The following is a 63,695-nucleotide window of genomic DNA, read 5'->3' as shown; positions in this document are numbered from 1 at the left end:
AAGTTAATGTGTCAAAAGATAAGAATGAGTTTAGACCAAGAGTTTAGAGGCACCAGTATCTAGAATGAAAGTCACAGATGTGAAATCATAAGGCAAGAAGTTAAATGGTGCAAAGTCATATGAAATCATGAGGATTTTGGATTTCGCAGAGTTAAGAGTACCCCTCGAATCTATGTTTTGCTTGATGGACTTGCGAAGGCTAGTTAAGATGCTAAGTTGTAAAGTTTACATGATTTTAGAAAGACATACGCATATGGGTGATTGAAGTTGACATTTTGAAATTCGAAGTGAAATTTTGTAGGTACCGGTTTGTTACGACTCGTATAGTTTGGCTAAACTCACTAGGACTAAGATTTGATGACACATACGTGTTATCAACTCGTTCTGTGAATTTAGAGTAACGACTGGGACCTAGATTCAGTATATGTTTTTTTTATATATAGTTGAAAGTCATCAACGTCAATGACCCTTGTGCTAATTTATGAAATTTCTTAGAAAGAAAAATTAACGAGCAAGCATAGGAAGAATTAAGCAAAACATAGTATGCGAGATACGAAGCTACAATGTTAGGTGCATAAGGAAGTTGTCCGAGTGCAAGATGAGTCTACCTTGGGATGTTGTAAGCGCGTTTCATGGAATAGTAGTTATGTAATAGCAAAGATGTGCTCCTTGAGTTAAGTTGCTCAGGAATAAGAGTACGTATGACATTGATATGTCCAGAGGTAAGTTTCCTTGAGGTTCAATCTTACCAGCAAAGAGTAGAGCAAGGTTGCAGAGTAGCATGCAACATAGAAGTATCGAGCAGAGCTCAAGCAGATATTAATGTAATAATAGAAGAAGAATAAAGTTCACTCGTCTCAACGGATCAGCGTATTGGTTGAAGCCAACTGGTGGGAATCAGAGTAGCGCAACGGAAGTTAATTACTTAAGTTGCGAACAGTAGCCATGGAACATGGAATTTTGTAGTAAGAATCTTGTGAAAAATGTTCGAGATAGAAATACCATTTCAGTGAGAAGTATTATGTGGAAAGCGAGGAGTTCTCGTTATGTTAAGTAAGTATAGATGCTTATGCAGCCAGTAATGATTAAAGTAAAAGTTTAAAGAAAGCATCTTCACTCAGGTAAGATGAGAAAGATTAGAGTTAACACAGGTGAATTAATCAAGTTGCCTTTTGGTGATGTCTAATTCGTAGAAGAGCTGTTGGTTAGTCAGAAGGAGTATATGTTATATTGATGGAGTACGATTGATGATTTATGCCTGACGAAGTGCATACCCTCTTATACCATACTTGTTAATTGATAACGATACTTTCTAGAATGGTGTCAAGCCACGTTTTTTTTTTAACTTTTAAAGATAAGGTCGGTATTAAGGAACTTGGGAACGATGTTAAAAAAAAAAAGAAACATGAAATTTCACATTGTTAAGACTGATGAGATACGTCGTAAGCGAGTAAGCTCACTTAAGACGTACAGACTTCAGGACCAGCTTGTTAGAGACAAGTGTGAAGGAGAGTCATAAAACCTTTTTCAGATATAGAGACTTGTCCTGTGGTTCTGCAGTACTAGTATAGACTCAGTTTTAAAATGATATTTTTCTAGTCGTGTATCTATTCATCCCAAGAACCTATGTACCAAAGTTTAGAAATTTTAGAAACAGAAGCTAGAATGAGTATCGTTATTAACTAACAAGCAATGGCGCTAAAAGTATGCCAATACTAGAAGGTAAAGTTTTATGGATGAATGACAATACCCATGTGATACTCAAGTCATACGGGATGCACGGATTTGTGCTTTGAGTGTACAATGCAAGTGCAAATGGACTTAGTAGAAAGTTTCAAGAGCATGTGAACCACCAGACAGGTTAATAGATTGTCAGATGAATCAGTGTAGTTGATTTCACTTCTTCATGCCAAGCTAGACAAGTTACCCATGAATTGCAGTACAGGGAGGTTATGAAAGATAGAAAGATTTCTTAAGACTCCTAAAAGAGATGATAGGTTTGCCGAATTATCAAGATGAGTAACAAAGTAAGAGGCAAAAGTCGCAAAGTGCGGCAAGAGAGATTATCTATGTGTGATAAAATGTATGCATGACAAGATGTGTTAGATACACGTAAACACTGCAGGGCAAACCTGGATATCAGTAGAACTCCAGTTTAAAGGCAAATCCTGAGTGATTCAGATAGAGAAAATTTATTAGATGCAGAGTTCATGCTATGCAGAGAAGGAATAGATCCGAGACAAGCAATCCTCCTAAACAAAGGTTAGTTTTAATCACTATGTTCTCAGACAGTTCTGTGATTTTGATAAAGATGGTAAGATAGAAGAGACCATATTCAATCATATGCAAAATAAGAAAGAGGAAGAATTACATGTATTGATAAGGAAAGTATGCTTCGAAACTCTACGGAGTGAGTTTGATCAGATTTATTATAACTGAAACCAAAGAAGACAGGTTTTAGTCGCAGCGATTGGTAGATGATTTCTAAATTTCGAGGACGAAATTTCTTTAAGGGGGGTAGAGTGTAACATCCCGCCTGTCAGTATCAGAATATTACCAGACGATAATGCCAGAGGATTTAAGTTCATGGAAAATAAGAGTGATGGAAATATTTTATGGGATGTTAGCTTAATACGATTTCAGTATCAGTGTCGTATTAAACACGCTTGGAGCAAGGGCAATTTAGTAATTGCACGTTTGAGAGATATTTATTTGATTTTGGCTCAAAATATCTCACTTTCCACTCTTCTTTCTCTCTCTAGGTTTTGGCAAGAAATTATTCTCCTCCTTCTCTCCTCTTTCACGCCTTCCTCTCTTCTCCTTGTCATCCAAGAATTTGATTTCATCTTTATACATACTTGAGCAAAGATTCTTCAAGATCATAGTGAAGAATGGAAGCTTGGTTTGGATTGTTACCACTACTCTTTCTTTTCACCAAGAGAACCTCAAGAGGTTAGGGTCTTGGTTATGTTGGAAGTAGAAGCATGATTTTGTGCATGATGTGGTTCTTCATGATCAAGAAACAAAGAGAAGCATGGAAGAAGTGGGATTGATGAGCTAAAGCCATGGATTTGTGTTGAACCAAGAGTAAGGGTTTTGGCATTCTTGAGCTTAGGACTTGGAGGCTTTGGGAATCAAGTGCAAACATTAGAGGTGAGTTCCATAGATAGATTACCCACCTTTGGGGTTGTTTAATCTTGTGAAGGATAATGATTTATGCTAGTTTAGTTTTAATGAAATTTTAGTACCCCAAGCCAATTCTAGTTGATTATATGTTAAAAATTGCCATGAGTTATGTTTAAATGATGCTATACATGTTGTTGTATGAGTTTGATGCATTACAGGGTCGAATTGGACGAGTTTTGGGTCGAAAATGACGAAAACCCGTAGCCGAAAACACCGAAAACGCAACAATCGCAGCGCTGCGCCTGTACAAGGGCGCTAGGCGCCCACACACAGGGAGCCAGCGCTAGGCGTCCCGCTCCTGGCGTCAGGCGCCCCAGACAGGACAACCTCCGCGTTGTTCTGCGTTCGGGTGCTTGGGGGCAGTCGTGTGGGGGTCCGTAGCGATCGTTTCGAAGTGTTCTTTCACTGTTTTCACTTATTTTTCTACTGGAACAAGTTTGGCTTTATCAAATCATAGAATTTATAAACGGCTTGAAACTTGGGTTTATGGCATTTTCGGTCTCTAGTAATTATTGAAACTTTGCACGCATCGTCAATTGATCCTTGCATCATTAATCATGGCAATCTTAGCATGTATTACAAGGATGGCTCAAGAGAGTTTTAGCCGAATTATTCGGGTAGCAAGGAACTAGGCATGGGATGAAAGTAGAGCCTTGACATAGCTTGTCAAGAACTAGAATAGTTAGAAGAGAAAAGAATGCTAGACATGAGTAGTATGTTTGAATAGACACGAAGTGATATAGAATATTATCTTCGCATAAGAGCTAAGTGTCATACGAGTATGGCAAGACGTGAATTGATTAGATATCTCTTCACATAGAAGGTTAAGCAAGCACATAGTTTACCTCTAGCCGGATCGTATAGACATCCGGGGTAAAAGAGATAGCTAGTATAGATTTAATACTCATGCATATATTTAGATCAAGACTTTTAAGTTAAGGTGCCATGTCTCTTGTGTCCACACTAGGTTGGTTCAAGAGGTTTCCATTAGGTGAAACGGGGTTAGCCGTAAGGAACCCGCATGTCACTTAGTAAGCAAGAGGTAGTGTCGTGTCTCTTGTGTCCACATTAGGTTGGTTCAAGAGGTTTCCATTAGGTGAAACGGGGTTAGCCGTAAGGATCCCGCACGTCACTGCAGGAGTGCCGTTGGTTATACCTTAGATAGGTTTCCATCGGATAGATAGGGAATGCGCTCGGGGTTACTCCACTCGGGGCTTTCCGTAAAATGAACTCAGATAATGTTTGATTGTTAAACGCTAACTTTATGAATGAACTTGACTATGCATATTTATTAGATATATTTATGATAAGTCACAGAGCCTTGACGTAGGTCATCAAGAACTAGTAAAACCTTGACGTAGATCGTCAAGAATAGTAGAGCATAGACGTAGAGCGTCAAAACTAGTATGATAGGAAGATATGATACGTGTTAGAAACATTGTATTATGCATTAGAGCAAATAGAGAAAGATATGCCGATGACGGTCCTAGGTCTCCCCTAACCGTCCGGTTTAGAATGGTGTCATGATTATAGTATGTTAGGCCTTGATACGTAGAGCGTATTCTTGGCATCGCGGTTTTAGTTTCCCCTCGACCGCCATGACACGTATAGGAAGTGAAGCCTATAACAAGTGAGATAAGACTATGACGGCCCTAGTATGCACGACCGTCTACGTATGCAAGTCCCCACACACGTATAATCAACCGTCAGGTTGTATTTTTAGACACGTGGTGACCGTAGGTTTCCCTTGAGGTTGCCTATAGCCTAGGATTTAGGGGAACTCACTGAGACATTATGTCTCATTCCAATCCTTATTTGTTTTAGATAAGCAGGACGTTTATGCATGTTCGGAGCCGAATGGATATTACTTCAAGGGTTCGTTCGTAAAGCTGCAGGACGTCATGGACATCAAGGATGTATTTTTATGTATGGATGAGTTGTGTTGTATTATTATTTATACGAACGTAACTTGATGTAAATATTATTCATTCGAAGTTTTTAGTTGTTGTATATTTTAATGTATCCAGTACTAATATTAACGCACGTGCCAGACTTTCTAGATACGTCTGGTATGGGTGTTACACTGCTTCTGATGAAGCTGCTTCTGATGAAGCACACGATGGCTCACATTAAGCAGATCCTCCCAGAAACACATTCAAGCACAAGTCTTCACATCCAGAGGAGTTAATCATTGGAAACAAAGATAGTCCAAGAAGAACAAGATCATACTTCAGACAAGAAGGTTCAATGATTGGACTGATCTCAATGATTGAACCTACAACAGTTGATGAAGCACTTTCAGATGATGGATGGATCTTAGCTATGCAAGAAGAGTTGAATCAATTTCAAAGAAATGATGTGTGGGATCTGGTACCCAAACCTCGGCACAAGAACATTATTGGAACAAAATGGGTATTCAGAAACAAGTTGAATGAGCAAGGAGAAGTAACAAGAAACAAAGCAAGGCTTGTTGCACAAGGTTATAGTCAAGAAGAAGGCATTGATTATACTGAAACATTTGCTCCAGTTGCAAGATTGGAAGCAATCAGGTTACTTCTTTCCTATGCAGTTAATCATGGCATAATATTATATCAAATGGATGTCAAGAATGCATTTCTTAATGGTGTCATAGAAGAAGAAGTGTATGTCAAGCAACCTCCTAGTTTTGAGGATATTAAATATCCTGATCATGTTTTTAAACTGAAGAAATCATTATATGGCTTGAAACAAGCTCCCAGAGCTTGGTATGATAGACTAAGTAATTTCTTAATCAAAAATGATTTTAAAAGAGGACAGGTTGACACAACTCTCTTCAGAAGGACCCTTGGAATAGATATTCTTGTTGTGCAGATATATGTTGATGATATATTATTTGGTTCTACTAATGCATCTCTTTGCAAGGAATTCTCTAAGTTAATGCAGGATGAATTTGAAATGAGCATGATGGGAGAGCTGAAGTTCTTCCTGGGCATTCAAATCAATCAATGTAAAGATGGAGTCATTGTTCATCAATCAAAGTATAAAAAGGAGCTTCTGAAGAAGTTCAAGCTTAAAGATTGTAAAGTGATGAACACTCCAATGCATCCTACGTGCACCTTAAGCAAAGAAGATGAAGGAGCTAAAGTAGATCAGAAACTGTACATAGGTATGATTGGTTCTTTGTTATACCTCACTACATCTAGGCCAGATATTTTATTCAGTGTATGCTTGTGTGCATGGTTCCAATCAGATCCTAGAGAATCTCATATGACTGCTGTCAAGATAATCTTCAGGTATTTGAAGGGAACAACTAATATTGGACTCCTTTATAGGAAATCCTTAGATTATAAGCTAATTGGATTCTGTGATGTTGATTATGCTGGTGATAGGATTGAAAGAAAGTCAACCAGTGCCAATTGTTAATTTCTGGGTGATAATCTTATATCCTGGGCTAGCAAAAGACAAACAACTATTGTTATGTCTATGTTATACCCTAATTTTGGACCTAAAAATACTTGCTCACAAAGTTTTTCCATCTCTGATATGTGTCTTTGACTCTTGAGAGATTGCCAATTTGCTATTGTTTTACCTTGATATTTTACCATGCTTTATCTGCATATTTTACTATCTTTGTTTTGAAAATATTTTCAACTGTGTATTTGTCTGTGTTTTCTTGCATTTAAAACCATCCAAAAAGGGTTTTCTTGCACCTCAAGTCATTTGAATTTGTCTCTGATCAATTGCATATTTCTCTGCATTTTATTTCAATGTTATTTGCAAAAATTCATGAAAAAGGGTATTTTAGTCATTTCCTGCATTCAAACTCATTTTAATCCCTGAAAATTGTCTCTGAGTGTTTTCAATTAGTTTGTATAAATTCTTGCTTTAGTTCCATGTTAAAAAAACCTTTCAAAAATTGCATTTGAGTCATTTTGAGTCAATTTAGTCCCTAGGGGCATTTTGGTCATTTCACATAAAATTTTGACAGAGAGAGGTTACTTTAAAGTACCTCATTTTGTAGTTGGTTCATTTTAGTCCTTTTGTTGATTTTATTTTTGTTTCACTTTACGTTATTTTCAAATTACCAATTTTAACAAATTTTATTATTATTTTAGTCCCTATTTTCTGTTATTTTCATTTTAGTCCTCCAAGTTGTTAAAATTTGCATTTTAGTCCTCTTAGTCCATTTTTGCACTTTGTCCTTTATTTTCAAAAAATTGCAGAACAATCCTTTAAGTTTCAAGTCTTTGTTTTTGGCTTTTTTTTTCAAAATTGCAGTTTCGTCCTTTAAGTTTGTTAAATTGCATAAAGGTCCTAAGTCCAGAATTTAGTCCAAGGCAAGTCCAGAACACGTGGCAGGCACTCATTGGGTCTCAAGTACAAGTACACATGGCAGCCTATATAAAGGCCATATCATCAATGCACAATACCAATCACCATTCTCTAACCGCCAACTCAACAAACACCATTCCACATTCTCTCTCTAGAATCAAAGATCAAAATCCTAACCGTTTCCAAGAACATTCATCCCCAAATCCAAACCCTAACTTTCCAGAACACAAAATTGAAGCAAAATCAAACGAATTCATCACAAGTTCTCAGAGATTCAAGCATGAATCATCATCATTGAACCAGTTTTTCTGCAATTCAAGCACAAATTCGCCACTGTGAGTGACGAATTCATACGATCACAGAAAGAATCGAAGTTGAGAAGAAGAAGGATTGAAGAAGAGGAATCACCGATTTATTTTCGGTTCAACACCTACCAGAAGGATTCGAAACTACTACGAAGTACTCCGAAGATTTCTTTGTTCGAATCTCCATTTCAACTCAGGTAACCACGAAAACCTTCTCGTTTTCATTGCAAAAGGCTCAACAAAGGTTTGTAAATACGAATAAATGGTGAATCAGAGTACATCGGTGATTTAGAAACCTTTTCCTTTGAAAAGACTTTGAAAAAGATTAAAAAACATTAAAATCGAATCTTAAAACGTAGATCTACAATGTTTCACTGTTTATTTTCCAAATCAGAGTTCATATTCGTAATCAGTGTGAAAAATATAGTGGTTTAGGGTTTAGATCCATGTAGATCGGAGTTCAAGACTCGCCGGAATCTGGAATTCACGGCGGAGTTGATGAAGATTCCGATGAATCTTCATCTTCTCCGGCCGTTTCATTCCAGAAACCGACAGGGAAGGTGAACGGAGAAGAAGAGAGAAGGGATAGTCTCTCTCTCTCTCTCTCTCTAAGCTTGAACCTAGAGAGAGAAAGAGAAGTGAGAAATGAAACAAACCGGTAGCTTAGGGCTTTTATAGATGACTGAACCGGACCGGTTCAAAACCGGTCCACTCCCCTGCACTCTCCACCATAGGATCTAGGTTTGATCCACATGGATCAATCCTACGGTCCCTGAAGCTCCTGAGGTGGTTTTGGATCTGGTTGTTTGGGCCTGGGCTTATTTTTGTACTGGATTGCATTCTTTCTCTATTTTTTTGCTATTTGCACGCTGTGTCTTGCTTTTTACACCCCTGCCATGCCTAAAAATCCTTTTAAAAATCTACAAAAATTCATGTATGTTTCTTGTTCATTTTGTGATGTTTCTGTGGTGATATTGCATGTAACGCCCGTCTTAATTATTTACTTAAATTAATGAGGATTTATATATTTATTTATATATATATTTATATGATTTAAGAATTTAAATAGTTTGCATGATTTATAGATAAATTATGTGATTTCCTAGAATGACGTGAAGTATATTGATGTTGTGAAGTTGTTATGTTGGTGTGACTTATTTTATTATTAAATAAAATAAGATATGAGAAATAAAATAAAATATTAAAAATTGGGCTGTGTTGTGAGATGAGCAATTAGTGGTGAGAAGAGTAATTAGGAGAGATAAATAGACAACAAAAGTTAGAAAACAGAATACGTACGTTTTTGGAGAAAAAGGGAGAAAAGTCAGAAAGAGAGAAGAACAAAAGGAGGCTATCGATTTCTGCTATTACCAGGTAAGGGTGAGACTAATTTTCAATATTATTAAGAGTATGATTCTATAGGATGAATTTAGCATGATTAGATTAAGTTTTGGTGAGAATTGGGAATTAGGTTTAAGACCGAATTTGATGATTGAATCATGAAAACATGTTAGGTTGATGCTAAATTAGTGTACAGAACTTAGATATACCATAAGATGATAATTAGATGTTGAATTGAGGTTAGAATTAGGAGATTAAGTGAAAAGTTGGAATTTTTAGGTTTCTGGCCGTACTGACATTCATCGCTCGCACCTGCGAGCAAGAACACTCGCAACTGCGAGCTACCCCAAGACACTCGCAACTGCGAGTAACATCGCTCGCAACTGCGAGCCAGACCTTTGAGCTCGCCACGGCGAGTAGAATCATTCGCCACTGTGAGTTAGGCTGTCAGTTGCCCAAAATTGTCCCGATGCGATCCTTTCGCACGCATAGTCTTGAGCTGACCTTAGAAGTAAGAATGAGGGAGGTTTAGGATGTTTCCAGATGTTACGGAAGTCTGTTTATATGACTGAAATGATTAGTAATGTTACATGAATAATGTTATGATGTGTTATGATATTTATGTTGATGTAATCCATTCCTTAAATGATGTTGAGATATTCCAACACTGTTATATGTTGCAAATCTGTTGCTGTTCATTGCTGCTGACCTATAAAGTCTTGAAATTGCATGAGTCGGTCTATGTTGCAAGAGTTTAACAAGTTGTCCATGATTATGAGTCGTATGAGTTGTTTATATTGTTGTCTAAGTTGTTGGAAGTTGATGTTCATTGCATACTCATTAAAGTTGGGGGCTTTAGGCCCGGCAGCCTTTGTGCTCATTAAAGTTGGGGGCTTTAGGCCCGGCAGCCTTTGTGCTCATTAAAGTTGGGGGCTTTAGGCCCGGCAGCCTTTGTGCTCACACGTTGAGGAGCCTATTATGCTCATTTTGTTGTTGATTGGTACCACATGCATTTGCATATCAAGAAGTTTCATGATGTTTAAGTGGTCAAGTTGTTGTTGGGTTGATAGAGTTGCATGGTCTAAGATGAGTTGTGTTGTCAAGTTGTTGTTGAGTTGATAGAGTTGCATGGTCAAGGATGAGTTGTGTCGTCAAGTTGAGTGTTAAGTTGATTATGATTTGTGATGAAAATTAGTAATGATATTCGATGATTGTATTTGTTATGAAATGAAAAATATGCTAATTGTTAATTGTTGATATGTTATTAATGTTTAAGTTGTTAAATGCATTTTATTGGATTATATGCTTAATGTATTGATTATGAAATCTCACCCCTTCTGCGTATATGTTGCCTCGACCGTGGGTAATGTGCAGGTAATAAAGATTAGAGGCGTTCATGAGTGGACTCTCAGTTGGTGTCTAGGTGCTCTGATACGTAACGGGATGGGGGCTTGCTTTTACTTCTGTTCCTTACGTGTCTCTTTTATGAACTAATTTATGGGATTTTTCAATAAGGCCTGCGTGCCAAGACTTTTAAATGTTGAACTATTTTCCGCTGCAACAGTTTAAGATTTCTCATGATGTTGAATTTGAAGGATAATTATTACTATCTGTTTTGAGATGTTAAAGTAGCGTGTGACATTCCGTTATGAATTAAATACTCTGATTTTAAATGGAATTTTTATGTTGGGAAAACGGGGTGTTACAATTGGTATCAGAGCAGGTCGGTCCGTCCGGCCAAGCAGCGAGTCGAGTTGTGTCTTTAGCAGTTGGGATACCATTATTATGTTGTTCTAATTGTTGTGTGTTGTCCAGAGAAGAGACCTGGAGGCTGCGAATTTTATCTGCTATAAGAGGACTAGAATGGCTGGAAGAAATGATGCTGCGATTGCTGCTGCTTTGGAAGCTGTAGCCCAAGCTGTGGGACAACATCCAAATGATGGTGCTGGTGCGAATGCGGATGTGAGAATGTTGGAGACCTTTCTGAGAAATCATCCTCCTACTTTCAAAGGAAGGTACGACCCTGATGGAGCACAGACGTGGCTCAAGGAGGTTGAAAGAATTTTTAGAGTTATGCAATGTACTGAGGATCAAAAGGTGCGTTTTGGAACGCATATGCTGGCTGAGGAAGCTGATGACTGGTGGGTGAGCCTCCAACCTACCCTAGAGCAGGATGATGCAGTTATTACTTGGGCTGTGTTTAAGAGAGAGTTCCTAAACAGATATTTTCCTGAGGATGTTCGTGGAAGAAAAGAGATCGAGTTCCTTGAGCTGAAGCAAGGAAACATGTCAGAGACAGAGTATGCAGCAAAGTTTGTGGAGCTGGCTCAGTTCTATCCACACTACACTGGGGACAATGCTGAGTTCTCTAAGTGTATCAAGTTCGAGAATGGTTTGCGTGCTGATATTAAGCGAGCCATTGGTTACCAACAGATCCGTGACTTTTCTGCTTTGGTGAGCAGATGCAGAATCTATGAAGATGACAGCAAAGCTCATTATAAGATTATGAGTGAGAAGAGGGGTAAGGGCCAACAAAGTCGCCCAAAGCCTTACAGTGCTCCTGCTGACAAAGGAAAAGGAAGAGCTAATGATGAGAGGAGGTCAAATAAAAAGGATGCTGGTGCTGAGATTGTTTGTTACACTTGTGGCGAGAAAGGCTATAAGAGTAATGCTTGTACTAAGGATATTAAACGGTGCTTTCGTTGTGGCAGTAAAGGACATACACTTGCAGAGTGTAAGCATGGGGACATTGTGTGTTTTAACTGCAAAGAAGAGGGTCATATTGGGTCTCAGTGTACGAATCTGAAGAAGACTCAGACTAAAGGGAAAGTGTTTGCTTTGACTGGTACTCAGACTGAAAATGAGGATCGTTTGATCAGAGGTACTTGTTATATTAACAATACTCCTTTAGTTGCTATTATTGATACTGGTGCTACACATTGTTTTGTTGCTTTTGATTGTGCTTCTAAGTTGGGTCTTGTTGTGTCTGATATGAGTGGTGAAATGGTTGTCGAAACTTCAGCTAAGGGTTCGGTGACTACTTCTCTTGTTTGTTTACGATGTCCGTTGTCTATGTTTGATCGTGACTTTGAGATTGATTTAGTTCGTCTGCCTCTGAGTGGAATGGATGTAATTCTTAGTATGAACTGGTTAGAGTACAACCATGTTCTCATTAATTGTTTTAGTAAGTCGGTGCGTTTCTCTTCTGCTGAAGAGGAAAGTGGAGCAGAATTTTTGTCTACTAAGCAGCTGAAGCAATTAGAACGCGATGGGATCTTGATGTTTTCCTTGATGGCATCCTTATCGTTGGAGAATCAAGCAGTAATTGATAAGTTGCAAGTGGTGTGTGATTTTCCTGAAGTTTTCCCTGATGAAATTCCTGATGTACCACCGGAGAGAGAAGTTGAATTTTCTATTGATCTTGTTCCGGGAACGAAGCCTGTGTCTATGACACCTTATCGTATGTCAGCTTCTGAGTTGGCTGAGTTGAAGAAACAGTTGGAAGATTTGCTAGATAAGAAGTTCATAAGACCGAGTGTTTCACCTTGGGGAGCGCCGGTATTGTTGGTTAAGAAGAAAGATGGAAGTATGAGGTTGTGCATTGATTATCGACAACTGAATAAACTAACTATAAAGAATAGATATCCACTTCCTAGAATTGATGATTTGATGGACCAACTGGTGGGTTCACGTGTGTTCAGCAAGATTGATTTAAGGTCGGGTTATCATCAGATTAAAGTAAAAGATGAGGATATGCAAAAGACAGCCTTTAGGACGCGATATGGTCATTATGAATATAAGGTGATGCCTTTCGGTGTGAGTAATACGCCTGGCGTGTTTATGGAGTATATGAATCGCATCTTCCATGCATTTTTGGATCGCTTTGTGGTTGTGTTCATCGATGATATTTTGATTTACTCTAAGACAGAAGAAGAACATGCGGAACATTTGAAAATCGTTTTGCAAGTGCTGAAAGAGAAGAAGTTGTATGCTAAATTGTCTAAGTGTGAATTCTGGTTGAACGAGGTAAGTTTTCTGGGCCATGTTATTTCTGGTAGTGGTATTGCAGTCGATCCATCTAAAGTTGAAGCAGTATCACAATGGGAGACTCCTAAGTCAGTTACAGAGATTAGAAGCTTTTTGGGTTTGGCAGGATACTACCGAAGATTTATAGAAGGATTTTCTAAGTTAGCACTTCCGTTAACACAGTTGACGTGTAAAGGTAAAACCTTTGTGTGGGATGTTCATTGTGAGAACAGTTTTAATGAAATGAAGAAGCGTTTGACGACGGCTGCAGTTTTGATTCTGCCAAAACCTGATGAACCTTTTGCGGTGTATTGTGATGCGTCCAAATTGGGCTTAGGCGGTGTGCTTATGCAAGATGGTAAAGTTGTTGCTTATGCATCAAGACAGTTGAGAACTCATGAACGAAACTATCCTACTCATGACCTTGAATTAGCTGCAGTCGTATTTGTCCTTAAGATCTGGAGACATTACTTGTATGGTTCGAGATTTGAGGTGTTTAGTGATCACAAGAGCTTGAGGTACTTGTTTGATCAGAAAGAATTGAATATGCGACAGCGGCGGTGGCTCGAATTGTTGAAGGATTATGACTTTAGTTTGAATTACCATCCAGGTAAAGCTAATGTTGTTGCGGATGCCTTAAGTAGGAAGAGTTTACATATGTCTGCTATGATGGTGAAGGAATTTGAATTGCTTGAACAATTTAGAGATATGAGCTTAGTTTGTGAAATGTCGTCTCGGAGCGTTAAGTTAGGAATGCTGAAAATTGATAATGATTTCTTAAAAAATATTAAGGATGCGCAGAAAGCTGATGTTAAGTTTGTGGACTTGTTGGTTGCTAGTAATCAAACTGAAGATAGTGACTTTAAGGTCGATGATCAGGGTGTGTTGAGGTTTCGAGATAGGATTTGTATTCCAGACAATGACGAGATAAAGAAGATGATTCTTGAAGAGAGTCATAGGAGTAGCTTAAGTATTCATCCCGGAGCTACAAAGATGTATCATGACTTAAAGAAGTTGTTTTGGTGGTCTGGATTGAAACGTGATGTAGCACAATTTGTGTACTCTTGCCTGATTTGTCAGAAGTCGAAGGTAGAGCATCAGAAACCTGCTGGATTGATGACACCGTTAGATGTACCAGAATGGAAATGGGATAGTATATCCATGGATTTTGTGACGATTTTGCCGAATACTCCTAAGGGAAATGACGCTATTTGGGTGATTGTTGATAGATTGACGAAGTCGGCACATTTCCTACCGATTAATATTAGTTTTCCTGTGGCTCAGTTGGCAGAGATTTATATTCGAGACATAGTGAAATTGCATGGTGTTCCTTCAAGCATCGTGTCAGATAGAGATCCAAGATTTACTTCAAGATTTTGGAAGAGTTTGCAAGAGGCTTTAGGCTCTAAGTTGAGATTGAGTTCGGCTTATCATCCTCAAACAGATGGTCAGTCGGAAAGAACCATTCAGTCACTCGAAGACTTGTTGAGAGTTTGTGTACTTGAGCAAGGTGGAACTTGGGATAGTCATCTTCTGTTGATAGAGTTCACTTATAATAACAGCTATCATTCAAGTATTGGGATGGCACCTTTCGAGGCTTTGTATGGTCGGAGGTGTAGGACTCCGTTGTGTTGGTTTGAGACCGGTGAAAGTGTGGTTTTAGGACCAGAAATTGTTCAACAGACTACTGAGAAGGTGAAAATGATTCAAGAGAAGATGAAAGCGTCGCAGAGTCGACAGAAGAGTTACCATGATAAGCGTAAGAAAGACCTTGAGTTTCAAGAGGGAGACCATGTGTTCTTGAGAGTTACCCCAACGACCGGTGTTGGTCGTGCATTGAAGTCAAAGAAGTTGAATCCAAAGTTTATTGGTCCTTATCAGATATCTGAGAGAATTGGCACGGTGGCTTATAGAGTTGGCTTACCACCGCATTTATCAAATTTGCACGATGTGTTTCATGTGTCGCAGCTGAGGAAGTATGTTCCAGACCCGTCCCATGTGATTCAGAGTGATGACGTGCAAGTTAGAGACAACCTTACGGTGGAGACTTTACCTTTGAGGATTGATGATCGCAAAATGAAGACGTTGAGAGGCAAAGAAATACCTCTAGTGAGAGTTGTTTGGAGCGGCACTACTGGTGAAAGCTTGACGTGGGAGCTGGAGAGTAAGATGATGGAGTCTTACCCAGAGTTGTTTGCTTGAGGTAAATTTTCGAGGACGAAAATTCTATAAGTTGGGGAGAGTTGTAACGCCCGTCTTAATTATTTACTTAATTTAATGAGGATTTATATATTTATTTATATATATATTTATATGATTTAAGAATTTAAATAGTTTGCATGATTTATAGATAAATTATGTGATTTCCTAGAATGACGTGAAATATATTGATGTTGTGAAGTTGTTATGTTGGTGTGACTTATTTTATTATTAAATAAAATAAGATATAAGAAATAAAATAAAATATTAAAAATTGGGCTGTGTTGTGAGATGAGCAATTAGTAGTGAGAAGAGTAATTAGGAGAGATAAATAGACAACAAAAGTTAGAAAACAGAATACGTACGTTTTTGGAGAAAAAGGGAGAAAAGTCAGAAAGAGAGAAGAACAAAAGGAGGCTATCGATTTCTGCTATTACCAGGTATGGGTGAGACTAATTTTCAATATTATTAAGAGTATGATTCTATAGGATGAATTTAGCATGATTAGATTAAGTTTTGGTGAGAATTGGGAATTAGGTTTAAGACCGAATTTGATGATTGAATCATGAAAAGATGTTAGGTTGATGCTAAATTAGTGTACAGAACTTAGATATACCATAAGATGATCATTAGATGTTGAATTGAGGTTAGAATTAGGAGATTAAGTGAAAAGTTGGAATTTTTAGGTTTCTAGCCGTACTGACATTCATCGCTCGCACCTGCGAGCAAGAACACTCGCAACTGCGAGCTACCCCAAGACACTCGCAACTGCGAGTAACATCGCTCGCAACTGCGAGCCAGACCTTTGAGCTCGCCAGTGCGAGTAGAATCATTCGCCACTGCGAGTTAGGCTGTCAGTTGCCCAAAATTGTCCCGATGCGATCCTTTCGCACGCATAGTCTTGAGCTGACCTTAGAAGTAAGAATGAGGGAGGTTTAGGATGTTTCCAGATGTTACAGAAGTCTGTTTATATGACTGAAATGATTAGTAATGTTGCATGAATAATGTTATGATGTGTTATGATATTTATGTTGATGTAATCCATTCCTTAAATGATGTTGAGATATTCCAACACTGTTATATGTTGCAAATCTGTTGTTGTTCATTGCTGCTGACCTATAAAGTCTTGAAATTGCATGAGTCGGTCTATGTTGCAAGAGTTTAACAAGTTGTCCATGATTATGAGTCGTATGAGTTGTTTATGTTGTTGTCTAAGTTGTTGGAAGTTGATGTTCATTGCATACTCATTAAAGTTGGGGGCTTTAGGCCTGGCAGCCTTTGTGCTCATTAAAGTTGGGGGCCCCGGCAGCCTTTGTGCTCATTAAAGTTGGGGGCTTTAGGCCCGGCAGACTTTGTGCTCATTAAAGTTGGGGGCTTTAGGCCCGGCAGCCTTTGTGCTCACACGTTGAGGAGCCTATTATGCTCATTTTGTTGTTGATTGGTACCACATGCATTTGCATATCAAGAAGTTTCATGATGTTTAAGTTGTCAAGTTGTTGTTGAGTTGATAGAGTTGCATGGTCTAAGATGAGTTGTGTTGTCAAGTTGTTGTTGAGTTGATAGAGTTGCATGGTCAAGGATGAGTTGTGTCGTCAAGTTGAGTGTTAAGTTGATTATGATTTGTGATGAAAATTAGTAATGATATTCGATGATTGTATTTGTTATGAAATGAAAAATATGCTAATTGTTAATTGTTGATATGTTATTAATGTTTAAGTTGTTAAATGCATTTTATTGGATTATATGCTTAATGTATTGATTATGAAATCTCACCCCTTCTGCGTATATGTTGCCTCGACCGTGGGTAATGTGCAGGTAATAAAGATTAGAGGCGTTCATGAGTGGACTCTCAGTTGGTGTCTAGGTGCTCTGATACGTAACGGGATGGGGGCTTGCTTTTACTTCTGTTCCTTACGTGTCTCTTTTATGAACTAATTTATGGGATTTTTCAATAAGGCCTGCGTGCCAAGACTTTTAAATGTTGAACTATTTTCCGCTGCAACAGTTTAAGATTTCTCATGATGTTGAATTTGAAGGATAATTATTACTATCTGTTTTGAGATGTTAAAGTAGCGTGTGACATTCCGTTATGAATTAAATACTCTGATTTTAAATGAAATTTTTATGTTGGGAAAACGGGGTGTTACATTGCATACTAAAAATTAGTAAAAAAATAATGTGATGATTTTCTTGCTTATTTGTGACATTTAGTTAAAACTTGTGAAAAATTGCATGATCTTGATCCTAATTCTTGATACATGTTGTTGATTTGTGATATGTGAATTTGTGATGAGCTTACACCTTTACTTGATGTGTTTTACTGAATGTTAATGTGTTGTGGTTAGTTACTTGTTTTACAAGTCATATAAATAATTGTTTGTGAAAATAAAGTGCCAAATGTATCTAAAAATGTATCATAACTCTTGACTTGAATATGTTCTCATGATTCTCACATTATTGCTGTAATAAAACCTTTGAAAAATTGTCATGATATGAGGATTATAGGTCATATATTTGTTTTGATATTATGATAAATTTTAGATATATTTTGCTACCTTTATGTTAAGAATTTTGTTACCTTTTTGTCAAGTTTTTGCTACTTTGTTTAGTGTTCCTTTTGCTTATAATTTCTACCCTATTTTGCCTTATGCTACTAACCCTTTCATTTCATGTTTCATTCACTCATAAGCATTCCTCATCTCCCCTCATTTCTATAGCTTTATTTTCTTGCCATTTATTTTTCTTCTTGCAAAGGACTTAGCATGTATAACCTAGGTTTTTTGTACTTTATTTTATGCAATTTAAATTCTTGCAAGACCATAGCATGTAAACTAGGGCCTATGTAACGGACAATGGACTCTAATGATGTACACCGACACAAGCACCGACACATGCACACACATCACATGGATACTTTAGATGTATGTCTAGGGAATGTATGCTTTAGATGTATGTTTAGGAATCACGATACTTAGAAAAATTCTCTTTTCCAAAAAATGTGAACAACTTCACTCAAATAATTTTCCAAAGAAACCTTGGGATCAAAATCCCATTGAATTTTCCCTTTTATTTTCTTAATAAATGATAAAACAATTGCTAAATACTTAGACCTTTTTGCAAAATAACTAATCACACCTCACATTTTCCAAAATCCTATGCCCTTGAGGCCTCTCTCTCTTATTCTTTAAAATTCCATTTTCAAAATTAAAATCAACCAACAAAAACAAAAACATTTTTTTGGAAGAGAACTACATGGAGTTTGATCCCTTAAAAGGGTATGTAGGCAAGAAGTCAAAACTTCTCCAAGTCCAATAAAATGAAAATTCAAACACATTCTTCTCCCTCCAATTCTTAACCTAGCAAACCCCTAGGTGTAAATAACATTTTCAATAAATAGCATTTAAAAGCAAAGCGCGTATGTAGAAAGTAAAGACGGTTCCTATAGGATACTATAGTTGCTATAGGTGCCTAACACCTTCCTATAGCAAAACCAACTCCCGAACCTCGATTCTCAAGGGTTTTTCTTATTTTTCCCTTCCCAAGAAAAAATGAGATATCAAAGGTTAAAAAGGTTCAGACTTAATCAATGTTTGACACCCGAAAAACCAAGATAAAACAGTCTATAGTAGAAGCAGAATACATTTCAGCTGCAAGTTGTTGTACACAACTACTTTGGATGAAACATCAGTTGGAAGACTATCAGATTATTGCTAACAGTATTCCCATTTATTGTGATAATACTGCTGCTATTTGTTTGTCTAAAAATCCAATTTTGCATTCCAGAGCTAAGCATATTGAAATCAAACACCATTTTATCAGAGACTATGTTCAAAAAGGAATTTTAGATATACAATTCATTGATACTGAGAATCAAATGGGCTGATATATTTACTAAGCCTTTAACTGTTGAAAGATTTGATTTTATAAAGAAAAATTTGAACATGCACTTTGTGTCTGATTAAAAGCTTGCTTGCTCCTGAATAGGATTTTAGGTTCTGAAGTCAGTTCAGAAGCTATGGTCCATCAGAAGCTCTTTATTGAGGTTCTGAGGAAAATACGCTTCTGATGATGACGTCAGCATCTGAAGTCCAGAAGCTGGATTTTATGCTTTTGAATAGTAGAGTTAGTGGAAACGTTATAAGTTACTTTTTATGGTAACTTCTGTAACACCCTATTTCTATTAAGCGGTAAAACGCGCGAATACATCAGAAATATTCTAGAAATAGATGCTACGTCTCCGAATAAACCACAATTCATACATGCATAAAGATCATGTTATACCACATAGCAGCGGAATAATATATAAGTCATAAACAATCTCTGGATCTCCAAACTAAATACAAATGTATCATCCAAATCTCAAATAACAGAATATCTCAACAACTCCGAAATACAAAGTCAAATAAACAACATGCAAAGACTATCCTAGATCAGAGCCCTAATCTGGACACTTGCATGAAAAAGAGGAACTCCACTCCTCGGCATCAACAAGCAACAACTAACATCCTGCACGCCGTCTACCCATCCATACAGAGAGGTAGGCGGTCCACCACAGACCACTGAGGGTTAGCATTACATCATCATAATCCATAAAAGATTTAAACAAGAACATTGGAAATGAAAGATATATTCAAGAATACAAAATAACAAATCATACATGTATTCACAAGTATTCACAACACTTATACCATTCAATATTATCATTCCAAGTTCGTATCAACAAGTGTATCATACACGTATCACATATACATAACCCTCCCTCCTAGAACACTAGCATCACATGATCATTATTATCCCCCATCACTTACATTTCCAGCTATCACATTATTATCATAGCATAGCATACATATTCAACCTCTAATCAAGTCATCAACAAAAGCTCATCATTTATCAACATCAATCAATGAAAACATTACTCACTTCATTACTCATCTAGCATGCTTATCTCAACAAGTACAATTTGTCATATTGAAGTTATAAGCAAGCCATCATCATTAACAAAGAACATCACCACATCATATATGTATATGTATATATATATATATATACATATACAAATCTCACCTCATCATTATTATTAAAATAACCATCATCAATTGATTCACCAAGTGTATAAGCACAAACAATTAAGACATGAAATTAGAGCATAATACAATTATTCACAACCCTCCACAATATTCACCAATGTACATATACACCAATCCACATAATCACAACATTCACCAAATTTCACCAACACACAAATTCACCAAGTCACCTATTCAATTATGACACGACTCATCAATTAATCAAATGCATATGATGCTCTAGACTCTTCTCTAGATGCATGTGGTACCAAACTCCTCCAAGGTCGTCACCTTATGATGCAACAAAAACATCATTATCAACGGCTATAATCAACGGCAATATGGATACAAGTATCCGGTCAACGACAATATGGATATAACATCCGACACGACATATGATGCATGAACATATGACTCAATCCACAATGCATATGTTCACCACGATTCAACGACTATAATCAACGGCTATAAGTCAACGGCTATAATCATCATCCAACTATATCATATAGTTCATATCTCCACATAGTTCCTTACATTCCAAATAAAAGAACAATCACAACATATGATCACAAACATCATATTCATCACCTAACAACCATTCATACATCATATCATAATCATATCAATCTAATCATAGAGGGTTCATAAACAATTGGCCCTCAATGATCATTTTCAATCAAGTTCGTCTCGAAAATCACAATATTGAAAATAATTGAGCACCTAAGCCAAAACCAAGTAAACGAGTTCAATTGCCTATGCCATGTATCCTCTCAAGTCACTTGTGCGTGCAGTAGAGGCTACGTAAGCATTTCATCAGCCAAATAGGACGAATTCATGAAAATCACGAAGTTTGTCTCACTTTATCACTTTTCACAAAAATTTTCATTTTCAAAACAATACAAGTTAGATCCATCACCTCATAGGTTAAATGCCATTAAACACCTTAATTGAACTCATAAAACATAAGTTATTTCTTTCATAAAAGTACCCCTAGATGATTAGAGAGAAGTCCCTATACTTAGGAATAAGTTTGGAAACGATTGGATTGAAGACAAATGCATTTTTGAGGTTTCTGGGATGTTAAAATCGCTTCATGATCCGTAAGATCGCTTCACGATTTTCACAGCATCAGACTGTGCAGAAAAATTTGATGTTGCTGTCAAAATCGCCTCATGATTCGCGAAATCGCTTCATGATTATGACAGCAACAGTTTATGCAGAAATCAACTTTCAAATACGAATTTTCTCAAATAATTGCTATTAAGTCACATAATCCCACTCCAATACGTCCCCATCATTTCCAAAACTTAACCCATTATCAAACCCCTTATAACCACCACTTAAAAAACTTGAAAAATCATTTCTCATTCCAAAATCACTTAACTAGTTCTTCACATAAAAACCTAAGTTTCTTCCCAAAACTTTTCACAACCAAATCTTATAACTAAAAACAGAATTTCATTAAACTTATACCAACACAACAACATCAACATTTCACCTTAATTCATCAAGAATCACAATCCACAATGAATAACTCATTTTCATCAAACTCTTAAAACAACAACTTCATTAAATGGAACACTCATGGCATAATTAACAACATCAAAATCTCTTCATCAATTCATCAATCTTGGTACCCAAAGCACCAATTCAATAACAACATGTTCCAAATCAATAACAACAACTAATGAACTCAAATTCATGCACAATTCAACACCACAACTTCAATTTTCATCAAACTTGCTCAAGAACACAAAGCACCAACAACTATGCATTTAAACATGTTAATTCACATACTAACATACAATTATCACATAAATCATGTTCTCAAACATAACAACAACAATTATGCACGAATTTTACAACAATTAGGTTCAATTCATCAATTTAACAAAAATGGGTAAAGAAAAAAAAAGGTGAATTATGGTTGAAACCTAACCCTCTTACCTCTAGCACCAAGATTCTCTAACCCAAGCTTCAATTTAGCTCCTAGATGATGAATCCCCTCCTCAAGCTCTAACCCTTGATCTTGTTCTTCCCTCTAGCCTTTATCTCTTCTCTTCTCAATGAAAATGAAATGAAAATGTTTGTAACCCTATCTCTTCTCACTAACATTAGTTTATAAAGGCTCACTTAATGGGCTTATCTCACAAACCTTAATGGGCCTAACCCATTTCTAATTCAACCTCAAAAATGTTACTACTCACTTACCGGTAAAATATAACACTAACGGTCACTTAACGGTAATTAAAATAATTACTACACCCTCTCTAGTAACTTGGTAAAATAATAACTTCCACTAAACACTAAAAAAATAACTTTCTGCAAAATTACAAAATTGCCACTGCCCTCAAAATGACCAAAATGCCCCAAAGTCCAAAATGACTAAAATACCCTTCTAACACCGAATTCTACGATTCCCAACCAAAAATACACGCAGAGGCAAATAATCACATAAGAGCACATATAACACACATAAATAAATAATAAAATAAAACTAGCGAAAATCGGGCTGTTACAACTCTCCCCCACTAAAAGAATTTTCGCCCTCGAAAATTACCTGAAGGAAACAACTCCGGATACGAAACCTTCATCCTACTCTCTGATTCCCAAGTGGCACTCTCACCCGTCGGTCCAACCCAAAGCACTTTAACCAAAACGACCTCCTTGCCACGCAAACGCTTCACTTCACGATCCTCAATCCTCACTGGCCAAGTCTCAACGGTCAAATTATCCCTTACTTCCAAATCATCCACTTGAATCACATGAGACGCATCATACACATACTTCCTCAACTAAGATACATGAAACACATCATGAAGATTCGACAAAGATGGCGGTAACGCAATCCGATACGCTACAACCCTAACCTTCTCAATAATCTCAAACGGTCCAACAAAACGAGGAGTCAACTTCCGACACTTCAAAGCACGACCAACACCGGTTACAGGATTCACTCTCAAGAACACATGATCACCAACCTGAAACTCAAGGTCTTTCCTCCTCTTATCATGATAACTCTTCTGCCTACTCTTAGACGCTCTCATCTTCTCTTGAATCATCTTAACCTTCTCGGTCGTCTCTTGCACAACTTCCGGTCCTAACAAAGCACTCTCTCCTGACTCAATGTAGATCTCAGCCAACTTTGTCACAGACATACCGGTCTTGATAGGAACAAAATGGGCCGACTTCGTCAATCGATCAACAATCACCCAAATAGAATCAAAACCCTTAACAGTCTTTGGCAACGCTCCAACAAAGTCCATTGATATACTATCCCACTTCCACTCTGGCACAAACAACGGTTGCATCAAACCTGATGGCTTCTGATGTTCAATTTTAGACTTCTGACAAACCAAACAAGCATACACAACTCTGCGATCTCCTTCTTCATTCCAGGCCACCAAAACAACCTCTTCAAGTCCTGATACATCTTAGTCGCTCCCGGATGAATACTCAAACTACTCCTGTGACCTTCTTCCAAAATCTGCCTCTTAAGCTCAAGAACACTTGGTACACAAACACGATCATGAAACATCAAAACACCGTTCTCATCCAACCTGAAATCTCCACCCTTACCTTGGTTAACCAACACTACTCGATCTACGAGTTCCAAATCTTCCTTCTGACCATTCTTGATCTCCTCCAGAATATTACTTGTCAGCTTCAACATTCCCAACCTCACACCATCCGGTGTTAACTCACTAACCAAACTCAAGTCTCGAAATTGCTCAATCAACTCCAACTCTTTCACCATCAAAGCAGACATATGCAATGACTTTCTACTCAAAGCATCAGCAACAACATTGGCCTTTCCAGGATGATAACTCAACTGGAAGTCAAAATCCTTAAGATACTCTAACCATCTCCTCTGCCTCATATTCAACTCCTTCTGGTCGAACAAGTACTTCAAACTCTTGTGATCACTGAACACTTCAAACTTAGAACCATATAGATAATGCCTCCAAATCTTCAACACATACACCACGGCTGCTAATTCCAAATCGTGAGTCGGATAATTCTTCTCATGCACTTTCAGCTGCCTCGAAGCATAAGCCACAACCTGACGATTTTGCATAAGCACACCACCAAGACCCATCTTAGAAGCATCACAATACACAACAAACGATTCCTTTGGATTCGGCAAAATCAACACTGGAGCAGAAGTCAATCTCTTTTTCAATTCTTGGAAACTCTTCTCACACTTAGCATCCCAAACATATGCTTGCCCTTTCTGAGTCAACTGCGTCAATGGCAACGCCAACTTAGAGAATCCCTCAATGAACCTCCGATAATAACCTGCCAACCCAAGAAAGCTTCTAACTTCAAAAACAGACTTATGTGATTCCCACTGCAACACTGCATTAACCTTCGACGGATCCACGACAATACCACCTTTAGAAATCACATGACCAAGGAAACTCACTTCCCGCAACCAAAACTCACACTTCAACAACTTAGCAAACAGCTTCTTCTCTTTCAAAACTCCCAACACAATCCTCAAATGCTCGGCATGCTCTTCCTCCGACTTGGAATACACCAAAATATCATCTATAAACACCACCACAAAACGGTCCAGAAAAGGATGAAATATTCTATTCATATACTCCATGAAGACACCTGGCGCATTAGACACTCCAAATGGCAACACGGAATACTCATAGTGTCCATACCTCGTTCTGAACGCAGTTTTGGATATATCTTCCGCCTTTACTCTAATCTGATGATATCCTGATCTCAAGTCAATCTTGCTGAACACTTCTGCACCAACCAACTGATCCATCAAATCATCAATCCTCGGAAGCGGATACTGATTCTTGATTGTTACTTTATTCAACTGCCGATAATCCACACACAACCTCATGCTTCCATCTTTCTTCTTAACCAACAATACAGGAGCTCCCCACGGAGAAACACTCGGTCTGATAAACTGTTTCTCAAGCAACTCTTCCAATTGCTTCTTCAATTCACCCAACTCTGATGCAGACATCCGATAAGGCGCAATCGAGATAGGACTCGTTCCCGGAACCAAATCAATTGCAAACTCAACTTCCCTCTCCGGCGTTAATTCGGTAATGTCGTCCAGAAAAACTTCTGGAAACTTTTGCACTACCGGCAAATCACCAACTCCTTTCTCACTACTTTCCTTCAAGGAAGCAAACATCATGAACACACTAGCTTCACCATCCAAGGACTTCTTCACTTGCTCCGCGGTCAAGAACTTCCCACCTTCCTCAGCCACCGGCTTAGAAAACGTTACACTCTTGGTCAAACAATTAATGTTAACACCAAAAGTCAACATCCAATCCATACCTAAAATTACGTCCATATGCTTCAACGGAAGACACACAAGATCCAATTCAAAATCAACAGGAACCTGAACACAAACCACAACCAACTGAGCCTCCGCAGCCAAAGATACCTTCCCTTGCCAGACTAACACCCCTGAAGCAACTTGCTACTCCCCCACTACGCTCAAACCCGCCTAAAAGAACGGAACAATACAACAAGTACCGACAGTACTCTCGTACATGTCGCATACAACAGGAAATTCAAAGAATACTAGTCCGGACAAGACCGACCACGGCTCTGATACCAACTTGTAACACCCTATTTCTATTAAGCGGTAAAACGTGCGAATACATCAGAAATATTCTAGAAATAGATGCTACGTCTCCGAATAAACCACAATTCATACATGCATAAAGATCATGTTATACCACATAGCAGCGGAATAATATATAAGTCATAAACAATCTCTGGATCTCCAAACTAAATACAAATGTATCATCCAAATCTCAAATAACAGAATATCTCAACAACTCCGAAATACAAAGTCAAATAAACAACATGCAAAGACTATCCTAGATCAGAGTCCTAATCTAGACACTTGCATGAAAAAGAGGAACTCCACTCCTCGGCATCAACAAGCAACAACTAACATCCTGCACGCCGTCTACCCATCCATACAGAGAGGTAGGCGGTCCACCACAGACCACTGAGGGTTAGCATTACATCATCATAATCCATAAAAGATTTAAACAAGAACATTGGAAATGAAATATATATTCAAGAATACAAAATAACAAATCATACATGTATTCACAAGTATTCACAACACTTATACCATTCAATATTATCATTCCAAGTTCGTATCAACAAGTGTATCATACACGTATCACATATACATAACCCTCCCTCCTAGAACACTAGCATCACATGATCATTATTATCCCCCATCACTTACATTTCAAGTTATCACATTATTATCATAGCATAGCATACATATTCAACCTCTAATCAAGTCATCAACAAAAGCTCATCATTTATCAACATCAATCAATGAAAACATTACTCACTTCATTACTCATCTAGCATGCTTATCTCAACAAGTACAATTTGTCATATCGAAATTATAAGCAAGCCATCATCATTAACAAAGAACATCACCACATCATATATGTATATATACATATACAAATCTCACCTCATCATTATTATTAAAATAACCATCATCAATTGATTCACCAAGTGTATAAGCACAAACAATTAAGACATGCAATTAGAGCATAATACAATTATTCACAACCCTCCACAATATTCACCAATGTACATATACACCAATCCACATAATCACAACATTCACCAAATTTCACCAACACACAAATTCACCAAGTCACCTATTCAATTATGACACGACTCATCAATTAATCAAATGCATATGATGCTCTAGACTCTTCTCTAGATGCATGTGGTACCAAACTCCTCCAAGGTCGTCACCTTATGATGCAACAAAAACATCATTATCAACGGCTATAATCAACGGCAATATGGATACAAGTATCCGGTCAACGGCAATATGGATATAACATCCGACACGACATATGATGCATGAACATATGACTCAATCCACAATGCATATGTTCACCACGATTCAACGGCTATAATCAACGGCTATAAGTCAACGGCTATAATCATCATCCAACTATATCATATAGTTCATATCTCCACATAGTTCCTTACATTCCAAATAAAAGAACAATCACAACATATGATCACAAACATCATATTCATCACCTAACAACCATTCATACATCATATCATAATCATATCAATCTAATCATAGAGGGTTCATAAACAATTGGCCCTCAATGATCATTTTCAATCAAGTTCGTCTCAAAAATCACAATATTGAAAATAATTGAGCACCTAAGCCAAAACCAAGTAAACGAGTTCAATTGCCTATGCCATGTATCCTCTCAAGTCACTTGTGCGTGCAGTAGAGGCTACGTAAGCATTTCATCGGCCAAATAGGACGAATTCATGAAAATCACGAAGTTCGTCTCACTTTATCACTTTTCACAAAAATTTCCATTTTCAAAACAAAACAAGTTAGATCCATCACCTCATAGGTTAAATGCCATTAAACACCTTAATTGAACTCATAAAACATAAGTTATTTCTTTCATAAAAGTAACCCTAGATGATTAGAGAGAAGTCCCTATACTTAGGAATAAGTTTGGAAACGATTGGATTGAAGACAAATGCATTTTTGAGGTTTCAGGGCTGTTAAAATCGCTTCATGATCCGTAAGATCGCTTCACGATTTTCACAGCATCAGACTGTGCAGAAAAATTTGATGTTGCTGTCAAAATCGCCTCATGATTCGCGAAATCGCTTCATGATTATGACAGCAACAGTTTATGCAGAAATCAACTTTCAAATACTAATTTTCTCAAATAATTGCTATTAAGTCACATAATCCTACTCCAATACTTCTCCATCATTTCCAAAACTTAACCATTATAAAACCCCTTATAACCACCACTTAAAAAACTTGAAAAATCATTTCTCATTCCAAAATCACTTAACTAGCTCTTCACATAAAAACCTAAGTTTCTTCCCAAAACTTTTCACAACCAAATCTTATAACTAAAAACAGAATTTCATTAAACTTATACCAACACAACAACATCAACATTTCACCTTAATTCATCAAGAATCACAATCCACAAAGAATAACTCATTTTCATCAAACTCTTAAAACAACAACTTCATTAAATGGAACACTCATGGCATAATTAACAACATCAAAATCTCTTCATCAATTCATCAATCTTGGTACCCAAAGCACCAATTCAATAACAACATGTTCCAAATCAATAACAACAATTCCACAAATTTTCACATCAATTCCAAATTTTCACATCAATAATAACAACGTTTAGTGTTCCAAATCTCTTCATCAATTCCACAAATTTTCAAAAGATTTATTATATTGCCATCTCAATTTTGTAGAAAATTAATTGTACAAAATAAACTTATCACTTTAAAATCAAACACATGCTAAGAGGCCTTTTCACAAAATTGGTTCCTTAATTTTATTAAAAATATAACATACCTTAAAATTTGGTTCCAAAAATATGATACATTATAATTTCAAAGGGTATAGTTGGAGTATGAAATTTCGTTCCACAAAAAATACTTGTGGTTAGAGTATGATATTTTGGTCCAATTAAAGTGCTTATGGTTTAAAAATTTGCCAAATATGTACAAATGAAAGTGTCAAAATCCACTTATATGCAATCTAAAGGAGAAAGAAAGAGCTTGTGTATGGTGAGGAGAAGTTTGGTCGAAATGTCATGGACCGTGAAGAGAAAGCTACACCATCTTTCAGTTACACTAAACGTGCTAAGTCCGACATCAAAATGAAATTATATAAACCATCCACCAAATTTACATCTGATCTTATCTAGACATTCTTATCTCACAAAGTCAAACATCAGAACAAACAAAAAACAAATTGAACCTAGAACAACTGAGAAATTCAAAACAACAACTATCATAGTGTAAAAAAAAAGATGCAACTAATTCATTAAAGGATAAAAAAAAACATAGAACAATCCATGAAAAGTGGATTAAAGATAGATCCCTTAAAAAAAATCAATTCAAGGCAAAGTAAAACCCTTGGTTTGAATTCAAGGTGTATGTATCAAGAAAAAAAGAATTTTACCTTTTTCAGAAATCTTTGAGAAATTTCAGTTCAGCATAAGTAATCATCAACGATACCAGCTCCGACCATTTTTCCATAAAAATGAATTCTTCAACCTCCATGCATAGTTTGCTAACTTGTGGCTCAACAACCTAACAAACCAAGATGATAGCAATATTTTCACAAACCACATCATCACTAAATCTAAATCAAAGCAAAAACATAATTATCTACTCATAACTACAATAAATTTGTGATAAATGATTCTGCAGGTATTTGATCTAGCATGCAAAGAAGGAAAAAAAGGTCATTGAGATTTGAGATCAAGAGAGGCTGGAAAATGAAGTCATGAATGTAAATGGCAAACGAAAATGAAGAACAGGTAGAAGAAAAAGAAGTGAATGGGTGAAGAGATTCAAGCAGTTGAACCTCACCATACACTCATCGACGTCAACCGCACCTCCGACAACACTTTATTCACTCTCCGAAACGGCGGCAGAACATCTCACCAAATATTCTAAGTGACGATATTGAAGAGGAAACTTATGGAAACTGGTTGGATTCAATTTCACAAAAAAAAATAATCAAAATATCAATTTTATTATGGAGGAAGAAGAAGAAGAAGAATGTTAGAAGATGTGAGAGAAGAGCATCGAATAAGAATGTTAGATTACGTAAGATTTGTGGAGAAATGATAAAGTTTACTTCCAAACATTGAAAATGAACAAAGGTTAATGTGCTCCGGCTACCAAAATGTCTTGTGCTTAGTAATATCATTAGTGGGCACGTGAGGTAAATGAGAAGTTTGAAAATATGACTCAATTTAATGCATTTAGGTGGGAGGAAAATTTGAATTCAAAAAATGCATTTAATGATGTGTCATTAGCTTACCTCACACTTTTAAGGAATGTTTAGGAGGGAAAACCCAAAGCTTATTAGGGTGAAGCAATTGCTTGACCTAATTAGCTTTTAGAGTAAGTATGATGACTAGACTTTTGACCCGTGCGTCGCACGGGTTTTCTCGACTATAATAGAGAACAATAAATAATCTTTAACCCGTAAGATCATTGATATGGTAGAAAATATTTTCTTAAAAAAAAACGCAAGAGGATAGGAATGAAATTGGTGTGCAATGCATTTTTTAGATGGAATTTGTTAGGTTAAATAATTGCAAACCTAATAAAGCAAATGAGCGGGAAAAAATTAGGTTAAGTTGCTGCAGACGTAACAAAATTAATAAATAAAGACTAGACTCTAACTCGTACGATGTACGGGTTTTGTAGAGTTTCTTATATAAGCATCAAAGTGACTATATTATTAATTTTATAGTTACATTCAAAGTAATAGAAACAATGAAACTAAATGATGTTTGAGAGTGATCGACATGCAAAATCTCAAAAAAGAAAATTATAACATTAGTTTGCATCAACAAAAATGAACATGGAATAAAAGTCATAAATTAAATTATGTGAAATTAATCAAACATGAAAATAAACACAATAAAAATGAGTGTTAGTGGCTTAGAAAAAAGGCCTTTAAGATTACATATCCATTTTAGAAGCAACTATATTTCAATAAAAATGTTAGTGATCTAGTGGTAAAAGCTCAAAGGTGTTGTTATGGATAGTTGGTTCAATTCCTTGCAAAACAATTTTTTAAAAAAAATATATTTAGACCCGCCAAAAAGGGCGGGATTAGGGTTAATTAATGTTGATTGGAGAATATCTAACATTTATATATATATATATATATATATATATATATATATATTAAGATATTCGTTCCTATATAAAAATGAAAATGATTCATTAGGATTTTTATAGAATTTTTCAAGCATGTGATAGTTTTTTTTTTGTTTTTTTTTAAGGAATGTGATAGTTTTTTGTTTCTTTTGTTTTTAGGGAGGTATGTGATAGTTTTATTTTCACGGGATATACCACGTAATAATTTGATTTATTTTTAATTTAGAAAAATATTGATTTCATTATGTCAACGTGTGGAAAGACGGGCATTCACATAGCCGTCTTTTCGTTTTTTTTATTACGCTAACACATATAGATTATGAACGATATTTTATATAAAAAAGTTTATATAGATTAAAATTATAAGCATAAATATTTTTGAATTTCAAATGTAACAAACAAAATTGTTTAAGGTATAGTTTGAATAACAAAAGTCAGCCTAAAATCCTCTATTGTTTATAAATATAGTACAAATATATCATTAATAATTGTAACAAAAAAAATATCATTAATAAGTGTACAACAACTTCTCAAAAAAAAAGTCTACAGAAACAATAGATATGTACAAACGATGACACAACATGTTATGAATAAAAATCTTATCAGCGAGGAGAAATATTAGGGATTGCTGCATTTTAGATGGAATTTGTTAGGTTAAATTGCTGCTAATCTAATGCAGAATTTTAGAGGGAAATTATTAGGTTAAGTTGTTGTAGACCTAATAAAATTAATAAATAAGGATAAAAAAGGCATGAAATTGGTGGGCATGAAATAGGTGCGATGCATTTTTTTAGATGGAATTTGTTATGTTAAATAATTGCAAACCTAAAAGTGTAGAAAATCTTTGATTCAAAAAAAAAAGGAGGATAGGAATGAAATTTGTTAGGTTAAAAAATAAGGATTCGGCTGGCCAAAATTGTAGCAAACTTGATAAAAAAATCCGGCTGGCATTAAGTAAGATGATTAATGGCTAAAATTGAATGGCGCCTAAATGTGCAAGATCCAATAGCTCAGAAAAGTGGAGGGAAAAATGGGGGGAAAATATTAGGGCAACAATAGCTTGAGGGGTTAAGCTTTAGTAAGTTAGGGTAGAAAATATTTGCTTCATAAAAAAAAAGGCAAGAGGATAGGAATAAAATTGGTGCGATGCATTTTTTTAGATGGAATTTGTTATGTTAAATAATTGCAAACCTAAAAGTGTAGAAAATATTTGATTAAAAAAAAAGGAGGATGGGAATGAAATTTGTTAGGTTAAAAAATAAGGATTCGACTGGCCAAAATTATAGCAAACTTGATAACAAAATTCGGCTGGCATTAAGTAAGATGATCAATGGCTAAAATTGAATGGCGCCTAAATGTGCAAGATCCAATGGCTCAGAAAAGTGGAGGGAAAATGTGGGGAAAATATTAGGGCAACAATAGCTTGAGGGGTTAAGCTTTAGTAAGTCAGGGTAGAAAATATTTGCTTCATAAAAAAAAAAAGGCAAGATGATAGGAATAAAATTGGTGTGATGCATTTTTTTAGATGAAATTTGTTATGTTAAATAATTGCAAACCTAAAAGTGTAGAAAATATTTGATTCAAAAAAAAAAAGGAGGATATGAATGAAATTTGTTAGGTTAAAAAATAAGGATTCGGCTGGCCAAAATTATAGCAAACTTGATAACAAAATTCGGCTGACATTAAGTAAGATGATCAATGGCTAAAATTGAATGGCGCCTAAATGTGCAAGATCCAATGGCTCAGAAAAGTGGAGGGAAAAATGTGGGGAAAATATTATGGCAACAATAGCTTGAGGGGTTAAGCTTTAGTAAGTTAGGGTATAAAATATTTGCTTCATAAAAAAAAATGCAAGATGATAGGAATAAAATTGGTGCGATGCACTTTTTTAGATGGAATTTGTTATGTTAAATAATTGCAAACCTAAAAGTATAGAAAATATTTGATTCAAAAAAAAAAGGAGGATATGAATGAAATTTGTTAGGTTAAAAAATAAGGATTCGGCTGGCCAAAATTATAGCAAACTTGATAACAAAATTCGGCTGGCATTAAGTAAGATGATCAATGGCTAAAATTGAATGACGCATAAATGTGCAAGATCCAATGGCTCAGAAAAGTGGAGGAAAAATGGGGGGAAAATATTAGAGCAACAATAGCTTGAAGGGTTAGGCTTTAGTAATTAAGATTACTAGGGGCATTTAAGTATTTTATTTGTTTCTACGAAGTTTTTTATGTCGAAAAAGCAATTTTGGTTGGGTTATTGGGGTTTATGCACACCAATAGAGCCCATATATAAGCTAATTCGTTGGAGTGAATCAGTCATCCCTTTGCTCTCTACTTTCTCTCTACCACCACCGCCATGGAGAAACGGTGGGAACCCGATACTTTCATAACACGATACTTTCATCGACTCAATAAAAAAAATTCAATAAAAAAAAAAACACAGAAACAATGGGTCTACGACGACACCACCACCACCACCACCATGGAGAAACGGTGCGAATCGTATACTTTCATCGATTCAATAAAAAAAAAAACAGAGAAACAATGGGTTTACGAAGACGGGAAAATAGTTCACCGCAAAATCTCGTACGTCCCTGATCTCTACAAAATCTTCGACATAATCCTCGTTCACGCTGCTGATAAAAAACGGCGAGATCCAACCATGAACCGGTTGAGAGTAGAAATTGATACTAAGATGAATGAGATTTCTGTTTGCTACAACGGTGCTCCATTAATAGGCGATGAAACATTTGATGATGTAATAAACATTTTTCATCTCACGAATAGTTACTCGACTTGTTTTTGGGTTGAGTTTGCTGATGAACTGGGGACTACGAGAGAGGTGGTTATTCCTTTCTTCCTTTGAGATTTTGATTTTTGATTTTTCTAGGGTTAGGTTTTGGTGCTATGAACTAAAATTGAATTTCAAGATTCTGCTAGTGTATTTACTTTTTAATGTTTGGTGAAATGAACTGGGAGTTGTTATGGGATCATGCATTTCATGTGTAAATTTAAATTTAGGTATGTTATGTTAATTGTTGATTTATAATCATGTTACAGTTTTACATCTTGTAGGAAATGGACCTGTATTTTATATTTCTGCTATCATCTCGTTGCAGTATTTGTTTGAACTTTGGTCTTTGATTTTGGTGCTTTAATTGTTTATGCAAGTGCTCAAAATTTTTGGTCTTTGATTTTCCATTTGTCTTGGTTGTATTTTTGGGTTATGAAGGAGTTCCGTAATAATATGGATGTTAAGTTTGAGCGAGTGGTAACCAAATGCGAAGTTGATGACTACTCGACCACGGTGACCTTTAAGCCTGACTTAACCAAGTTTGAAATGACCTGTCTTGAAAAGGATGTTGTAGCTTTGATGAAAAAGCGTGTGCTGGACATGGCAGGGTGCCTTGGTGTTACGGTTGAACTAAACAGCGAAGTGATTCCATTCAAGTCTTTCAAAGGTTATGCTGATTTCTTCTTGAATTGTGCTCAGGAGTCCAAACCCTTTTCCCTGCCAAGGTTTGTTGCTATACAGATATGTAGTTGAGAACTCAATCTGCGTGTGGGTTGGTGTATTTTCCTTTGTTTTTATCTAACATGATTTGGTTGCTTTTATTAGGACTCATGCCAAACTAAGTGATAGCTTGGAGATTTGCCTGAGTCTAAGTGACGGGAAGTTTCAACAGGTGACTAGTGAACGTCTAAAGTATAGTGTAACTTGCAGGTTCATTGATGTTAATTTCTTGTCTTACACAACTTATTTTTTATTTTTTTTTTACCAGGTCAGCTTTGTTAACTCCATTGCTACAATTAAGGGTGGGACTCATGTTGATTACATCACCAAGCAAATTACTACCTATATAAAGAAGGAAGTATTGAAGAAGAAGGAGCATGTCAATGTGAATGCTGGCACTGTGAAGAATCATTTGTGGGTTTTTGTCAATGCTCGGATTGACAACCCTGCCTTTCATTCTCAAACCAAAGAGATGTTAACCACTAAACCAGCTAGATTGGGTTTAAATTCAAGGCTGACTCATGGTTAGTAATTCTTCATTTGTTGGTTGTTTTTGCAATGCTATCAAATTAACATGAAATGGTGTTTTACTCAAATATTTTATATTTTTGAAGATCAAAAGTCTGAAATTGCGAAAACCCTCCTACCACAGATACGGATACGTTTGAAACAAACGCATGTGGAAACGCATGTGGAAGCCATGTTGGCTGGCGGACCCAAGCGTGGCAAATGTACCTTGATTTTGACACATGGAGATTCTGCCTTTGCTGTAAGTTGTTGTCTATTGTCTATATACAAAAACTAATTTTAAAAAGTATATATTTCAAATTTTGGTAGGAATATTTTTCATTTAAGCACAAGCGGTTGAAGCTTATGGTCATTTATTTAAATTCAATTAAAAAAAAAAAAAAACTTGAACTTAATGACTACTTTTTGGTTTGAAGATGGCCGGGGACTCTGCTGTGGTGGATCCAGACCTCTATGGTGTGTTTCCATTGAGCAGCAAATTGCTCAATGTGAGGGACAGTAGAAAGCTATTAAAAAAGAAAGAAATTCAGATTCTGATGACCGTTCTTGGACTTGTGCTAAACAAGAAATACAGTGATGCAGAATCTTTGAGATATGGCCGGTTGATGATTATGGCCAATCAGGCGAGTAACTTAAAGATCATAGTTTATTAATGCCTTGACTTTTATGTTTCTATGTATGAGGCATGATTATGTTCTACGTTTGATTTTCTTATTCCCCGCGATTATAATAGTTCAAATTTATGTGTGATTTAGGATGAAGATGGCGCTCACTTAAAAGGACTATTGATAAACTTCATTTATTCATTCTGGCCATCACTACTTAAAGTTTCAAAATTCATGTCTGTGTTTACCATTCCCATTATAAAGGTTAGCATGTATAATTGATAATGAAAACACTCTGTACACATTCTTGAGTAAATAATCTATTTTTTTTTTTTTCTTTTCTTTTTGTTTTACGAGATCATTTATCTTTCTCTGCAGGCTTCTAATTCAAAGAAGGGGAAGAAGTTATCATTTCATTCTATGCAGCAATATGAAGACTGGAAAAAAGAATTGGGTAAAACTGCAAATGATTGGGAGATAAAGTACTGTAAGGTTTGTTGTTGGAAAACCTCCATATTTTTTATATTTATGACTGTTAGTATAAACCACTATATACAGGGGGCTGATTGGAAACTAGTTCTAGTTTGTTTTTACTTGCATCTGTGGGCACATTTTAGTCTGTCAGTGTGTCTCAAAGAGGTTGGTATCATTTTGTGTTTAAGATTGATTCCAGCCTCTTTTAGAGCCCCTTCTTCATCAGAAGGGATACTATCTAATTCCATTTTGGTGTGGCATTGGTGTATTTTTTCTGCATATCACTCATGGTCTGCTCAGCATCTCCCTTTTGCCTACACTATATTGGCTTGCTTGTTGGTATTTTAAAGCTGTGGCTATGCAGCATCATATAAGTCTTGGCTTTGAGTTATTTTTAATAAATTTGCTTTTTTTTTTTTTTTTTGAGGGAACAAAAAAAAAAAAAGAAACGTTGGATATGTATTCATAAATCATTTTGAAATAAATTGATTAGATTTTATGGATATTTGTTATTTTTATATATATTTAAATATTACAAGTGCCTATTATAAAAAAGTTAAAACGCCTTATTGAAATAATTAATAATAAATGAAAAGTAAATGGGTCTTTTATGAGTTTGACTTCACTCCTTTTATTTTGCTCCATTTAGTGAGATCCACTAAATGAAACGAGTCCCACTAATCTATCTCTTGTGTCTATATATATATATATATATATATATATATATATATATATATATATATATATATATATATCTATTAAATGGAGCAAAGCAAGACTCGCATTTTATCAAACACAGGTGTGTAATAAACAAAGACGAACATGTTTGCACTTTATTGCCTATAGAAAAGGTTGAAGGGAAATGTCGGTTTTCATCCTTTTGGATTTGGCTTGGGTTAGGCCATGGCTGCACAACCTGCCCACCCATGAGCTGTAGGAAATAGGGGATTCCATCAATGTCAACACAATAAACGATTTTTGCGGTGAACAGAATCGTTCAAACCAAAATACTGTGTTCCCCTAAACCAATTACTTTTTGTGTTCCTAATTCTTTCATTCAGTCTTTGCTTATTTCAAATTTTTGGTGTTTGTACAGGGCTTGACTGCTGCGCAGGAAGTGAGAGATTACTTTCAAGATCTTGATGAGCACAGGGCATATTTTGTTTGGGATGATGATGATGATGAACAAGATGGAACTTCCACTTCAATTGAGCTGGCATTCAGTAAAAAAGCTGAGGATTGGAAGGCTTGGATTTGTAACTCTCAGGTTTGATGTTTCCCAATACATCAATTTTCTAACACAAGCTTACTCTTCTAGGGTGTATAGTTAACATATAGTTTTCCATTATCAGATGATGCAGCCTGGCACTTGTAATTATGAAAGCAAAAGTATAAAGTACAGGGATTTTGTTAACAAAGAACTTCTATTCTTCTCAATGAAAAATCTCCAAAGGTCCATTCCGTCTATGGTAGATGGCCTTACACTTGGTCAAAGGAAGACTCTTTTCTGCTCCTTTAAGATGAATTTGACCAGACAAACAGAAGTTTCCCTATTAACTGCTTATGTGACTGAAGATTCTTATTGTCACTATGGTGAACAAAGTATTGCTAGGACAATTATTGGAATGGCACAGGATTTTGTGGGTAGCAACAACATCAATCTTCTCATACCTTATGGTCAATTTGGCACTCGTGACCTGGTGAGATGAACCGGCATAATTTTTTTTTATTGCACTATTTCTCATTTTCTTTCTTGAACTTATATTCAGTGGATAAGTTGCTTGTTCCAGGGTGGTAAAGACCATGCAAGTTCCCAAAAGTTATACATTAAGCTAAATTGCGTTACTCGTCTCCTCTTCCCTGTGGATGATGATAAGCTTCTTGAATACTTGAATGAGGATGGGAGGTCCATTGAACCAAACTGGTATTTTGTTTCTCCTTTCTTTGTAATGGCTATTTTGGTTGTGATTATTAATAAGTAACAACTAAGGAACCTCATCAAAGTTGAACTGATTCAAATTCTGCTTGTCACCACACAGGTACATACCAATCATTCCTCTCGTGCTTGTTAATGGTTGCCATGCCATGGGGACATGTTTTAGTTCTGATATTCCCAAATATCATCCATGTCAAATTATTGAGAATGTAAGACGTTTCTTGAAGGAAGAGGAAATGGTGCCAATGAAACCATGGTACAGAGGGTTCAGAGGAACCATTAAGGAAAGTGCCAAGGGCTATACAGTCAATGGTTTAGTGGAGAGAATAAATGAACAAACTGTCAGAATCGAAGAGCTTCCTATTCGAAAGTGGACTCAAGATTATAAGAAGTTCCTTGCCAAAAAAACTGCTCAGGGGAACATTGAGGTGACGTGACCTATACTTTTACTTACCATATACACCATAGGTAAATCTGTACCTTTTTCATATGTAAATTTTCTTTGTTGCAGGGTTTTAGGCAAATAGGGGTTTATGAAATGGTAGACTTTAAAGTCAAGATGAAGCCAGAAAAAACAGCTACAACAGAGGACGAAGATAAAGTCAAGATGAAGCCAGAAAAAACAGCTACAACAGAGGACGAAGATAAAGAAGAATTATGCAGGAAGTTTAACCTGTCGTGCACTATTAGCACAAGCAACATGTATCTTTTTGATGCAGAGGGAAAAATTAAGAAATATAACTCCCCAGAACAAAGTATACCCTTCTTTATGTATAATTACTTTGAATCGCATTATCATGTAATGTTTTTCATACTACTCACTTTTCTGTGTCATTTCTTATGCAGTTCTTGAAGAGTTCTGTAGACTTCGGCTGAAGTATTATGCGAAGAGAAAGGTGAATTATTGTTGCTAACAATTACATAGATCTTTCTCTATATCATGTACCTATCTATTAATATGTATTAACTGAAATGCAAGTTGTGCTTGCCCGCAGGAATATCTAGAGAAGAACTCTAAACAACTTCTGCGGAGTTTAAGAATCAAACGAAATTTTATAACCGATGTTGTGAATGCGTCATGCCCGAGCTACCGAAGAGCTGAATTTTTGATTGAGATTCTGAAGAAAGGTAACTCTGCAGAACCACAAGTTGCAGGTGCAAATGATTACAGTTCAAAAGAGCAGGAAGCTGATGAGCAGAAAACTGTAGCGACATTGGGTGACTATGAGTATCTTTCATCCTTGCCTCCTGAAAATTTCACCAAGGAAAGCCTTGTGAAGCTGGAAGCTGAACTTGATGAAAAGGAAAAGGAGACTTTGAAGGATACCTCACCAGAGTCAATGTGGTTAAACGATCTCATGTTGTTTGAAAAGGAATTTGAGGTAAGAGAGACAATTACTTATTTTGCTTAGTTGTATTTAAAATAGTGGCCTGTAATATTATTACTATTGTTGTTGTTGTTGTTCTTATCCTTTTTACTTGCGTGTTTCACTTTCAGAAACTACAGAAAATTCAGACAGAAAAGGAACAAATCATATCAAGCATGGTGAAGAAAAAGAATGATTTTGCAATTGATGCAAAAAAGCTGTCACAACCACGAAAGAATAATCAGAAGGTATGTCAATTGCCAATTTCCTGTATTGCAATGTTTTCCTTCCAATCATGTTTAACGCTTACACTTTCATGTATACCATCAGGAAGCTGATGATGATATTCCATCAGATAGTGATAATGAAGTCAATGCTGTTGATGCTGATGACTTAGTTCAAGAGAAGGCTGCCCCAGATAAGAAGGGGCCTACAAAGGCAGCTACCACTTCCAAAAGAAAAAATGTTCAGCCAGCTGAAAGTGCAGGTTTATCACCCAATAGGAAGAAAGTGAGAAAGACGAGGGAGTCGCCATTTAACAAGAAGAGTGGTTCTATACTGGGCGGGGATGGTAACTTGGATTTAAGTTTAAATACAGATTTGTTCGATGACTCTACTAGCTATCCTACTGCAGTGGACGAGGCGGTTGAGAAATTGGAGTCTATGAGCGACAGTGATTATGATGGCGACAATGATTCTGATGATGAGTATCTGAGTGGTTTTATGCATTAGCAAAAGAGCTGTGCTATTGTTATGTAAAAATTTGATCAGTGTCTTGCAGAGTTTCATTTTAACTTGATGACTGAATGAGTTTGCATGCATTAATGACTCTAACCGTATTTTTTTCTATTCCTTGAATTGAATTGTTCACAAGTTAGTTTTTGTATAAATTGAGGATTACTTATTTCTTATAATGTTGCATAGCACTAATTATGCATCATTTTCAATTTTCTGAAATTATTTGCATGCATATCACGTGTCGGAGGTTTTCTATTTCTTTGTTGCTACATAATTTCTGATATTACTTGCATGTATATCACAATCCGTGTCGGATTTGACGGTTATATTCATAATTCCTTTTAACAATATCAAGAATATAATCATTTCCTGGAAAATAACAAACATAATATGTCCTAAAGATTTACTGGTTTATGTTGAAAGTAACCATTTTGCTGTTTACTGAAAATCAAGGTAATCACGTCTAGAAACACCTTATTTACGTCTATGCAAGTGCGCATCCCCTTTGCGATGAGGTACTTTTTCATTGACTCATCGGCACCTCGAACTTGGAAAATACATGTCCAAGAATCTTCGTTTGAGCTGGTCATGTTGTGATAAAAAATTTAGGCAGTACGTCTAGCTAGTCATTTGCCCTCCCTTGTAGTGAATAACCGAATAATCTCAGCCGTTTATCCGATTTTGATATTCCTGAAGAGTTGATCGTGCTGCATATGCCGAGGAACAATATCAAATGAGCATTGCAATCCTCTAACTCTTTTCCTGCAAATTGGTTCGTTTTCAAGTTAACTAGCACACTATTCTTAATATCAAAGATTACTGGATTTGCTGGTTGGAACCCAAGAAAGATTTCATCCAGATTATCCAGCTTTCCATAATCTCCTAGAGTAATGCGTTGATGATCCCTCATATTTGATGAGGCATTGACGAAGTTTTAACCAGTTTAATTTGGATGTATAAACTAAACACGAAAATTTTTAGAAATAGAAGGTAAAGATAAGTAATTCAAATTGTTCATTCGAAAATATTAACAATCCTCGACAACGGCCCCGGCACATAAAATAGTTCAGAAGCAGAAACATGCATAAGTACAAACATAAAAAAATAAACAAGCTAAGGGTGTGCAACTAAGGTTGGGCTTGTTTCATCTGTTCCATCATCTGTTCCATCATCTTGTTTGTCTCTTTTGCCTGTTGCTTCATTTCTCTCTTGAAGTCTTCATTGCTTCTGATCAAGTTCTCTTCTCCAACTCTTGTTTCTTCCAGCTTAGCTTCTGTAGAAGACTTGTTTTCAAGCAGTAGTAATTTCTGTTCAAGAAGCTCTTTCTTCAACTGCTTGTTCTCTTTTTCTAGTACATCATTCCTTTGCATCAAATCCAGTTCAGTGGATGTTGACTTGAAGTTTATCTTGTTCAACCAGGAGAGATCCAACTCCCTAGGATGAACACCAGAAAGAATACAAGCAGCATCATTTCTGGCTTCTTTGCATAATGGTGCTCTTATAATTGTTCTCCTTCTGACTTCTACTTCTTGCAAGTTACTGACAACTCCTCTTAGCCAGTCTTGAAGATTGTTCTGCGTAGTTTCTTGAGCATCAAGAGATGATCTCTGCAGTTCAGTCAAGACAAAATCTTATCTTTCTTTCAATCTTCTCCACTGCTTAACATAGTTGTCTTCATGCACCAGGTTGTTCCTTGCTTGAACTAACTTGTTCAGCTCCTGAAAGATATTCTCACACACATCTGCTAGTATAGAAGAATCTAGAAACAGGGTGGGTGGAGAAGGGACATTTGTGGTTCTGGCAGGAGCACAAGCTTGAAGGGCTTGGTTTGAAGATGAAGGTTGGTCATTTGTGGAGGTTGTAGTTTGAGTATTGGTCTCTGAAGGTTGATCAAGAACAGAATTTACAACCACAGTAGAGGGAGAGTTAGATTGCTTAACCTCAACATCAGAATCTTCTGATGTGGTCATAAAATCAGGTTCATTGACTTTTTCAACTGAAGAATGAGACTCAATATGACCAGGGACAAGTTCAGGAACATATTGCTCAGGAACATGAATATCTGGACAGGTTGATGTGGCCATTTGTACGTTTGGTGCTTGTTGTTGGGGGCTTTCTAAAGTAATTTCATCAGAAATAACTCTAGGGGCTCAATTTTTATTGCATATGATATAGAATGTCTGAATCCTTTTATTTCTTTACCGCTTTATATATATATATATATATATATATATATATATATATATATATATATATATATATATATATCCAAAAATGCAAAAAATTTGATTAGGGATTTTTTGGTGATCCAATGTCACTACAAAAATCCACACGCTTTTATTTTTATTGCTCCGTTAGTTTAATTTTCATTTATTATTCCAAAACCAAACCAAGTTAAACAAAGATTGCAGCTAGACCCTGACTCCGGATCTCGAAGCCAAATGAAGCGGCCCACCGAAAACCAGCACACAATATGTAAGACGAAAGACATGACATGCGAATTTTAAACAACAAACAAATCAAAAGGAAAAGCCTCAACACAACGTGACACGCACCCTCCAAAACTTCTTAAACACCTAAACCACCTAAAAAGCACAAACAAGAGCTAGAGATGACGAACATGAACCCGTGCAACATAGGTTGCTTCTAAAGGAAATCACCACAACAAGCACCCGCCTCCTCACTTAAAACACCAACCACCATCACACATCATCACCCCCACCACACTTCACCACCACTACACATCACCACCCCTACCACAACTGAATAACCACGGCCGCCACTGCATCGCCACCGCGCATCACCACCACCGTCACAACTTCACTACGCCGCCAAACCACCTCACCAAGAAACCGACAGCAACACAATCACAAATCTTAAGTAAGACGAAACCCAACAACAAAACACGGGCAGCGACGCCGATCTGAAGCAGAAACACAACCCAAATCCTAAAAAGGCATCCGCCAGTGACAAGGAGAAGCGGCCTCCAAACGTGTTATGAACAAAAGCATTGCAAGCATAGGTGAACACTCGGCCTATTCAAAAACTATCTTGCAGGTGTTAAAATTAGAAGACGTAGTAATGGGTATCTAGATCAGAAACATGAAGAAGGAAGGTCTAGAAGTTCGAAACGATGATGAGGGAAGAGGTTGTAATGAAGGCACCAACAACTAGCATAAGACCAAGCAAGAGACTAGAAGCCCTCACGTAGAAGGCTCTTTGGTTAGAAACCAGCCCAAACACCAAAACAAAAACAGCTTAAAAGCAGCAATACATCACCTAAATTGGAACAAAACAACAACACTGTAACTGAACCCATAGAGAAACAACAAAGGCAACACCAATCTGAAGACAGAGTCAACAACAAACACAAACCCAACCACCTAAAAAACCTTCCAGATCTGAAAGAAAAAACAAAGCTGCGAAGCTGAAAGAAACCAAATCGCCGCGGTGCACCGGCGACTCAACAAATTAAATTTTAATAAATAAACTATTTGTAAAAGGGAGGAGAGGAGAAGATGAATAATAATAATTATTTTTTATCTAAAAACTATGTTGTCATGAAGTGTTTGAATGGTACATATGAAAATGAATCATTTAATTTATTTATTTATTAAAATTGAGTTATTTCCTTCTATTTTCTTTAATTTAAATAAAATAATTTCATTGACTGAAGTTAGAATATAAATTTGATAATATCTAATTATAATTCATAATTTTTTTTCTTTCTATAATCCACAATGTATTAAAATAAAGGTAAACAAAAATAGGAGATATATACTAAACCAAGAAAATATATTAAAAGAAATTTTTATTAATTTCTATTGATTTCTAATAGAGGTGAAAGACACACTGTTTAGGTCAAAAGTAATTTTTATCTACTCTATACTCTGTATACACTGGATGAGAGAATAATAAGTTTAAAAATATTTTAATAGCTATTTTATTTTTAATTAAAGAATAATTCAATAGAGATCCACCAAATTATTATTTCCAAAAACTTTAAAAAGTAAACATTATAAATCAAACTTGTGCAAAAAGTTTTCACTAAAAACACTTAGACAAAAACACACACTTCTCACTTCACTACCTACACTTTCTGATTTTAGACCGATACTCTGCAAAAATATCTCTACTTCAAAATCAAAACCTTAGAACCCTAAAACTTTCATCTGTATCCATGGCTACATCAAGTTCGAATCAAGAAACTTCCATGCAAATAGCTAATGGAGAATTTGACAAAAAAATTGAATGAATTTGAAGAATTATTACAGAAAAGTAATTGGAACAAAAAAAAACAAATAATAATAGAATGAGACAAAAAAAAAATGGTTAACTATTACTGGAGGCATTTAAGTATTTTACTTGTGTCTACGAAGTTTTTTATGTGGAAAAAGCAATTTTGGTTGGGTTATTGCCCATATATAAGCTAATTCGTTGGAGTGAATCAATCATCCCTTTTCTCTTTACTTTCTCTCTACCACCACCACCACCACCACCACCATGGAGAAACGGTGCGAACCCGATACTTTCATAACCCGATACTTTCATCGACTCAATAAAAAAAATTCAATAAAAAAAAAAACACAGAAACAATGGGTCTACGACGACGACACCACCACCACCACCACCACCACCATGGAGAAACGGTGCGAACCCGATACTTTCATCGATTCAATAAAAAAAAAAAAACACAGAAACAATGGGTTTACGAAGACGGGAAAATAGTTCACCGCAAAATCTCGTACGTCCCTGATCTCTACAAAATCTTCGACATAATCCTCGTTCACGCTGCTGATAAAAAACGGCGAGATCCAACCATGAACCGGTTGAGAGTAGAAATTGATACTAAGATGAATGAGATTTCTGTTTGCTACAACGGTGCTCCATTAATAGGCGATGAAACATTTGATGATGTAATAAACATTTTTCATCTCACGAATAGTTACTCGACTTGTTTTTGGGTTGAGTTTGCTGATGAACTGGGGACTACGAGAGAGGTGGTTATTCCTTTCTTCCTTTGAGATTTTGATTTTTGATTTTTCTAGGGTTAGGTTTTGGTGCTATGAACTAAAATTGAATTTCAAGATTCTGCTAGTGTATTTACTTTTTAATGTTTGGTGAAATGAACTGGGAGTTGTTATGGGATCATGCCTTTCATGTGTAAATTTAAATTTAGGTATGTTATGTTAATTGTTGATTTAGAATCATGTTACAGTTTTACATTTTGTAGGAAATGGACCTGTATTTTATATTTCTGCTATCATCTCGTTGCAGTATTTGTTTGAACTTTGGTCTTTGATTTTGGTGCTTTAATTGTTTCTGCAAGTGCTCAAAATTTTTGGTCTTTGATTTTCCATTTGTCTTGGTTGTATTTTTGTGTTATGAAGGAGTTCCATAATAATATGAATGTTAAGTTTGAGCGAATGGTAACCAAACGCAAAGTTGATGAATACTCGACCACGGTGACCTTTAAGCCTGACTTAACCAAGTTTGAAATGACCTGTCTTGAGAAGGATGTTGTAGCTTTGATGAAAAAGCGCGTGCTGGACATGGCAGGGTGCCTTGGTGATACTGTTACGGTTGAACTAATCAGCGAAGTGATTCCATTCAACTCTTTCAAAGATTATACTGATTTCTTCTTGAATTGTGCTCAGGAGTCCAAACCCTTTTCCCTGCCAAGGTTTGTTGCTATACAGATATGTAGTTGAGAACTCAATCTGAGTGTGGGTTGGTGTATTTTCCTTTGTTTTTATCTAACATGATTTGGTTGCTTTTATTAGGACTCATGCCAAACTAAGTGATAGCTTGGAGATTTGCCTGAGTCTAAGTGACGGGAAGTTTCAACAGGTGACTAGTGAACGTCTAAAGTATAGCGTAACTTGCAGGTTCATTGATGTTAATTTCTTGTCTTACACAACTTATTTTTTATTTTATTTTTACCAGGTCAGCTTTGTTAACTCCATTGCTACAATTAAGGGTGGGACTCATGTTGATTACATCACCAAGCAAATTACTACCTATATAAAGAAGGAAGTATTGAAGAAGAAGGAGCATGTCAATGTGAATGCTGACACTGTGAAGAATCATTTGTGGGTTTTTGTCAATGCTCGGATTGACAACCCTGCCTTTCATTCTCAAACCAAAGAGATGTTAACCACTAAACCAGCTAGATTGGGTTTTAATTCAAGGCTGACTCATGGTTAGTAATTCTTCATTTGTTGGTTGTTTTTGCAATGCTATCAAATTAACATGAAATGGTGTTTTACTCGAATATTTTATATTTTTGAAGATCAAAAGTCTGAAATTGCGAAAACCCTCCTACCACAGATACGGATACGTTTGAAACAAACGCATGTGGAAACGCATGTGGAAGCCATGTTGGCTGGCGGACCCGAGCGTGGCAAATGTACCTTGATTTTGACACATGCAGATTCTGCCTTTGCTGTAAGTTGTTTTCTATTGTCTATATACAAAAACTAATTTTAAAAAGTATATTTCAAATTTTGGTATGAATTTTTTTTCATTTAAGTACAAGCGGTTGAAGCTTATGGTCATTTATTTAAATTCAATTAAAAAAAAAACCTTGAACTTAATGACTACTTTTTGGTTTGAAGATGGCCGGGGTCTCTGCTGTGGTGGACCCGGACCTCTATGGTGTGTTTCCATTGAGCAGCAAATTGCTCAATGTGAGGGACAGTAGAAAGCTATTAAAAAAGAAAGAAATTCAGATTCTGATGACCGTTCTTGGACTTGTGCGAAACAAGAAATACAGTGATGCGGAATCTTTGAGATATGGCCGGTTGATGATTATGGCCAATCAGGTGAGTAACTTAAAGATCATAGTTTATTAATGCCTTGACTTTTATGTTTCTATGTATGAGGCATGATTATGTTCTACGTTTGATTTTCTTATTCCCCGCGATTATAATAGTTCAAATTTATGTGTGATTTAGGATGAAGATGGCGCTCACTTAAAAGGACTATTGATAAACTTCATTTATTCATTCTGGCCATCACTACTTAAAGTTTCAAAATTCATGTCTGTGTTTACCTTTCCCATTATAAAGGTTAGCATGTATAATTGATAATGAAAACACTCTGTACACATTCTTGAGTAAATAATCTATTTTTTTTTTCTTTTCTTTTTGTTTTACGAGATACATTTATCTTTCTCTGCAGGCTTCTAATTCAAAGAAGGGGAAGAAGTTATCATTTGATTCTATGCAGCAATATGAAGACTGGAAAAAAGAATTGGGTAACACTGCAAATGATTGGGAGATAAAGTACTGTAAGGTTTGTTGTTGGAAAACCTCCATATTTTTTATATTTATGCATCTGTGGGCACATTTTAGTCTGTCAGTGTGTCTCAAAGAGGTTGGTATCATTTTGTGTTTAAGATTGATTCCAGCCTCTTTTAGAGCCCCTTCTTCATCAGAAGGGATACTATCTAATTCCATTTTGGTGTGGCATTGGCGTATTTTTTCTGCATATCACTCATGGTTTGCCTACACTATATTGGCTTGCTTGTTGGTATTTTAAAGCTGTGGCTATGCAGCATCATATAAGTCTTGGCTTTGAGTTATTTTTAATAAATTTGCTTTTTTTTTTTGAGGGAACTAAAAAAAGAAACGTTGGATATGTATTCATAGATCATTTTGAAATAAATTGATTAGATTTTATGGATATTTGTTTTTTTTTTTTTTTTTTGAACAAGGATTTTATGGATATTTGTTATTTTTATATATATTTAAATATTACAAGTGCCTATTATAAAAAAGTTAAAACGCCTTATTGAAATAATTAATAATAAATGAAAAGTAAATGGGTCTTTTATGAGTTTGACTTCACTCCTTTTATTTTGCTCCATTTAGTGAGATCCACTAAATGAAACGAGTCCCACTAATCTATCTCTTGTGTCTATCTCTCTCTCTCTCTCTATTAAATGGAGCAAAGCAAGACTCGCATTTTATCAAACACAGGTGTGTAATAAACAAAGACGAACATGTTTGCACTTTATTGCCTATAGAAAAGGTTGAAGGGAAATGTCGGTTTTCATCCTTTTGGATTTGGCTTGGGTTAGGCCATGGCTGCACAACCTGCCCACCCATGAGGTATAGGAAATAGGCGATTCCATCAATGTCAACACAATAAACGATTTTTGCGGTGAACAGAATCGTTCAAACCAAAATACTGTGTTCCCCTAAACCAATTACTTTTTGTGTTCCTAATTCTTTCATGCAGTCTTTGCTTATTTCAAATTTTTGGTGTTTGTACAGGGCTTGACTGCTGCGCAGGAAGTGAGAGAGTACTTTCAAGATCTTGATGAGCACAGGGCATATTTTGTTTGGGATGATGATGATGAACAAGATGGAACTTCCACTTCAATTGAGCTGGCATTCAGTAAAAAAGCTGAGGAATGGAAGGCTTGGATTTGTAACTCTCAGGTTTGATGTTTACCAATACATCAATTTTCTAACACAGGCTTACTCTTCTAGGGTGTATAGTTAACGTATAGTTTTCCATTATCAGATGATGCAGCCTGGCACTTGTAATTATGAAAGCAAAAGTATAAAGTACAGGGATTTTGTTAACAAAGAACTTCTATTCTTCTCAATGAAAAATCTCCAAAGGTCCATTCCGTCTATGGTAGATGGCCTTACACTTGGTCAAAGGAAGACTCTTTTCTGCTCCTTTAAGATGAATTTGACCAAACAAACAGAAGTTTTCCTATTAACTGCTTATGTGACTGAACATTCTCATTGTCACTATGGTGAACAAAGTATTGCTAGGACAATTATTGGAATGGCACAGGATTTTGTGGGTAGCAACAACATCAATCTTCTCATACCTTATGGTCAATTTGGCACTCGTGACCTGGTGAGATGAACCGGCATAATTTTTTTTATTGCACTATTTCTCATTTTCTTTCTTGAACTTATATTCAGGGGATAAGTTGCTCGTTCCAGGGTGGTAAAGACCATGCAAGTTCCGAAAAGTTATACATTAAGCTAAATTGCGTTACTCGTCTCCTCTTCCCTGTGGATGATGATAAGCTTCTTGAATACTTGAATGAGGATGGGAGGTCCATTGAACCAAACTGGTATTTTGTTTCTCCTTTCTTTGTAATGGCTATTTTGGTTGTGATTATTAATAAGTAACAACTAAGGAACCCCATCAAAGTTGAACTGATTCAAATTCTGCTTGTCACCACACAGGTACATACCAATCATTCCTCTCGTGCTTGTTAATGGTTGCCATGCCATGGGGACATGTTTTAGTTCTGATATTCCCAAATATCATCCATGTGAAATTATTGAGAATGTAAGACGTTTCTTGAAGGAAGAGGAAATGGTGCCAATGAAACCATGGTACAGAGGGTTCAGAGGAACCATTAAGAAAAGTGCCAAGGGCTATACAGTCAATGGTTTAGTGGAGAGAATAAATGAACAAACTGTCAGAATCGAAGAGCTTCCTATTCGAAAGTGGACTCAAGATTATAAGAAGTTCCTTGCCAAAAAAACTGCTCAGGCGCACATTGAGGTGACGTGACCTATACTTTTACTTACCATTTACACCATAGGTAAATCTGTACCTTTTTCATATGTAAATTTTCTTTGTTGCAGGGTTTTAGGCAAATAGGGGTTTATGAAATGGTAGACTTTAAAGTCAAGATGAAGGCAGAAAAAATAGCTACAACAGAGGACGAAGATAAAGAAGAATTATGCAGGAAGTTTAACCTGTCGTGCACTATTAGCACAAGCAACATGTATCTTTTTGATGCAGAGGGAAAAATTATGAAATATAACTCCCCAGAACAAAGTATACCCTTCTTTATGTATAATTACTTTGAATCGCATTATCATGTAATGTTTTTCATACTACTCACTTTTCTGTGTCATTTCTTATGCAGTTCTTGAAGAGTTCTGTAGACTTCGGCTGAAGTATTATGCGAAGAGAAAGGTGAATTATTGTTGCTAACAATTACATAGATCTTTCTCTATATCATGTACCTATCTATTAATATATATCAACTGAAATGCAAGTTGTGCTTGCCCGCAGGAATATCTAGAGAAGAACATTAAACAACTTTTGCCGAGTTTAAGAATCAAACGAAATTTTATAACCGATGTTGTGAATGCGTCATGCCCGATCTACCGAAGAGCTGAATTTTTGATTGAGATTCTGAAGAAAGGTAACTCTGCAGAACCACAAGTTGCAGGTGCAAATGATTACAGTTCAAAAGAGCAGGAAGCTGATGAGCAGAAAACTGTAGCGACATTGGGTGACTATGAGTATCTTTCATCCTTGCCTCCTGAAAATTTCACCGATGAAAGCCTTGTGAAGCTGGAAGCTGAACTTGGTGAAAAGGAAAAGGTGCTTAAGACTTTGAAGGATACCTCACCAGAGTCAATGTGGTTAAACGATCTCATGTTGTTTGAAAAGGAATTTGAGGTAAGAGAGACAATTACTTATTTGGCTTAGTTGTATTTAAAATAATGGTCTGTAATATTATTACTATTATTGTTGTTGTTGTTCTTATCCTTTTTACTTGCGTGTTTCACTTTCAGAAACTACAGAAAATTCAGACAGAAAAGGAACAAATCATATCAAGCATGGTGAAGAAAAAGAATGATTTTGCAATTGATGCAAAAAAGCTGTCACAACCACGAAAGAATAATCAGAAGGTATGTCAATTGCCAATTTCCTGTATTGCAATGTTTTCCTTCCAATCATGTTTAACGCTTACACTTTCATGTGCCTATATCATCAGGAAGCTGATGATGATATTCCAGATAGTGATAATGAAGTCAATGCTGTTGATGCTGATGACTTAGTTCAAGAGAAGGCTGCCCCAGATAAGAAGGGGCCTACAAAGGCAGCTACCACTTCCAAAAGAAAAAATGTTCAGCCAGCTGAAAGTGCAGGTTTATCACCCAATAGGAAGAAAGTGAGAAAGACGAGGGAGTCGCCATTTAACAAGAAAAGTGGTTCTATACTGGGCGGGGATGGTAACTTGGATTTAAGTTTAAATACAGATTTGATCGATGACTCTACTAGCTATCCTACTGCAGTGGACGAGGTGGTTGAGAAATTGGAGTCTATGAGCGACAGTGATTATGATGGCGACAATGATTCTGATGATGAGTATCTGAGTGGTTTTATGCATTAGCAAAAGAGCTGTGCTATTGTTATGTAAAAATTTGATCAGTGTCTTGCAGAGTTTCATTTTAACTTGATGACTAAATGAGTTTGCATGCATTAATGAATCTGATTTACGACTCTAACCGTATTTTTTTCTATTCCTTGAATTGAATTGTTCACAAGTTAGTTTTTGTATAAATTGAGGATTACTTATTTCTTATAATGTTGCATAGCACTAATTATGCATCATTTTCAATTTTCTGAAATTATTTGCATGCATATCACGTGTCGGAAGTTTTCCTTTTCTTTGTTGCTACATAATTTCTGATATTACTTGCATGTATATCACAATCCGTGTCGGATTTGACGGTTATATTCATAATTCCTTTTAACAATATCAAGAACATAATCATTTCCTGGAAAATAACAAACATAATATGTCCTAAGATTTACTGGTTTATGTTGAAAGTAACCATTTTGCAACCATTTTGCTGTTTACTGAAAATCAAGGTAATCACGTCTAGAAACACCTTATTTACGTCTATGCAAGTGCGCAGCCCCTTTGCGATGAGGTACTTTTTCATTGACTCATCGGCACCTCGAACATGGAAAATACCTGTCCAAGAATCTTCGTTTGAGCTGGTCATGTTGTGATAAATTTTTTAGGCAGTACGTCTAGTTAGTCATTTGCCCTCCTTTGTAGTGAATAACCGAATAATCTCAGCCGTTTATCTGATTCTGATATTCCTGAAGGGTTGATCGTGCTGCATATGCCGAGGAACAATATCAAATGAGCATTGCAATCCTCTAACTCTTTTCCTGCGAATTGGTTAGTTTTCAAGTTAACTAGCACACTATTCTTAATATCAAAGATTACTGGATTTGCTGGTTGGAACCCAAGAAAGATTTCATCCAGATTATCCAGCTTTCCATAATCTCCTAGAGCAATGCGTTGATGATCCCTCATATTTGATGAGGCATTGACGAAGTTTTAACCAGTCTAATTTGGATGTATAAACTAAACACGAACATTTTTAGAAATAGAAAGGTAAAGATAAGTAATTCAAATTGTTCATTCGAAAATATTAACAATCCTCGACAACGGCGCCAAAAACTTGATGTGTCGGATTTGGTTTAGTTACAATTGACTAATGGCAAGTGTATCAGTCCTTTTCATCAAGTAATAAAGTAGTAAGTAAATTATCCTATCCACAGGGATTGTCCTTTCGTCCGTACAATTTTAGTTACTTATTTTTATTAAGCTGACGGTATAAAAGTAAGTTGCAATTTTTATCTGTTTGCAACATAGCAAATTTACCTGTTTTTGGTTGCAGAAAAGTAAGAAGCGGTTAGGATTCTACGAATCCCCTCTATATTCGTTATTGGATAATACGTAATCTAAATGTCGTTCTTATTTATCTTTTGGTGACTATAAAAGTGATAAGGTCATTGGGAGTTTCCTAAATAGGTAGGGCACCACCTAACCCAATGAGTTTTAGCAACTGTGTACCTAATTATGCCTATCCCTCATATGACTAACGACACTTGCTGATCACACGGTGCTCCTTACCTGCAGGGTCTTGCTAATTCAAAGGTAATTGAAACATAAACTTAAATTGGCTTTCCAGTGTTTCCCTAGGCAATGAAGGCCAAGGTTCCCTTAGGTCTGTCCATATATCAATCTTAGGACACTCATAGCACATTCTCTCTAAGTTTACTTACTTGTTCTACAAACGGGCAGCCCTAGCTTACTAAGGGTTTCAAGAGAATGGTCTTATTAGGTTGTAGCTTTAAGTCGGACTAGGTGCTTGTTTCCCTAATTACTAACCAGTTAATTCCTAGCTTTGCTAATGCACCACATGACCCAACGGGTTCTAGCCACTGGGTACCTACGTCTAGGTTCAACAACTCTTATGGCATCTTTGGTTAGTTAATAATCACTTACTTCCAAGATAGATAGTGTATAGTAAAAGGGTATAAATATCAATATATAAGCATCAAGTTAGTAATAACAGTGTTAGGTCATGTCACAACCTAAGTACCTAATCTAGGATTGCCCCTCTCACAAAAATAAATACTATTTCCTAATAAAACTCTATAGTGGACAAAAGCATAAATAAATGAACGACAAATTAAATAAAATAAATGTCCAACAAAAATATACAGAGGTTCATCTTAGAACTCTTACCTAAAAAGATTTAGTTACACATGGTAACTAAAAACAAATTACTAAATATAAAAACATACCCTAGAAATTCAAGGAGAAGATAGAAACTCTCATGAAGCTCCAAAGTCGCCTTCCTCTTGAACTGCTACAGTTCTGAGCGAGAAATTCTGAATGAGGAAGGCTGGTATTTATAGTGAGAGTTTCTACCTGGGTTTGGGCTAAAAGTGAGGGCTTTACCCAAAATGGAAGCAGGAAAAGACAGTTGACCCCGACTTTTTGCACGCACGGGGCGCATAGTTACCACCCCAATGCATGCCCTAGGCGCATGGGAAATTCCCTAGGTGCATGAAATGTAATTTTCATACCCTAGGCCCATTTCAAATGCCCTAGGCGCATTCTTCCTTCCTTTTGGGCCCAGTCTCCGAATTTTCCATCGTTTTTAGGTCTGCGTCTTCAAATAACTACCCTCAGGACTTTGGGAACATAATTCCTTGCACTTGTATGTCTTCTGAGGCCTCTTGGATCTTTTGTCTCTTAAATCTTCACAATTCTTCGGTTGTTCTTGATTTGCCGATTTGCATGATTTCTTCGTGAATTACTTCAAAAACCCCTAAAATTGCTATGTTTAGGGAAAACTATAATTACAGACTCAAATATAGAAAACATTACAAAAGTTCCAAAATCATAGGCAGTCGTTCTAATACTCCTCCTTTTTGCTTCTATTTCCTACTAAAATAAACTGAAAAACATGCTAAGAATGACGTAAGACGACCTGCCATCAGCAAGCTGCAGGGAGAAGAGAGAAAGATTTCTCGACAACTCAATAGAATCTCTTTGGTGTAGTTTTAGAACTGAGTAGAGTCGTCTATTTATATAGAGATTTTTTAACTGTTTTAGCAAAAATTGCAGCAACAATTACTCTAATGGATAACATTAAAAAGGAACTTATCCATTAATTAGTTCAACAACACTTGTGAATAAGAGCAAAAAGAAACAAATCCACAAAAGTGAAGGAAACAAACTCATTGGATTTGAATGGAGGAAAGATAAGAAATTCAATTGAATTCTTATTCTTATTCTTATCACAACCACGATAAGCTAAATTTATGGGAAACGACATTCACGATTAAAAATAATAATTACTATTATTTTTATCATTATCATGTATTTAAAATTAAATACCGCAATTTAAGTACATTCAAGTACAAGTCTTCACATCTTGAGGATCAAATCATTGGAAACATAAAGTCCTAGAAGATCAAGATCATATTTCAGACAAGAAGAGTCTATGATATGATTGTTATCAGTGATAGAAACCTCAGCATAAGAACATTATTGGAACAAAATGGGTATTCAGATACAAGCTGAATGAACAAGGAGAAGTAGTCAGAAACAAAGCTAGACTTGTTGCTCAAGGTTACAGTCAACAAGAAGGCATTGATTATACTGAAACATTTGCTCCAGTTGCAAGATTGGAAGCAATCAGGTTACTTCTATCCTATGCATTAAATCATGACATAATATTATATCAAATGGATGTAAAGAGTGCATTTCCCAATGGAGTGATATCAGTAGAAGTGTTTGTTAAGCAACCTCCTGGTTTTGAGGATCTTAAGTATCCTGACCATGTTTAGAAGCTTAAGAAATCACTATATGGTCTTAAACAAGCTCCCAGAGCTTGGTATGACAGACTAAGCAATTTCTTAATTGAAAATGATTTCAAAAGAGGTCAGGTTGACACAACACTCTTCAGAAGGACTCTTGAGAAAGACATTCTTGTTGTGCATATATTTGTTCACACTAAACGTATCTAGAAAGTTTAGCATGTGCATTAGTTTAGTATTGGATACATTAAAATTTTACAACATAAATACTTCGAATGAATATCTTATACAACAATATGCGGTCGTACAATAAAAATACAACTCAACTTTTCTAAAGTATAATAAATGCGTCCTTCCATATCCATATCCTTCTGCAGCGGGTACGAACGAACACTTGTTGCAACATCCATTCGGCTACTAGCTTGCTAATCCATCCTGATATCTGAAACAAATAAGGATTGTGATGAGACATAATGTCTCAGTGAGTTCCACCTAATCCTAGGCTATAGGTAACCTTAGGGGAAACCTACGGTTACCACATGTCTATAATACAACCTGCTGGTTGATTATACGTGTGTGGGGACTTGCATACTTAGACGGTCGTGCATACTAGGGCCGTCATAGTCTCTTCTTACCTTGTTATAGGCTTCACTTCTATATGTGTCATGGCGATCAAGGGGAATCTAAAACCGCTATGCCAAGAATACGCTCTACGTATCGAGGCCTAAGTCTAACATAATCATGACATGATTCTAAACCGGACCATTAGGGGAAACCTAAGTTCATCATCGGCATAACTTTCTCTATTTGCTCTATTGCATACTACGATGTATCTAACAACATATCTTATCTTGCTATCATACTAGTTCTTGACGATCTACGTCTATGCTCTACTAATTCTTGACGATCTATGTCAAGGCTCTATGACATAACATATACATGTCTAATAAATATGCATAGTCAGGTTCATTGATTAAGTTAGCGTTTAGCAAACAAATATTATCTGAGTTCATTTTACGGAGAGCCCCGGGGTGGAGTAAACCCGAGCACAATCCCTATCTAACCGATGGAACCAATCTAAGGAATAACCAACGACACTCCTGCAGTGACGTGTGGGATCCTTACGGCTAACCCCATTTCCTCTAGCGAAAACCGCTTAAGCCAACCTAGTGTGGACCCAAGAGACACGACCACTACATCTTGCTTACTAAGTGACATGCGGGTTCCTTACGGCTAGCCTCGTTCCCATCATGAGAACCCCTTGAATCCAACCTTGGAAGGATCTTAAGTATCCTGACCATGTTTAGAAGCTTAAGAAATCACTATATGGTCTTAAACAAGCTCCCAGAGCTTGGTATGACAGACTAAACAATTTCTTAATTGAAAATGATTTCAAAAGAGGTCAGGTTGACACAACACTCTTCAGAAGGACTCTTGAGAAAGACATTCTTATTGTGCATATATATGTTGATGATATAATATTTGGTTCTACTAATGCATCTCTTTGCAAGGAATTTTTAAAATAATGCAGGATGAATTTGAAATGAGCATGATGGGAGAATTGAATTTCTTCCTTGGGATTCAAATCAATCAATGCAAAGAAGGAGTATATGTTCATCAAACAAAGTATACTAAGGAGCTTCTGAAGAAGTTCAAGCTGGAAGATTGCAAAGTGACGAACACTCCAATGCATCCAAGCCAAATATTTTATTAAGCAAAGAAGATAATGGATCTAAGGTAGATCAGAAGCAGTGTAGAGGTATGATTGGTTCTTTGATATACCTCACTGCATCTAGGCCAGATATTTTATTCAGTGTATGCTTATGTGCAAGATTCCAGTCAGATCCTAGAGACATACTTCATTAGAATGGCCTGGAAAACCAACAGATTCATTTATATAAAAATTACTTTTGGCCCATAATATTTATAAAATAACACGATAGTTTTTTGGTATTTATATAGACATACTTCATCAGAATGGCCTGGAAGATCTTCCTTCAATTTACGTGTCCGAATATCCCAAACCTAGGGAACAAAGCACAATGAAAGGTCAACGATCTTGCTTGCTATTGAGAGTAGGTGTAATTTAAGGTACAAACAAAGCTAAATGATGTCCACTGGTTTTTGTCTCCTTCACTGAAGAAAGGGGAAATTACGCTTACCTTCAATGTTGAATCATTGTTGCCACGTAATAATAGTATACTGTCTGCAGACCAGCTGCACATAAACCAAATACCCTGAATCATAGTTCTAAATGGAGTGAATTCTTTGGTGTTTAGATCAAGATAAGAAGGAAACATATATGTACCTGATCTGGTAAACATCCTAAACATGGCGGAAGGTAGCAACACATTTCCCAGTTGTTCCATTCCATAACTTCACAGAATTATCAAAAGATGTTATAATACCCACACTAAACATATCTAGAAAGTTTGGCGTGTGCATTAGTTTAGTATTGGATACATCAAAATTTTACAACATAAATACTTCGAATAAATATCTTATACAATAATATGCGCTCGTACAATAATAATACAACTCAACTTTTCTAAAGTATAATAAATGCGTCCTTGCATATCCATATCCTTCTGCAGCGGGTACGAATGAACACTTCCTTCAACATCCATTCGGCTACTAGCTTGCTAATCCATCCTGATATCTGAAACAAATAAGGATTGGGATGAGACATAATGTCTCAGTGAGTTCCACCTAATCCTAGGCTATAGGGAACCACAGGGGAAACCTATGGTCACCACATGTCTACAATACAACCTGCCGGTTGATTATACGTGTGTGGGGACTTGCATACTTAGACGGTCGTGCATACTAGGGTCGTCATAGTCTCTTCTTACCTTGTTATAGGCTTCACTTCTATATGTGTCATGGCGGTCAAGGGGAATCTAAAACCGTTATGCCAAGAATACGCTCTACGTATCGAGGTCTAAGTCTAACATAATCATGACACGATTCTAAACCGGACGATTAGGGGAAACCTAAGTTCGTCATCAGCATAACTTTCTCTATTTGCTCTATTGCATACTACGATGTATCTAACAACGTATCTTATCTTGCTATCATACTAGTTCTTGATGATCTACGTATATGCCCTACTAATTCTTGATGATCTATGTCAAGGCTCTATGACATAACATATACATGTCTAATAAATATGCATAGCCAGGTTCATTGATTAAGTTAGCGTTTAGCAAACAAATATTATCTGAGTTCATTTTACGGAGAGCCCCGGGGTGGAGTAAACACCAGCACAATCCCTATCTAACCGATGGTACCTATCTAAGGAATAACCAACGGCACTCCTGCAGTGACGTTTGGGATCCTTACGGATAACCCCGTTTCCTCTAGCGAAAACCCCTTAAGCCAACCTAGTGTGGACCCAAGAGACACAACCACTACATCTTGCTTACTAAGTGACATGCGGGTTCCTTACGGCTAGCCCCGTTCCCATCATGAGAACCCCTTGAATCCAACCTTGGAAGGATACAAGAGATATGGCACCTTTAACTTTAAAGTCTTGGTCTATAAATGCATGAGTATTAAATCTATATATTCTATCTCTTTTACCTCGGGTTCCTATACGATCCAACTAGAGGTAAACTATATGCTTGCTTAACTTACTATGTAAAGAGATATCTAATCAATTCACGTCTAGTCATGCTTGCATGATCATTCTAGTTTCTATACGAAGAATACTCCATGTCACTTCACGTCTTATCAAGCATAAAGCTCATGTCTAACATTCTATTCAATTCTATTCTATTCTTTACTAACTATTCTAGTTCTTGACAAGCTACATCAAGGCTCTACTTTCATTCCCTTCCTGAATGATTAACTAGCTACCTGATTCTATCAGAACATCTCTCTATTGCCATGCTTTGCTAACTATGTCAAATACTTGCTTCTTTCTCTAGAAAACCTTGCTCAAGTTTATCAAATAGGACATTGGTTTGAGGGGTTTACTTTTATAAAAAGACTACTCGAAGAAAATCTGAGCCAGAGCAAGCCCACCACGCCTGAAACGAGCAAACGGTGCACTGTTGCACTGTCCACTCGCCTAGGCGAGTAAGCTTGCTCGCTGTGACGAGTAGCTGCTCGTTGTGGGGAGTTGGGGGCGAGCAGGACCCCCTGTTCTGTTGTCTAGCTCGCCTAGCGAGCTATCTGCTCGTTGTGGCAAGTTATGAAAGTCCAGCCCTTCTAAAAATGGTGTTTTTGACCCAAAAACCTCAAAACCAAGTGTCTCTATGAATATTATGACTCTAGTGGTCATAGAAAACCTCTAAAACATTTGTATGGCAATTATTGACAAACTTTGTAAGCATGGCATAAGAAGGGGTACTAAACTCTTATGTAAAAACCCTAGAATTCATGGTTATCTTACAAGATTAAAACACATAATCCCAAGGGTGGAAAGCTATCTAAGAACTCACCTAAACAAGATTCTTGTGACAGCTCTAAGTTTCAAGCTCAAGCAAGCCAAAACCCTAGCTTTTGATCCACTTGCTTCCTTTGCTCAAACCATTCAATCTTGATGTTTTCTTGTAATCTAAGGCATCATGATCCTTGTTGATCATCAATCTTTAAGTTTATACTCCAACTCCAAAACTCTAATTCTTCATGCACTTCTCTTGAGAAAGAAAAGTAGTGAAATCAATCCATTCCAAACTCATATCACTTCTTTGATCAAGGGAAAACCATAACATATGCAAGCTCAAGCTTCCTCTTTACCAAACAACAAACCCTAGCCTTGAATCTCTTTTAAAGAGGAGAAGAATTGGAAACAAGCTTAATCCAAGTTACCAATCTCTTGTAGGATTATAGAGGAACCAAACTTGATCATGATTCTTTGAGGAAGAAGACTTGATGAAGTGGTGAGGCGGGGAGAGAAGAGAGAGGCCGATGGTTAGAGAGAAGAGAGAGCAAAACTCTTTGCTCTAACCTAGAGAGAGAAAGAAGATGAGATATTTTTCGCATAATCCAAATAAATATCCTTTGGCGTACAATTACCAATTTGCCCTTGCCTTAAACGTGTTCAATCCGACATTGATACTTTATCCGTGTTAAGCTGACATCACATAATAAACATTTCTGTCAAACTTTATTTCCATAAACTTCAATCCTCTGGCACGCTGAATATTACATTCTACCCCCTAAAGAAATTTCGTCGTCGAAATTTAGAAATCATCTACCAATCATCGTAACTAAAATATGCCTCCTTTGGTTTCAGTTATACAATATCTGATTAAAACCACTCCAAGGAGTTTGAAGTATACTTTCCTTATTAAACATGTAACTCATCCTTTTATTAATCCGCATAAAAACAAATATGTTCTCTTCTATCTTAATATCTTCCTCAAAATCACAGAACTATCTTAGAACATAGCGATTGAACTTACCTCTGCTACATGAGGATTGGTTATCTCGGATCCATAAATTATCCACTTAGCATTAACTATGCATCTAAGTAACCTTACACTATTTGAAACACTGAGGATTCGCCTTTAAACTGGGGTTTTACTGGAATCCAGGTTTGCCCTGCAGTGTTCTCTTGCATCTAAAACATCTTATCATGCATATATCTTATACTGCATACATAATCTTTCTGGCCGCACTTTGCGACTTATGCCTCTTACCTATGCTACTTATCTTGATGATTCTACTCATCTCTTATCTCTTTTGAGAGCCTTAAGAACTTTTCTCTCTCTTCACAATCTCCCTGCACCCGTATTCATGGGTAACTCACATAACTTGTCTTGGAGAAGCGTGTTGGTGTAAGCCCTAGAGGCCAATAATTTATGTTAAACATTATTTTATGTATCATGACTTTTATTATTGAATAATATATGGCACTCTTTATTATATTTGTGTAATGATAATAAAGTCCTTAGAATAGATAGTTCGTGTAATGATATATTAAGTGTGACTTAATCATGAGATTACATTATCATAAAGAACACTATTCTTAAATGTATCCGAAGTCAAAGCTTTAATATGAATAAAGGATAATAATAAAGCGTCAAGACTATTATGTACGTAGACTGATGACTGCATCTCATGGGTCATAGATATGAGATATTAAGTCTATACATAGGTATAAATATTAGGAGTAATATTTATACTGGATTGACCCACCGTGAGAATACTACATAGTAAGTTATGCAATTGTCATAAGATATTCTCACAATGATAATAGTGTATATCTCTCTTAGACCTGAAACCACTATGATCCCTAGATGTGGACTCAAGTGCTTTGTTGCCATTCTAACGTTGTCTGTAAAAGGATAACCATAACGTTGGTTGATGGGTGCTTGATGAAGCATGCTGAGGGACATGAGTGTCCTAGATGGGATTTGTCCCTCCTCATAAACGGGAGATATATTGTTAGGCCTCTTGATGGAATATGACTGTAAAACTGCATGGCCATGCCGAACTAAGTCAATATAAGATATTGGACTCGTTCGTTATTCAGTATATTTCGGAATCAAGAAATATAAATATTGATCTATATCTATGCCTTGGGATCAATAAAGATATCGAGACAAAGGAGTAATTGTACACATGAGTATTATCATGGAAAGGTTTCGTCAGATCACTTGACATTCTTGTCACTTGGGTAGCAATGATGTGTTGCTAGATACCGCTCATTGTTTATAATATTAAATATTAGATTTAATATTATTGCCAACGTGACTAGAACCTATAGGGTCACACACAAAGAACAGTCAAAAGAGAAATATATAAGTATGATTTATATAAGGGGTACGTTTAGTAAATAACGCTAATTAGTTAGCGAAATTACTAAACTCGTTGTTGGGCTTACTGAAGCCCAATAGTGACTTCTGACTTGCAGAGCACACTAGAAGTTCTATAAATAGAACTCTAGTGCTGAAGTTTTTTGTTACACGTTTTGGAGCAACCCTTCTTCTCTGAACTTCCGATTCATTGGCTAGCACCGAGTTTTGGAGGAGCACTGTTCGTGTGGACTTGCTAGAGGCTTTGCTGCTTGCTGCTTGCTTGGCTGTGATCGAGATTCCAGTTTCCAGTTTCCAACGTTCAGATTCCAAACTTCGAGGTAACAATCGAATCACTGATTCATGTTTGAATTTCATAATGATCCAAGGAAAGAAAATCGAAATTATTCCGCTGCTTCTACTCCTTTCTTCTATTCGATTTTCCTTCAGTGGTATCAGAGCCAATTACGAAACCTTGAATCGGATTGCTTTGTTACCGCTTTATGTTTTAATTTGATTAAACATATTGAACAAAATTAAATAATAAAGAGAATTAAAATTGGCATCGTATTAAATTATATTTTCTGTGCATGGCTTTTCAATTTGATTCGATGTTTCAGAAACCGTTTCTGGTGAAACATCGACGTTTCGATTATACATATCAACAGGAACATAATTGATCGATCATAAAACGCAGCTAATAATAATATCAATCACGTCTATGTGCATGGCTTTTCGATTTGCTTTGATGTTTCAGAAACCGTTTCTGGTGAAACATCAAACCTTTCGATTATACATATCGACAGAAGCATGATTGGTAAATTATGTATAACAACAGTGTATGTGATATACTGGATTTGATCATAGTTTAAATAAGTCAGATGATATTTGTTTATATTAATTGATCTGATGTATGGAGCTTCATAATCGATTCTATGTACTCTGGTGAAGCATCCTATACTCGATCATGATATATGAATAAACAATCAGAGTACTTGTTTAATAAGATCATATTGTTATGCGGGATTTGGGTAATCAGAAACGTGTCAAGTGTTGATGCAAAATACGCCGGTAATTCAAAGTGAGTCGTTCATATTGGATTCAGCGGAACCCCCGGCTAATCTGCGTAGGGTGATCATATGTCGAATTTTAATTTAATTTATTTAATTATAAGGTATAATTAATAATAATAATAAAAGTGTGTTTGTTATTATTGTCATGTGAATGATTATGGCCTTAGTCCTTTTATTTTATTTCTTTTGGATATTGAAATACGGTCTGCGTGTCGTGCCTCTCTCTTATATCTCTATTTTACATTCTCTTCTCATCCACTCCCTCGTATGTAAAACGAGTTTCTTTCATATGTAATGTAAATAGAATACAAGGAGGTGATAGGGCTCAAGACGTTAGGATAGTCCTGGAAGTCAAGCTTGGAGAAGCAAGGTCGTTTCTAGGATTAGTTTAGATTCTCTCATTGGCTTGAGAGAGTCATAACGTTAGGATGGCCATAATCATGTCACTTTATTATTGTATAATTGTTATGCATGTTATGATTGGAGTGCGAATATATGTGATATATAAGCCGTGGTGAGGTGAGATCAAACTTAATAAAAAAATCCTTCAAATCAAAATATTAAGTTTAATGCTTTCCTAAAGTTTAACACCCTTCAAGACTAATATCGAATATGTGGGTTTTGCCT

At 36.3% G+C, this 63,695-nt stretch overlaps 2 protein-coding genes, 1 long non-coding RNA gene and 1 pseudogene across 4 annotated transcripts; 3 read left to right on the top strand and 1 right to left on the bottom strand.

Annotated features, from left to right (window-relative positions):
* The first annotated feature begins 10,960 nt into the window (after positions 1-10,960).
* LOC146954821 (uncharacterized) lies at positions 10,961-12,734 on the top strand (annotated as a pseudogene).
* A 20,755-nt stretch (positions 12,735-33,489) lies between these two features.
* On the top strand, positions 33,490-40,565 carry LOC146954820 (DNA topoisomerase 2-like). The gene is made up of 17 exons (XM_085718670.1): positions 33,490-34,013; positions 34,404-34,690; positions 34,791-34,857; positions 34,954-35,209; positions 35,300-35,454; positions 35,630-35,836; positions 35,969-36,082; positions 36,197-36,310; positions 37,389-37,559; positions 37,645-37,992; positions 38,083-38,216; positions 38,332-38,656; positions 38,740-38,983; positions 39,075-39,124; positions 39,224-39,610; positions 39,727-39,843; positions 39,926-40,565. The coding sequence occupies exons 1-17, from the start codon at positions 33,528-33,530 to the stop codon at positions 40,325-40,327; spliced, it is 3,864 nt and encodes a 1,287-aa protein (XP_085574796.1). The 5' UTR covers positions 33,490-33,527; the 3' UTR covers positions 40,328-40,565.
* A 4,221-nt stretch (positions 40,566-44,786) lies between these two features.
* On the top strand, positions 44,787-51,621 carry LOC146954819 (DNA topoisomerase 2-like). 2 transcript variants are annotated; one of them, XM_085718658.1, is made up of 17 exons: positions 44,787-45,333; positions 45,850-46,016; positions 46,117-46,183; positions 46,280-46,535; positions 46,626-46,780; positions 46,951-47,157; positions 47,290-47,403; positions 47,516-47,629; positions 48,613-48,780; positions 48,866-49,213; positions 49,303-49,436; positions 49,552-49,876; positions 49,960-50,155; positions 50,247-50,296; positions 50,396-50,788; positions 50,905-51,021; positions 51,108-51,621. In XM_085718658.1, the coding sequence occupies exons 1-17, from the start codon at positions 44,929-44,931 to the stop codon at positions 51,504-51,506; spliced, it is 3,615 nt and encodes a 1,204-aa protein (XP_085574784.1). In that variant the 5' UTR covers positions 44,787-44,928; the 3' UTR covers positions 51,507-51,621. The 2 variants fall into 2 exon arrangements, with proteins under 2 accessions (XP_085574784.1, XP_085574782.1); XM_085718656.1 differs by having other exon boundaries at positions 45,724-46,016.
* A 5,406-nt stretch (positions 51,622-57,027) lies between these two features.
* LOC146954818 (uncharacterized) lies at positions 57,028-57,469 on the bottom strand. The gene is made up of 3 exons (XR_015015216.1): positions 57,412-57,469; positions 57,218-57,274; positions 57,028-57,121 (listed from the first exon to the last, which is right to left on the bottom strand). It is a non-coding gene; the product is annotated as an uncharacterized LOC146954818 (long non-coding RNA).
* Between the last annotated feature and the right edge of the window lie 6,226 nt (positions 57,470-63,695).

This window comes from Medicago sativa, chromosome 1 (genome assembly GCF_051527215.1).
Source record: "Medicago sativa cultivar Bolivia chromosome 1, Bolivia_mono, whole genome shotgun sequence".
Lineage (NCBI taxonomy): Eukaryota > Viridiplantae > Streptophyta > Magnoliopsida > Fabales > Fabaceae > Medicago > Medicago sativa.
This window is presented reverse-complemented; position numbering and strand designations above follow the sequence as displayed.

Coding starts and splice junctions, on each gene's coding strand:
- LOC146954820 (XM_085718670.1), top strand. CDS start 33,528: ATGGAGAAACGGTGGGAACCCGATACTTTCATAACACGATACTTTCAT. Junction 34,014..34,403: donor AACTGGGGACTACGAGAGAG/GTGGTTATTCCT, acceptor TGGGTTATGAAG/GAGTTCCGTAATAATATGGA. Junction 37,560..37,644: donor CTTGGATTTGTAACTCTCAG/GTTTGATGTTTC, acceptor TTCCATTATCAG/ATGATGCAGCCTGGCACTTG.
- LOC146954819 (XM_085718656.1), top strand. CDS start 44,929: ATGGGTCTACGACGACGACACCACCACCACCACCACCACCACCATGGA. Junction 46,017..46,116: donor AAACCCTTTTCCCTGCCAAG/GTTTGTTGCTAT, acceptor TGCTTTTATTAG/GACTCATGCCAAACTAAGTG. Junction 46,781..46,950: donor ATGCAGATTCTGCCTTTGCT/GTAAGTTGTTTT, acceptor TTTGGTTTGAAG/ATGGCCGGGGTCTCTGCTGT.